The sequence below is a fragment of the Pongo pygmaeus genome, chromosome 4 (assembly GCF_028885625.2).
Source record: "Pongo pygmaeus isolate AG05252 chromosome 4, NHGRI_mPonPyg2-v2.0_pri, whole genome shotgun sequence".
In the NCBI taxonomy this organism is placed as follows: Eukaryota; Metazoa; Chordata; class Mammalia; order Primates; family Hominidae; genus Pongo; species Pongo pygmaeus.
This window is the reverse complement of record NC_072377.2, coordinates 574498-640656: the sequence shown is the minus strand read 5'-3', so window position 1 is coordinate 640656 and position 66159 is coordinate 574498. Positions and strand designations below refer to the sequence as shown.

Genomic DNA, 66159 nt, shown 5'->3' with positions numbered 1-66159 from the left:
GGAGGGACGCGCACCTTGCACTCGAGGAACCAACCCCAGAGGTGGGTGACAGCATGGACTAAACACGCACATGCCGTAAGCATGGAACAGAAGCACAGTACACAGTCTCCAAACGAGCAGAGGGACAGCGGGATGACAGGAGATCATCTAAAAGTGGCAAAAGTGAAGAGGGAAAAAACCATGGAATAGAACAAACAGCGCAAAATGAGATGGCAGATTTAAACTAATGAGATGGTGGATCAATCAGATTCGCTGATAAAACAAGAGAAAGAAACACAGAACAGGGAAATTGATAAAATAATATTTTAACCCATATTTATTTGTAATTTCAGTATGGCTAACGATAGATCAGATCAGAAATTGAAAAGAAAATGGAGGCAAAGGGTATTTTTTTGAAAGGACTGAAGAGAAAGTTCAAACAATGAATATGAAGAATGGCCAAGAATGGGCTGAATCCCCGGGAGGCAGATGCTGAGGTGGCCTTTGTATCACAAGAGGCTCACTGGTGAGGAATGCCCCTGAACAGCACAAGAGGAGGAGGCAGGGCAGCCGGAAGGCCTCAGGGAGGCTCTGGAAATGGCCTGCTAGGGAGCTCCCTGTGGTTTGCATTAGGCCCAGGCCCTGCCTGCTTGGACACTGGCTGCGGCTGCCTGGATGAGTGTGTCCTCAGCTCCAGAGCCCAGGCACAGCCTGACAGCATGGTGGCTGGAGATGGTCTCTGCCCCTAGGCTCCCTGCCCCTGGATGGCAAGGTCTTGTTTGAAGGGACACAGCTGTCCCTACATCTCTGCCACAGAGACACACACAACTTCAAATGCTTAAGCCATTCAAATTATGTGTGTTATACCCCCCAAAATGGAAAATTAAGACAATATGGACCAATTCTTAGAGACACATAACTTACAAAAACTAACTCCAAAAGAAATGGAAAGCCTACTCAGCCCTGTGACGTAGGGGAAGTCACTGCCAGCTACAAAAGAAAACACCTAACACCTCAGTGGCTGGACACATAAAATGTATTACTCACACAACGTCCAACTTCAGGAATAACGAGATCTCTTCTAACAGAAGACAAACAGGCTTCCTAACCCTGTGATACAGCTGCCCAGGTCACTGGTAGGGAAGCCATCAAAGTGACACACCAGCTCCCGCTGCTCTGGCCCTGAAATGACTCACCTCAGTCCCACGCACAGGCTGTTGCTCAGTAGTCACACGGCCCCAACCCAACTCAGGGATATGCAGCGTAAAGGCAAGGGGGACATAAGGATGGTCTGTGTGAATGGCTCTGCCACATCCTGGAACACTGAGTTATACTGGATCAGTTGTCAAACCTCCTGACAAAGAAAGTTCCAGGCACAAGTGACTTCACCAGCAAGTTCCATCAAACATCCATAGAAGAAATAATTATTATCTTAAGTAAATTCTCCTAGAGAATGGAGAAAGAATACACAACCTAGCTCATTTTACGGTGGTGTAAATATGCGAATCCTTTCAAGAATAGCATTACAAAGGAAAATCGTAAGTGGCTGTCACCTGTGAAGAGAGATACTAACCACCGTACTAGAGCACGCAGCTACCCAGTGTTCAGGACGCACCAGATGCTGCCCGAGAGTCCTATTCATACGAACTCATTTCACCTTCACGACAATCCTGTGAGGAAGCCACTATTTCCCCAGTTTACAGATGAGGAATCAGCGTCCAAACACAGGTGGTAGATGGTATAGCTGGGCTACAAAATGCCAAACAAAATATTAACAAACCAAATATAACAATATGTATGTAGAAGAAAATCCATAATTATTAAGTTGGACTTATCTCAGAAATTCAAGGTTTATTTTTAACAACAGCAAATTATGGTCATTAAACACATCAATATATTAAATGATAAAAATCATGGTCATCTCAATCACAGCAGAAAAAGTGATAAAATTCATCCATTCTTGACACGAATTATTGATAGAAGCAGCTTTAAAACAAACAAAAGAAATCTATTACAAGTGAGTGGATAAATGGTGAGAATTTATCACCCCTTTGAATATCAGGAAGAAGACAACGATGCCCACTCTATTACCGCCTCTAATCAGCACTGCACTAGGGGTTCCGACCAGTGTAGAAAAGCAAAACACAAAACAAAAATAAAAACATAAAGTAAATCTCCAGAACAACAGGAATGGGAAAGAAAACCCATTACTCATAGAAAACATGACTGTGTGCCTAAAAATGAGAAAACAGCTACAGGCAAATGATTAAAATTACTAGATTGCTCGATACAAATTAATACACAAAAATTGAATTTCCATGAAATGGCAACACATAATTAGGAAAATGAAATCCAAGCAATTTTTAAAAACAGCATCACAAAATAACAAGGACCTAGGATTAAATGTAACAAAAGACATACAAGACCACTGTGAAAAGTATCAGGCAGTATTAACACCTGCTGAAGGAGCCCTAACATTTGGAGAGACAGATACTGTGTTCAGGGCTTGTAAAACCCAGTATTACAAGTATGTCAATGATTCCCAAGTTGATCTACAGGTTCAATACAATCCCAAACAAAATCCCAACTCAACCGGCTAGTTCTAAAATGTATGAAACACAAAGGGTCAAAAACAGCCAAGACATCCCAACATAAGATGGAGATACACGCCCTACAGTGTGTGGTATTGGCAGAGACAGACAAGGAGATGCAGAAACGGACACAGAGATCATCCTGACAAAGGAATCTTCAGTGGCCGGGGCTGGGAAAACGGCTTATGTCTGCAACACAATGAAACTGGATCCTTAAGCTTCACAACAGGCACAAAAATCAATTCTGGGTAGAATCTATATCCAAAATCCAAAATACACAAAACTATAAAATTCTTTGGAAGATAACAGAGTATCTTTATGATCAAGGCAAAGTAAAGATTATTAAAAATTAGGATCCAAAATGCTTTAATCATGAAAGAAAATATTGATACATTGGGCCATATTAAAGTTTAAAATTTCTCTTAAAAGACACCATTAAAATAAAAAGACAAGAAAAGCTATTTGCAAATGTAACTCACAAAGCACTACTACCCAGAATCATAAATAACACCTGCAAATAAATGAGACAGACCACCCAATAGAAAAGTAGGGAAAATACTTGAATAGGTACTTTACAAACAGGAAATCCCGGTGAGCCGCAGACACGCGAGAAGGTGCTGAACAAGGAGAAGCCAATGAAACCAGAAAGAGGCCTACCCCACACCCTCCGCCACCCCGCGCCCCCCGCCACCCCGCGCCCCCCGCCACCCCGCGCCCCCCGCCACGCCGCGCCCCCCGCCACGCCGCGCCCCCCGCCACCCCGCGCCCCCCGCCACCCCGCGCCCCCCGCCACCCCACTCCCTCCGCCACCCCACACCCACCGGAGTGAGGTTGCTAACACTTCAGGCAATGGGTGCTGAAAACATGGACCGGCAGACGTGGTCATACACAACTAGCAGTCACGCCTGCTGGTACAACCACTTTGGAACAGTTGGGAATTTCTAGTAAACCTGTTAAAAACATGGTTAAGGAGTTAATGGAAATGTGAACATAATGGGATATAAAACTAATGAAAAGAATCAAATGGAGTTTTTTTTTTTTTTTTTTTTTGAGACGGAGTCTTGCTCTGTCGTCCAGGCTGGAGTGCAGTGGTGCAATCTTGGCTCACTGCAACCTCCGCCTCCCAGGTTCAAAGGATTCTCCTGCCTCAGCCCAAGAAGCTGGGACTACAGGTGCCCACCACCATGCCTGGCTAATTTTCATTTTTAGCAGAGATGGAGTTTCGCCATGTTGGTCAGGCTGGTCTCCAACTCCTGGCCTCAAGTGATCCTCCTGCCTCAGCCTCCCAAAGTGCTGGGATTACAGGTGTGAGCCACCCTGCCCAGCCTCAAATGGAATTTTAGAACTAAAAATATATCTAATTTCTGATATAAAAAATTCACTATACAAGCTTAACATCAAATTAGGCAAGTGGAAGAAAAGATTAGTAAGCCTCGCAACAGGACAATAAAACCATCTGAAGGAAAGGATGAGAGAACAAGGATGAAAAAGCATCACGTTTAGTGACCTGTGAGATAGTGTCACAGTCTAACAGAAAGCTAACTGGAGTCCCAGACGGGGACAGGGAGGAAGAAGTGAGAGACGGGGTCAGACAAGAAATATGAATAGTGGCTGCAACTTTGCCAAATCTGATGAAAAATATGAACTCACAGGTCCAAGAAGCTCAATGAAACCCAAACGAGGTAAGCATCTATAAGCTTAAAGTGGAATAATATTAACATCTTCTAATACTCTTACATACATAAATTACGTGATGACAAATTAACCCCATCCCAACCCTACAGAAAATAAATTTGGTATGACACATTTTCCTGCTGAGTTATGACCACAACTGGACAGAGAGGTGACACAAGAGGGCAGCCTGAAGCCTAGCAAGTCCTCTTCAGGGGAGAGACAGCAGTCCCACCTCTGATTTCCCCAGGGATACAATCCACACACACACACACACACACACAGAAGCGCGCACACACAGCACACACACAGCAAGCGCACACACACAGCTAGCAGGCACACACACAGCTAGCAGACACATACAGCTAGCACACAAGCACACACACAGCAAGTGCACATACACAGCGCGTGCACACACAGCACACATACAGGGTGCGTGCGTGCATGCACACAGCACACACACAGGGTGCATGCGTGCATGCACACACAGTGCACACACAAGTGCACACACACACAAGCGCATACACAGCTAGCACACAGCAACTGCGCACACACACACGACTAGCACACAAAGCGCACACAGCACACACACAGCAAGCACACAAACAAGCACACACACACAGCAAGCATGCACACACAGCTAGCACACACACAGCAAGCGCACACACAGCTAGCATGCACACAGCTAGCATGCACACAGCTAGTACACAGAGCAAGTGCACACACACACAGCTAGCACACACAGCAAGCACACACAGAGCTAGCACAAACAGCAAGCACACACAGCTAGCGCACACAGCACACACACACAGCTAGCACACACACACACAAGGGCACACACACACACAGAGCAAGCACACACACACAGCAAGCGCACACAGCAAGCGCGCACACACAGCTAGCGCACACACACAGCACACACACACACAGCTAGCACACACACAGCTAGCGCACACACACAGCAAGGGCACACACACAGCAAGGGCACACAACACACACAGAGCTAGCACAGAGCATTTTCTTCTTAGGCCTGCTCATTCTTCCCAAATCAGTTGAACGTCACTTAAAAAATGACCTTGTCTTACCAATCACAGCAAGTATGACATAAGATATGAAATTTCCAAACTAAAAATCCAGTTTTGTGTCCTATTATGACATAATTTTCAGAACTACACTGCAAACAAGAGAGCGAGCCAGGGCTTGGGTAGATGTTTCCGCTGTGATATGTTAATATCATAAGACAATATTTTTAAGGGTTTTTCCCCCACATCTATAAGTGTCACTTGTGTTAAGTCTTTGAACTTAATTATTCCCACTCAGCTATCATGGTGCACAGCTTGTTCTATAAAATAACTGAATGACAAACTCAGTTATAATTTGTATACAGCCACTTAAAAAGTTAACTTTTCAGAACAATGTATTTGTTTATTAAATAAAGATTGCTTGTTACACAGAAAATTATTTTCTTTAATTATCATACGCAACTCTCTTTCACATCAGGCAGTAAAACACTGCATTTACTTCATCTCAGGATACTGGATACAACATTAATGGCCAGTTTGTCTCAAAATATGTCAATGTGTTCTGTCTGAAAACATGCAAAGGGCTTGGAGTAATCATATCATTTTAGGAAGTGCTTTAGAAAACCAAGCTACAGGCCCTGAATACATTCCAAAAATCCTAAATAATTACCAACAGAAGAGAGAACTCTTGCCAGCCAGTACACTCAGTAAAGAAGTACAAAGGTGCAGAGAATGTAACTTTACCAGGAAACGTAAGGCGCGGCCCAGCTTCTCGGCAGGAGTCAGCAGGCCTGGCAGCCTCCTTGGCTGGTGCTGCTGTGTGGAAACAGGGCCATGGTCTTCTTGAGCTCCTGGTAGCTCCAGTGCATCTGCTCCACCTCGGCTCTGTGCTGCGCCCGCACCTGGCTCAGCTCCTGCAGCAGGTGTTCATTGGTGCTGACCAGGGAGCTGCAGAACGACAGGGAAGCGGCTGCTTGGCACTTCCGTCCTCTCCAGCGGTGTGGCCCTCACCTGCTGGGCCTGTCCACCTCCCTGCATGGGCATGAAGCTGCCCTGGCCCTGCACACAGACCTATCTCTGTGGCCCCATCACCTTCTGTGTCCCACTGGCTACCACCCACCTGCCTCCTCCTTCCCAACCACTGCCCTGACCCCTGGGAGCAGCCTTGGAGGTGCTGCTCAGCACCTATGGAATGAATGAACGAGCTGAACAGGCTAATGAGTGACTGAATGGCGCCTTTGCTATTCCAGCTACGCTGGGTTTTATGAGAAGATGATAAACTTCATGGCTAGCAAAACAATGTTCTAATTCTAGAAAAGATACATGGACTGAAATATTTCTAATTCCCAGTCAAATATAATAATTTTGACATCATAATAGTGTAATAGAAGAGTCCTAGTCTTTAATGCTGTTGACCATTTTTATTTTAGAAGTAAAATGCTATTGCATTTTATCAACTTTGTCACCTCCAAATTGCCCTAATCACCCAGTCAGCGATGACTTGAGGACACTCAGGGCATTACAAGTATTAGACAAGGCAGGGCCCACTGACCTCGGCCACAATAGCCGCAGAGATGGGCACCCCACTGACAGGGCCACTGTGCAGGCCCAGGCCCTGTTCGCTTGGACAGCAAAGGAGCCGCAGGCCAGGACTGGATGAAGCCAGCATGAATCCTGGGGGCAGAAGCCCGATGCCACCGTGTTTGGGAGCTGTGCACCCCGCCTTGTCCACATCCAGGCCACAGTGCTCAAGGAGAATGACCCCCAACTCTACCCTGACCTGCCACAGACAGGCCCACCAGGTTCCAGGGAGTCACATGGCCCTGCCCACGACTGTGCACTGCATCCGCGGCCGCCACAGTCCCCTTCCTTCTGCTCCGCTGCACCTCCTCTTGGCCCAGTCTCATCTTTCAGGACCCTTCCCCTCTGTAACTTACACCTGTGATGGGCCCCATGGGGGTCTGTGGCCTTTATCCTGTAAGGGGCAGAGCCTGGCTACGCCTATGACCAGACTGTAGTCGAACCCAGGTAAGTGTGGCAGCCTCAGCCTGAGGAGTGGGGGAGGGAGTGGGAATGGGAGGTGGCGGGAAAGGAAGAGGGAATGGGAGGGGGAGGGGGAGGAACTGACCACAGACCAGCCTTCCCTGCTGAGGCCACAGGAACAGGGGTTCACACAACAGCACCCACAAAACCGCCCAGAGCGACCTGTCCTTGCCTCCTCTAGCAGCTCGCCTCTTCCTTTCTGCACCCAGCCTCCAACCACTTCCCGGCACACAATTCTTTAGAGACAAACTAAGATTCTGCCTTGAAGATCCCCTCACACCCAGCCCCCTTCTCACCATCCCCCTATAGCCAGGGAGTAAAGGTGAAATCTCCATGTTTCCAACTGAACACGAACTGCAGTGAAGGGGGAAGCACAGCTGCCGGACTACGGCCCAGCGGAACCAGGTTGCCCCGCCGTGCCCGACCATCTCTCATGCGCCTGTCTCCCCTGGTCACACTGCACACAGGTCATACCTTACAGTCCACAACTCTCAGTCCACACCTCACATTCACAACTCACAGTCACACTTCACAGTCATGCCTCACAGTCCACGCCTCACAATCACACCTCACAGTCCCACCTCACAGCCACACCTCAGTCACACCTCACAGTCACACCTCACATTCAGACCTCACAGTCACAACTCGCAGTCCATACCTCACATTCACACCTCACATTCACACCTCACATTCACACTTCATAGTCCTGCCTCACAGTCATGCCTGACAGTCATGCTTCAGTCACACCTCACAGTCCACGCCTCAGTCACACCTCACAGTCCATGCTTCACAGTCCACGCCTCAGTCATGCCTCACAGTCACGCCTCACAGTCCACGCCTCACAGTCCACGCCTCACAGTCCACGCCTCACAGTCCACGCCTCAGAGTCACACCTCACAGTCACACCTCACATTCACACTTCATAGTCCTGCCTCACAGTCACGCCTGACAGTCATGCTTCAGTCACACCTCACAGTCCACGCCTCAGTCACGCCTCACAGTCACGCCTCACAGTCCACGCCTCACAGTCCACACCTCACAGTCACACCTCACAGTCCACACCTCACAGTCCATGCCTCACAGTCACACCTCACGGTCCACACCTCACAGTCCACGCCTCACAGTCACACCTCACAGTCCACACCTCACAGTCCATGCCTCACAGTCACACCTCACAGTCACACCTCACAGTCCACGCCTCACAGTCACACCTCACAGTCCACACCTCACAGTCCACGCCTCACAGTCACACCTCACGGTCCATGCCTCACAGTCACACCTCACACTCAGGGTTGATACCTCACAGCCTACACCCCATGGTCACATACCTCACAGTCCCATCTCACGGTCCATGCCTTATGGTCACACCTCATGGTCAGACCTCACATCCACACCTTGCAGTCACACCTCATGGGTCACACTTCATGATCCATGCCTCACACATGCGACAGACAGCAGGAAGGGCCTCCATTTTCAGAGAGGAAAGTTTATGGAAGTTTCAAATCAGCAGTGGTCCTGGATTTCATCGGCCAAGACTCATGAGGAGCTGCTCCTCTGTACCTTCTGGGTGTGACCCAGTCCGGCCCAACCCTCCCTGTGCCTGGGCCTCCTCCCCTCGGGGGCCCACTCAAGCCTCACGAGCAGGCACCTGTGGCTCTCCTGCAGCATCTGCGTGAGCTCCTGGATCTTGTCGTAGTGCTCCAGGTGCTGCTTCAGTTCCACAATCTCGCCACACAGCCTCTTCACACTTGATTGAAGTCCTGAAAGAGAAAGAAAAAAAAGTACCATTACTGAGTAAAACTCATTCACACATTTTGAAAATGAAAACAATTCTATATTTAAACTGGATCTTGGTTACCAGAAAAAGAATATAGCTGGAAAAGATCAGTTTTAATGAGACTCAAAGACAGGGCGAGCATGAATGCCAGGGCCCCTCCCTGTGCTGTTTCTACCCTGGGCCCTCCCCAGGCCCCCACGGAGCCACATCCCTGTGTGAGGGCAGGGTGAGGCAGCACTGGCTGGCAGTCCCTCCACTGGGCCTGTCTACTGGTTCCTCCTCCACGAGGAAGCACACTCTGCCCCTGAAGGGAGGGCCTGTGGGTTTTGGGAAAAGCACCAAGCAGCCCACAGTGGCCAGAGGTCTCCGAAGTGCCCTCTGACTCTGCATCCATCAGTGATGGAATATGTGGCTGGTTTCCAACTACAAACTCCTGCCTGTTTCTGGATTTCCAGCGCAAGAGGAGAAGAGAGTTACTATTTAGTGTGTCACCAAATCCAAACACGGGATACAAATAAACCCACATGTAGACACACTCTTGCAAAACCACACATTGACAGAGGCAGTAAGAAAGCCTGGGGTGGGGAAGATGGTGGTCAAATGGTGACGGTGACACGGATGGCAGGCTCTTCTCACCCACAAGGCAGGAGCGCCGCAGGAGCACCCACAGTGTGAAGGCCACCCCACGTGGCGTCTATGTTGACATGTTCACGGAGGGCATGAATGAAGGAAACGCAGGGGCACAGCTTCAGGACCTTCCAGTCCCCGTGGTGGTCAAACCAAGTCCTTAGATGGCAAAACCAGAACCCCAGGGACAACACTACAGCATCCCAGGGACAAGGAAGCCTTGGGACCCCAAACACAAAAGGCTGGGACAAACCCCCAGAGGCCACAAGTCACACATCATGTCCACCTCTGCAGGGATAAGGCAGCCGTCAGCAGTGGGTGGCCGTCAGCTCTGAGAACGGGACAGCTCCCAAGTGTCCTTGCTCCCTTGGGAAACCCAGTGCGCCAACCAGGGAACCACGGCCCTGCCCCTCCCCATGAGGGTGAGGCCAGGGGCCCCCGTGCAGTCTGGAAAAGCTGAGGCAGCCGTGCGATCCCTCAGAGCTGACCTGCCTGGTCCCTTCTAGAACACAGCCTGCACCAAGAGGAACAGCTGGTGTGGGGTCAGGGTCAAGGTCAACCATGATGACGGCATCAGAGAAGGGTGGAGGAAAGAACAGGGCCTGAGAATCCCCAGAAGGAGGCTGCCCTATCCTTGATCCATGAGGTCAGAAAACCTGCCCTGACCTTGCCTCCTCCCTGAAATTCAGAAGCACAATTTTCATATAAAAAGCAGCAGAAAGTATTGAAGCCAAATCCCAGTTTCTGTAAGGCAAAGGGTTAGGGCGCAAGAACATCCCTATGAGACAAAAAGGAAATGACAGAAGAAACGAAAAAACAACATAAGTCATAATCAGAAATGTCAGAAAAGAGGGGTCTGAACTCAGGGAAGAATTAGCAATAAAAGAAAAAATTCACACTGGAAGTGAAGGCTAAGAAGGAGTCTAACAGAAAGTCCAGCAAATCCTCACTTCGCACTGATGGTTCCAGAAACGGCCACGAAGCAAAGCGACCGCCACGGAAGCCAAATTCACCGTCCACACAGGCCGCCGATGGGAGCAAGAGTGACGCTCACACGTAACGAAGCCGAATTCACCGTCCACACACGCTGCCGACGGGAGCAAGAGTGACGCTCACACAGCGTTAATGAAGCCGAATTCACCGTCCACACAGGCCGCCGACGGGAGCAAGAGTGACGCTCACACGTAACGAAGCCGAATTCACCGTCCACACAGGCCGCCGATGGGAGCAAGAGTGACACTCACACGTAACGAAGCCGAATTCACCGTCCACACAGGCCGCCGATGGGAGCAAGAGTGACGCTCACACAGTGTTAATGAAGCCGAATTCACCGTCCACACAGGCCGCCGATGGGAGCAAGAGTGACGCTCACACAGTGTTAATGAAGCCGAATTCACTGTCCACACAGGCCGCCGATGGGAGCAAGAGTGACGCTCACACAGTGTTAATGAAGCCGAATTCACTGTCCACACAGGCCGCTGACAGGAGCAAGAGTGACGCTCACACAGTGTTAATGAAGCCGAATTCACTGTCCACACAGGCCGCCGACGGGAGCAAGAGTGATGCTCACACAGTGTGTAACAAAGGCAAATTCACCATCCACACAGGCTGCCGACGGGAGCAAGAGTGACACTCACACAGTGTGTAACAAAGGCAAATTCACCATTCACACAGGCTGCCGACAGGATCAGGAGTGAGGCTCCCACAGCAATTTCTAGTCACAAGAACATCACCAAACCACCAAACAAAGACCAAAACACCTCTAACATTAAACATTAAAATAAATGGGAGCTATGCATACATTTAAGACCGACTAGTAATGACAAGTTAGACCATTATTTACTCTGTTGTTCCAATTCAGGGGCAGAGGTGGCTGCCGCTTATCTCAGCAGCTCAGGGCGTGGAGCAGGAACCAGCCCTGATCAGATGCCATCCCACAGCAGGGCGGCTTGTGCCTGCACTCACTCGGGATGGGACAGGTCAGACACGCCAATGCCCTGGCGTGCACAGCTTCGGGGCACGGGGGGAAACCAGCGGACCCAGAGAAAGCCCACAGAGCCGGGAGAGCAAACCACACACACAGTTCTCCCGGGCAGAGAACTGATTTTTTTTTTCTCATCACCTTTATGACGAAATGATGTTGAATGGACAGGGTTATTCAAGGACCCATGGTAACTACAACAATATCTTAAAGAAACAGAAGACAGAAAAGCAAAATTTATAAATAAAAAAGAAGACCCTAAAGAACTCTTACCGCTCGATAAAACAACCCAATAAAAACCAACGGGCGAAAGATCCGAGGAGACGCTGCCTCAAAGGAGACAGAGCAGCCACAGGCCTCATCCACGGCTGCCTCCCTGCCACAAAGGCCACGGCTGGTTGGGACAGACACTTGAGACCCACACGCCCTGGAACAGTTACTACCTGGCCTTTGAGAAAAAGTCCGTGAGCCCCTGAGAGGCTAGATCAGGAAGAGATGCTCCACTTGTCAATCTCAGGGAAGTATGAGTTAAAACCTCCAAGAGACTCCACACCACACCGAGAAGGTTACCATGGACAGCAGACTCCATCAGCATTTCCTTATTTAAAATCCAGGTATCTGAACTTGAAATACTGAATACAGTTTTGTAAAAATAGCAAAACAGAACAAAAAAAGTGAAGAGAGGGAAGTGAGAAAGATCTGGATCTTGACCACAGCAGGCCTGCTCGGGAGAGACACGGGTTCACCAGAAATGCAACCTGAATCTGTAACGCTGAGACGCTGGGCAACAGGCTCACTCACCAAATTCGATGGCAGCATAACCGTGGGAGGACGCCAGACAGGAGCAGCAAACCCCACAGTGACCAGGCCCCTCCAGCAGCTGCAGCCCTGACACCCTGTGCTGAGGGGAAGACGGCCGGGCAGGGTGAGGACAGGGGTGGCCTTGCCTCCTACATCCATGCCAGGACTGCCCCAGACACGCGCGGGTGCCACAAACTCCGGCCGAGGCAGCCTCCACGTCAGCCAGCGAGGCAGGGGCTCGGCTCCCCACTTACCAACTGCGTCTGCTGCTGCCCACTTCCCGCAGTGAAGAATTTAAAACAAAGTCTACCTAGGCACATTTGAACAGTTAAAGTTTACCAGGTGACCAAATACACGATCAACTTACCAGCGATCTGCAAATTTAATGTGGCTGCAGTGTCTGCACTCTTCACTTCCTTTTTCATACTCAACAAAAGTGATTTTAAGCTACTGTTCTCTTCCAAAGATTTATCTAAATGTTGTCTCAAATCATCCTGGGGACACAGAAAATACACTTAATTGCACAAGTCAAATTCAGTAAAATGCATATAGAAAATAAAACTGAACCCTGAGAATCCCGAGGGTTCCTTCTGCATACCTGGTCACAATGTGAGAGGCAGTAATTCGGTTTCACGGCACATCTCCCTGCTCCCAGCCCGCCCTGCCCAGCCCTGCAGCACCCTCAGGGGATGGAGGGAAGTGAGGAGAGGGATGGAAAGGAGCGCCTCAGCCCTGTGAGAGCCCCACTCCCGAGTCTCCTGAGGCATGTGCTCCAGCAGGACCTGCAGGCCTGATGCTGGGCAGGGCAGCCGGTGGCGGCTGGGGGAACCCTGTCTCTTCCAGGATGCCCTCATGGACACTGTGGGCCCCAGGCCTTGGTGCCAGTGTGAGGCACCGGTGGCCCTGCAGGAACCCCCTTCTGTTCTGGCTCCTTTCATATCCTCAAAGTATGGAGAAGACCCGGAGCACAGGATGAGCTGTCATCGAGGAGGGGAAAGGGCCACGCCTGCAGCCACACGGCAGCCTCTGCCCCTCCCCGGCCCCAGGGTGCCTGGTGAGGTGTGAGCCGTCCAAGCCACCGGCAGCTGCGACCAGGGTCTCCAGGGTCCCCAGGGATCCCATCTCACCTGGCTGCTGCTCTCTCAGGCACCAGCAGGCACATCCTGGGGCCGGGGGTGTTGAGCAGGCCCCAGCTCACTGCCACCAGGGGAGGGAGCGCCTGAGTCTGTGCAGCAGAAGCCTCATGCTGGGGGTATCGCCGCTTCGTCCTTCTCTGCTCAGTGAGCCCACCCGCCGACAGCCCCCTCAGCATGCATGCGCCCACCAGGTCCCCGACGCCCACGGTGAAAGCGGATCGCTGGGTCTGAGACCTCAGGCTTATCTTGGCCCGTTCTTCATTTCGCGGCCTTCTCCCCAAGGTGTCTGCTGTAGTGGCGCCAACCAGCACGACCTGCCCTCTGCACAGTGCTTTGGGTCGTCCAGAAAGCTCCTGGCAGTGCCACATCTCATGGTTTTGCCTCCCAAGGATGCAGTGAGCTCTTAAGGCAGGGCTGTGAGCTCCCAGCTTTTTCATTTGTTTCTTTCAGGCAAAGTCTCGCTCTGTCGTACAAACTAGAGGGCAGTGGAGCAATCACAGCTCACTGCAGCCCTCTCAACTCCTGAGCCTCCTGCCTCTACCTCCCAAAATAGCTGGGATGACGGAAGTGTGCCACCACGCCTGGCTAATTTTTAAATTTTTTGGAGTCTAGGCCACGACAGGCGCAGGGAACAGAGGACCGACTGCACCCAAGCTGGGCGCAGCCCATCTGCCTCAGAGGCCGTGCCAGGCACAGCAGCTGGAAGTTGGGCCACCTTGCCTCAGGACACCTGACTGCAGCTTCCAAAAGCAGCAAGGTCTAGGTTCGTGTGACCGAGGGATGAGCGTCCTCACGTGGCAGAGTAAACTTGGGTGCTTCTGGAGTGAGAGATGTGCGCCTCCCTGGAAGGCAGTGCCCACCAGCCTGCCCGGCTGCTCCCTCCGCCGGGTTCCTGACTGTGCTGACTGCTCCTTACCCGCGGGGCTCGGGCTGCCAGATTCTTCCGGATCACTCACCCTGACAGGGAACCAGGGCTGCTCTGTCCAGAGGCCCAGGGCTGCCCCAAGGGACAGGGTTAGGCAAACTGCAGAGGGCGAAAAAGCAGGCGTCCACGGTGGCCACAGCTGCGTGTGACCCCCACCCCTGGTGGCACTGGCGCTCGGCACACCTTCGGGCTCCGCCTGGCAGCTCTGTCTGGTCCCAGGCTCAGAAGGGCAAGGGGTGTGCCCGGCTGCGTCCCACAGAAAAGACATCGGCGCCCAGCTCACTTTCCAGACAGCGGGTCACAAGTATTTAAGTACAAAGGCTTCCAGACGGGGGGCCACACATGTTTAAATATAGAGGCTTCCAGAGAAGGGGCCATGGGTGCTTAAATCCAGAGGCTTCCAGATGAGGGGCCACGTGTGTTTAAATGCAGAGGCTTCTGGACGGGGGGCCACGTGTGTTTAAATGCAGAGGCTTCTGGACGGGGGAACATGTGTTTAAATGCAGAGACTTCTGGATGGGGGGTCATGTGTATTTAAATGCAGAGACTTCTGGACGAGGGAACATGTGTTTAAATGCAGAGGCTTCTGGATGGGGGATGGGGACCCACGTGTGTTTAAATCCAGAGGCTTCCAGATGAAGGCCAGGTGCAGAGGCTTCCAGACCGGGGCGGGGAGGGGGGTGGCACGTGCGTTTAAACAGAGGCTGCCTGCGTTGTTTTGCCATCTGTGTTTTTTCTTCTCTAAAGAGGAGGCGTTGTGTGGGATCTCTGAGATGTAGGTTCCCATTAAACAGACAGTATGTACTTGTCAGACAAGTTCAGAGACAGTTTTCGAAGCCGTCCCGGGCCGACTTCACTCCCATTTTACAGATGCTGACAAGGGCCCTCTGGGTGTGCACATCCTCACGTGGCTCTGCCCTCACACCAGGACTCCCGGAGGGCCGCTTCTGTCTGGGTGTGGCTCTCTGACCACCAGCTCCCTGTCCTAAGGATGCCAGCAGCCCGTGGGGAGGCCCTTGCAGCGTGGAGGGAGCCTGGGAGGATCCCGTCCCATGAGGCCTCAGATGAGACGGCGGCCCCGGCCCACGGCTGAGACGGAGGGAGGGAGCCTGGGAGGATCCTGCCCCATGAAGCCTCAGATGAGACGGTGGCCCCGGCCCACGGCTGAGACGGAGGGAGGGAGCCTGGGAGGATCCTGCCCCATGAGGCCTCAGATGAGACGATGGCCCCGGCCCACAGCTGAGATGAAGCCAGACGCGCCTGGCTGAGCTGAGCCTGAGGCCCAACACACAGAAATCCAAGGTGATAAAGGTGGGTTTTCAGCTGCTCATTTTGCGGTAACTTGCCCTGTAGCCCCAGCTCACCATGGGACACTGGCCGTCATCTCCTTCCTAAAAAGAGAGTGGCCTCAGTTGTCTCCAGTTCAAGGCCCTGAGAGATGGGTCAGCAAGATAAAATCATGTCCAGGCCTGGCTCCCACAGTGCCCGACACTGCCCAGTGGTGGAGGGTCCCTTGGGCCCGGGGAGAGAAGGTGGCCAGTGCCACTGCTGTCTCCAAAATGCTCCAGGCCTGTTGTGAGACAGGGCAGGCCGTGTTCCTGGGGGTGGCCGGGTCCCGGGCAGGGAGGGGAGACGTGGGGCTGCAGAGATGGCGGTTGGGACAGTGTGGCATCAAGGAGCCGCCCTCGTTCCTGGACGTCAGAGCCATGTTTCCCCCAGTCACATGGACACAGACACAGCGCCAGGGCGGGCTCACCAGCTCCTTGTGTGTGCGGTGCAGCTCCGCCGTCACGTCGCTCATCTCCCGCGCGTGCTGCTGCTGCTGCTCAGCAAGGCGGCTTTGCAGGGACTTACTCTCCAGAGCCAGGGAGCCGACGTCTTCACCCACCATCGCAGAGCCGTCCTGAGCTGCTGTGAATTCTTCAACAGATGACAAGATGTGTCTTGCCTGAGCTAGGAGTGAAAATCAAATATTACGTTAGCATTTAGGCTTAAAGGATGAAATATAAAACAAAATCGGCTCAGTATGTTTTGAATCACACAGACGATGCCTCAAAAAGACGGCAGGCAGGGAGGGGGGAAAGGGGTGTTGGCGCCACAAAACCACCTCAGGCTCTGTGCATCCACACACGGGCAGGGTGGGAACTGAAGAGAAGAGGTGACCTCCAAGAAAAGGGGCAACCAGGGGCCGCGTCTCAAGGTTTCAGTTGTGCCGCCACAACTCGCTGCGCCTTCCACAAACACTGACTGCCCTGTGTGGAAACCGCCGTGCAGACGACAGCTGGCAACTCCACACTGGGACAGTGGCCTGGGCCTGTGACAGTCCCCCCGCCACCGACGATGACAAGCTCAGGAGGTTCCCGCAGGACACCAGCCTAGGGAGAGGGGAGGTTTATGGGGCTGGGGTCCAGGTGGGCTGCAACTGCAAGGCATCCTCATTCTAGGAGCTGAGGGGCTATAACACTGCAAGGGGCACTCAGACAGCTCAGAGCCGTGCCCAGGGTCTGCCGGGAGGAGCACACTGGCTAGGCTCCTGAGCGACACACACAACCACACCCCAGGCTGCAGGACAAAGAGAAGGTGCCACTGGTGACGCGGCATCTCCTGGTCTCCCAGTGTGACCCCGGATGAGGGAGGCCCCAGTGTGCTCATGTACAGGTTGCCTGGCAGAATCAAACAGACCCAAGTCCTCTCTGGGGAGGGACCACCCTCCTGGGCCCCACACCAACCAAAAGCTCTGCAATCCAGGCCCAGCACAGGCTACACGCTCGGGTCGGGGGAGAAGATGCTGAGCAGCTTCCAAACTCCAAATCTCCATGTGATCACAGCCATCAGAACCAAGCCCTTTTGGACAGCATTTTGAGCAAAATGAGGTGACAGACCCCCCAACACCCCAGAGCACAGCAGGGGACCCACAGGCCCAGGCCCATGTGGTGTCTCCTAAGAGCCCTGGCCACTGTGAGAGGCAGAGACTGCCAGGGAGGGCCCAGGCGCAGGACCACCACACGCTCATGCGAGGGGGCGTAGGACACCTGGGGCTGAGATGACTCCTAGGTCACGACACGCAGAGGACCCCGGAACCCACACAGACGCTGCCTACAGGGCAAGAGCAGCGGCCGCCCTGACTCACCAAGGAATGCCTCATTGCTGTGCAGGGACCTGCAGCCGCCCCAGCTCCTGTCCACCAGGTCCAAGAGCGTCTCCAGGAGCACCGCCTGCAGGGCCGTCTTCTTCCTGGGTAGAGCCGAGTGTGACCCGGGAGACGGCTGTGATGGAAACAACATCATGAGGCCAGCGAGTCAGTAACTGAGGTCCTGAATGCCAGCAGGTGCCCAAACGTACCCTGGGATGCCCTCGCACCACGGAGGGGAGGACAGGTGCCCTGAGGCCCCAGCCCTGAGCCAGGTGGAGGGCAGCTCAGCAGTGCCCGCCCAGTGAGGCTTAGCCAGGTGCACCAGTCCTGGATGAGTGAGGTCTCGATGACAGGACAGGATGGGGCCCACAGATTCCCAACTCAAGCAGGCCCCAGATTCCCCCCCGTCAACCCAGACAGGGAAGTGGAAGACACGCCCAGGCCGCGGTCAGAGCCTGTGTTCAAAGGGAGCTGCCCAGGAAGCAGCCTGTGCCCACAGTCAGGCTGGTAGAGGGTGCCAGACGCTGTCCCCAGCAACGGCCCGGAGTCAAACAATAACGCTGAAACAGAGACCGCCCACCTCCCCCATCTCTGCCTCCTTCCAGCTCAGGACCTGCCGGGGATGTCAAACACGCCCCACCCAGCTCTGGGACCCCCCCACCCCATGCTGCTAGGGAGCCGCCTGTAGCTCCAGCCATGCCTCCTTTCCTGTCCCAAAGTTCCGCACCTTCACGCTCCTCTGCCTGCCTGGGAGTCTGAAGCCCTCGCTGTGGCAAGTACCAAGTGAACAGCCCCTGCCTGTTCCCCTCTGGGTGGTCTGTACTCATGTCTACAGCAGGTGTGTCTCAACGCCTCTGACTGGGCCTGTGCCAGTTGCCCCCTGGCCTCTAGGTCACCCTGAAGGCGGAGTGACTCGGTCTCTCATCACAGCGACCTCCAGGATCCTCCCCTCATGACAGGGTCATCAATGGCTCAGCCGGCTAAGACGCCCGATTCCAACTTTGGAGACAAAGTCCCCTCTCCACCATGGGGCTTCCACTCAGAACAGCACCGCAGGAGCAGCGTGTGGCACAGAGGCACACGTCCAACAAAACGCAGCAGCAAGCGCCCTGGAAACCTAAGTGTGATGGTTCCCTTCATCCTGGGACACAGTCAGTGCCACAGGTGTAATCACGGCATTGCCAAAGCCGTAACAGCCCCGCATTAGGGAGGGACACGGTCAGTGCCGTAGGCGTAATCACGGCACCGCCAAAGCCGTAGCAGCCCCGCATTAGGGAGGGACACGGTCAGTGCCGTAGGCGCAATCACGGCACCGCCAAAGCCGTAGCAGCCCCGCATTAGGGAGGGACACGGTCAGTGCCGTAGGCGCAATCACGGCACCGCCAAAGCCGTAGCAGCCCCGCATTAGGGAGGGACACGGTCAGTGCCGTAGGCGCAATCACGGCACCGCCAAAGCCGTAGCAGCCCCGCATTAGGGAGGGACACGGTCAGTGCCGTAGGCGCAATCACGGCATCGCCAAAGCCGTAACAGCCCCGCATTAGGGAGGGACACGGTCAGTGCCGTAGGCGCAATCACGGCATCGCCAAAGCCTAACAGCCCCGCATTAGGGAGGGACACGGTCAGTGTCGTAGGCGTAATCACGGCACCGTCAAAGCCGTAACAGCCCCACATTAGGAAGGGGGTGCCATGGGCCTGCTGCCCTCCAGCCCTTCTCTCACCTCTCTGTTGTCGGTCATGCCCCGAGACCTCTGCTCCTCAGTCTCCGAGGCCTCAGGCAGAGACAAGGTCCTCCCGTTCCTGCTTTCTGAGCTGTTCTGTCTGCTCAGGCTCTCCTCGGGCATGGAGGACCCATGAGTTCTCTCCAGGCAGCCCAGACCCTCCTGGTCCGAAAACGTCTGGAATCTTCCACTAGGCATTCTTCGCTTCCTGCACTTTCCGGGGGCTGGCAGGGGACCAGGCACCATTTCTGCTGACAAATCCAACTTCTGAGAAGAGGCCGAGTCCTCAGTATCCACGGAGTCTGCAATACAGAGAGGACGGGGCCCACATCAGGCCAAATTCTCTGGGTGCAGTGTTCAGCACTGTAACTTTTAAAAGGCATGTGTGTGCCCATGTACATACACACACGGACACACACGCACACTTACATATGTACACGCATACATACATCCTTACACCTGCACAAAGACACACGCAGAGGGAGGGTGCCGAGGGAAGAAAGGGGCATACTGGGGCACACGTGCTAACACGCAAACTCTAGGGGAGTCTGGATAAAGCAAACATGGACCGCCCAGCTCAGCGTGTTCACCCCGTGATGACCGACGTGCAATACGCTTCAACAAAGCGTTCCAAATGTCTAAGCACACATCCATCTCTGAAGCCAGGTGAAGTGACAGACTCTGATGGTCCATAAAGTGGTGGGTTCTGTGCACTGTACCAACCACTGAGCCCCCAGGACACACAAGACCCAGGGGAGGGTGAACTTGTCTGTGGAAGGACAATGAAGGCAGGAGAAGGCACAAAATGGGCACAGCCTTGGCCTCCACCACAGCCTGCACAACTCAAGATGACCCGCCACGTCCTGCAGCAGCTGACAGACAACCCGGCTAGGTCCCCTGCCTCTCACCAGTTGGGCATGAGCAGGCTTCCAGGAGGTGCCAGGGTCACTCGAGACAAGGTTTCTCTTGTTCTTTTTTTTTTTTGAGTTGGAGTCTTGCTCTGTTGCCCAGGCTGGAGTGTAGTGATGCCATCTAGGCTCACTGCAACCTCCACCTCCCAGGTTCAAGCGATTCTCATGCCTCAGCCTCCAGAGTAGCTAGGACTATAGGTGCCCACCACCATGCCCAGCTATTTTTGTATATTTAGTAGAGATCTGGTTTCACCATGTTGGCCAGGCTGGTCTTAAACTCCTGACCTCAAATGATCCGCCTGCCTCGGCCTCCCAAAATGTTGGGATTACAGGCGTGAGCCACCGTGTCTGGCCTGCTCATGGCAGGAGGTTTTCTGATACTTACGCCACATAGGTGGCCATCACATGGTATCACGTGACGCTCTTGGTTAACTTTTCTCGCCTTTGATTTTCAAAATGTAGCTACCGCCATAACCTGGGCCCATACACTTAAAGTGTGTGTGCATTAGTGAGAGGGTGAGGGGAGGGAAGAGGGAGAGTGTGCACACACACACATGCAGAGAAAAAGCACCTATTCACCAATCATGAGTCTAAACCATGAATGGATTATAAATTTCAATGTGCTGCATTCTTTCCAAAGACATTTTGGAGAGTTCCACAAACAAATAAATACAAAGAGAACAGGAGAAATTTCATAGTGAAAGCTAACGTTGTGAAAAATATTTAACTACTTAAAAAGGAACTGAAGGGAGTAAAAGTTGACAGGGATTTCATGTTGCTGTGGTTTGAAGGAATCCCCCAAAGTTCCTAAGTTTCCAATGGAAACTTATTGCCATTGTAACAGTATTAAGCAGAGGGTCTTTAAGAGGTGAGCAGGTCACAGGGCCAGCCCTCAGGGAGGCAGGAATGCTGTACTGCAGGGCTGGGTTCCTGATAAAGGATGAGTCTGGCTCCATTTCTCTGTCTTGAGCTTGCTTCTGCCTGCGCCATGGGAGGACCAGCACCAGGTGCCGGCACCGTGCTCTTGGACTTCCCAGCCTCCAGAACCATGAGCCACGTAAGCTTCTGTTCTTTATAAATTACTCAGTCTGCGGTTTTCTGTTACAGCAACAGAAAACAGACTAAGACACGTGTAAGTACCTGGGTGGGGGGTGAAGTAGGCATGTGGCCTGGGGTCACAGGAGGCCTCCGGCTCCGATCCGTACGGTGGTGGGAGCTCTCCACAGAGCCGGCTCCAAGGCGTCTTCTCCAGACAGCACCCTCTGCAGCTGCTCCTCCTCGTCTCACGGCCCTGCTTCCCGGAGTCCCCACACTGGTACTGTACCAACTGCGGGCTCAACAGATGTCTGGATTCTATTTTATTAAAATATTGTAAATAAAATATTTCATAAAATATGGTAAAAGTTTTATTTCATTAAAAATTACATTTTAAGCTTCTGAATAGTGTATGGTATCTGTTAGACTGAGGGGTTAATCACGTGCCGGGTGACACTGAAGTGAATCCACAGTGACTTCTAACAGCAAGAGAGCTTGGAACTGGGAACTGGCACCACTCGCCTGCAAGATTCAGGACGAGGCTGCAAGAATCAAGCCTCGTGAAGTGGAGCAAAGTCAGACAAAATGATGCACAAAACAGAAGAGAGAGTCCAGACAGTCTCAGGTCAAAGGTGCCAAGTAACCAAATGAGGAAAAAGAGTCTTTTCAACAAAAGGCATCAGAACAACTGGATGTACTTCTGTCAACAACAGGCAGCAGAACAACTGGGTGTACAGTCATTCCTCAGTCTCCACAGAGGACTGGTTCCAGGCAACCCTCAGGAAAGGCAAGATTCAAGGACACGCAACTCTCTTAGGTGAAATGTCGTATCTGTGTATAATCTGCATGCATCCTCCCGTGTATTTTAAGTCATCTCTTGCCTACTTAGGATACATAACAACGTAAATGCTACTGTAGCTGGCCACAGCGGCACATGCCTGCAATCCAGGATGCTGAGGAGGCTGAGGCAGGAGGATCACCTGAGCCCAGGAGTTTGAATCCAGCCTGGGCAGCATAGCAAGACTCCATCTCTACAAAAATACAAAATAAATAAACGTTGTGTAAATAGTTGTACTGTATTATTTTTTAATTGCTGTATTGTAATTTTTGTTTTTTTTCCAAATAGTTTCGATCCATGGTTGGTTGACTCCAGAGATTCAAAACCAGTGGATACAAAGAGACAACTGTACATGTAGAGGGGGATGTCTTGACCCGTTAACTAACAACACACACAAAAGCTCCAAAAAGTGAATTGTACACCTAGACACTAAGACTGTGGGACATCTGTAAGGAAACATGGGAGAAAATCTTCATGATCACGCGGTGGACAAAATTCCTTTACAGGGCACACAAAAGCCCAAACCATCAAAGGAAAGTACTCATAAACTGGACTAGACTGAAATTAAAACTTGTACCCTTCAGCCGGGCGCAGTGGCTCACCCTGTAATCCCAGCACTTTGGGAGGCTGAGGCGGGCGGATCACCTGAGGTCAGGAGTTTGAGACCAGCCTGGCCAACATGAGGAAACCCCGTCTCTACTAAAAATACAAAATTAGCTGGGTGTCATGGTGGGCGCCTGTAGTCCCAGCTACTCGGGAGGCTGAGGCAGCAGAATCACTTGAACCTGGGAGGCAGAGGCTGCAGTGAGCCAAGATCGCGCCACTGCACTCCAGCCTGGGCGGCAGAGCAAAACTCCATCTCAAAATAAACAAAACAAAAAACAAAACAAACTTGTGCCCTTCATAAACTGGACTGTACTGAAATTAAAACTTGTGCTCTTCAAAGCACTGTTCAGAAAATGAAAAGGCCAGCCACAGAAGGGAGGAAATGGGCAGCCCTTGTGCCTGAGAAAGAGCCTGTGTCAAAACCACCAAGATCTCTTATGACTCAATACTAAGAGAAGCAACCCCAGAACAAAGGTGGGCAGACCTGGAGAGAAAAGAAGAGACAGGCACGGCCAGTACCTCAACAGCAGCGGGATGCAAATTAAAGCCATAAACACGGACCACAACACCCTGACAGAGCAGCTAGGATTAAAGGACTCAGCGCCCAGTGCCGGCAAGGACATGGCTGGAGCACCACTGCCGCAGGGCAGATGTCCTTGCACAGATGAACCTAAGATTTCAGCCCAAACTCAGGTCTCCACCTGGAAAGTTCTCAGAAACTCACAACGGAGGTGGAATAAATGAAGCTAAAGCCTATCAGCACATCCCAGTGGAGGGCAGTGCCCGCCGGGCAATGGAGTCTCCAAGACACCCTTGTTGGGATCTGAAGGTCTACACGTGGCGGCCTGAGCTCAGGGTTTCCTACAAGCTCGGTGACTATGTCTCCCTGCAGCTGCCGCAGATGTCAGCCCCACTTGCCACAGGACACTAGGCTTCTTGTCTATTTTAGACAGTTTGCCTTTTCCTGTGATCTCAGAAGGTCACAATTTAAACCATCATGCAGTATGACTATACTCAAATATGTTAACTTTCTCCTTTTATAACTCTGTAGTCCAAATGGCTGGCATTCGAAAGCACACAAAGACACATCATGAAGATCCTACCCTTAAAGGTAAGTTCCACAAAAAGTGCAACTGTGGACTCCAAGGCCAGTGACGACTATATATATATCCCAGAGTCAGCGGCCCCACTGGCCTCCTGGCAGATGAGCAGCGCACCTTGGGAACCACGAGGGTCGGCCTCACGCTCCTTCTGGCTGGAGCTCGTGCTCCCGGGAGGCCTGCCGAGGTCCCACTCGCACTCTGCAATGAGGTTCAGGACTGCCTCGTCATCCGCGTCCATGACCAGGCTCTGCTTGGCTGAGGCCTCGCTGCACTTGGCTCTGGGGTGGCGTGGTCTGTAAGAAAAGCAAACTCATCAGCATCACTCAAGCCAGCCATATGCTCCGGCGCACGCAGACCCGGAGAAGGAAAATTCCTGCACGGTCTCTAAGGGAAGCAGTGTGCTGCAAACGTGGGGCAGCCGGGTCCTGTTGCTTCCACTGCAGTGACACTAAAGAGGGACTCACCAAGGACAACTGGTGAGCAACAGCCAGGTTACGTGATAACATGACAGCATCCCAGCACTGGACAGAACCCCACCAGGACTGGGTCAAATCCCGGCACTGGACAGAACCCCACCAGGACTGGGCCAAATCCCGGCACTGGACAGAACCCCACCAGGACTGGGCCAAATCCCGGCACTGGACAGAACCCCACCAGGACTGGGTCAAATCCCGGCACTGGACAGAACCCCACCAGGACGGGGCCAAATCCCGGCACTGGACAGAACCCCACCAGGCCTGGGCCAAATCCCGGCACTGGACAGAACCCCACCAGGACTGGGTCAAATCCCGGCACTGGACAGAACCCCACCAGGACTGGGCCAAATCCCGGCACTGGACAGAACCCCACCAGGACTGGGTCAAATCCCGGCACTGGACAGAACCCCACCAGGACGGGGCCAAATCCCGGCACTGGACAGAACCCCACCAGGACTGGGTCAAATCCCGGCACTGGACAGAACCCCACCAGGACGGGGCCAAATCCCGGCACTGGACAGAACCCCACCAGGCCTGGGCCAAATGCCGGCACTGGACAGAACTCCACCAGGACTGGGCCAAATCCCGGCACTGGACAGAACCCCACCAGGACTGGGTCAAATCCCGGCACTGGACAGAACCCCACCAGGACGGGGCCAAATCCCGGCACTGGACAGAACCCCACCAGGACGGGGCCAAATCCCGGCACTGGACAGAACCCCACCAGGACTGGGCCAAATCCCGGCAATGGACAGAACCCCACCAGGACTGGGCCAAATCCCGGCATTGGACAGAAACCCACCAGGACTGGGTCAAATCCTGGCACTGGACAGAACCCCACCAGGACTGGGCCAAATCCCGGCACTGGACAGAACCCCACTAGGATTGGTTCAAAAATTAAAGTTCTGGAAGGTTGTGTTCTGCTATGTCTTTAATCTGCTATGCAGGTTAAAATTCAAATTACACTTTTCCTAGCATATCCACAAGGAGATACATGTGATCAAGAAAGTTAAGTGTTCCAAATGTCCACTTTCACATTCAGGGAGAGTGTTTCCATAATGGCTGAAATCAGAGGTGTGTCAGAATATGACCCACCTTAGCATGGTGACCCTCTATACAGAGAAGAATGTGCTCAAAGGGGACCTTGTTTCCAACAAAGGTAGTTAAGAGATATGTACACAAAACAAACCCAAGGGCAGTGACCAGGAATGCTGCTTTTGTGAGTGGCTCATGATACGACACCTGGTCCACCCGAGGCCAGTCCCACTCCCCAGGGACTGTGACCTGAGTTCTCCAGAACGCTGCACAAAGAAGGGGGCTGGGTCCTGGGGCCACTCCCCAGGGACTGCGACCTGAGTTCTCCAGAACGCTGCACAAAGAAGGGGGCTGGGTCCTGGGGCCACTCCCCGGGACTGCGACCTGAGTTCTCCAGAACGCTGCACAAAGAAGGGGGCTGGGTCCTGGGGCCACTCCCCGGGGACTGCGACCTGAGTTCTCCAGAACGCTGCACAAAGAAGGGGGCTGGGTCCTGGGGCCACTCCCCGGGGACTGCGACCTGAGTTCTCCAGAACGCTGCACAAAGAAGGGGGCTGGGTCCTGGGGCCACTCCCCGGGGACTGCGACCTGAGTTCTCCAGAACGCTGCACAAAGAAGGGGGCTGGGTCCTGGGGCCACTCCCCGGGGACTGCGACCTGAGTTCTCCAGAACGCTGCACAAAGAAGGGGGCTGGGTCCTGGGGCCACTCCCCGGGACTGCGACCTGAGTTCTCCAGAACGCTGCACAAAGAAGGGGGCTGGGTCCTGGGGCCACTCCCCGGGGACTGCGACCTGAGTTCTCCAGAACGCTGCACAAAGAAGGGGGCTGGGTCCTGGGGCCACTCCCCGGGGACTGCGACCTGAGTTCTCCAGAACGCTGCACAAAGAAGGGGGCTGGGTCCTGGGGCCACTCCCCGGGGACTGCGACCTGAGTTCTCCAGAATGCTGCACAAAGAAGGGGGCTGGGTCCTGGGGCCAGGACCTCCCTGAAGCCTGACACTGAGCACAGTTCCTTGGGCATCCCCCACCTCCTCTGTGCGATATGGACATTGACCCACGTTATCTTCCACTCTCATCTCTGTGATAATTCGGTCTTGAGATGATCAAAGACGGGAACTGTGGACAATCTCAAGTGAGAAAATCCATGACTGAAGCTTTCACGCTGGGACACAATGATTCTGAATGTCCACAAAGACGACCCAGCGGGCGTGTCAATCACTAACCCTCGTGTCTGTGCCACTTCGGTATGAAGCATATTCTGTTCTCTTCATCTAGAAGTTAAAAGTCGTGTGTGGTATATAGAGTAATCTTACGTGCAGTGGCGCTCCGTGTCTGCACGCACCCTGAGTGGCACTCCGTGTTTGCGCGCACCCTGAGAAAGCAGGAAAGTGCATCCACACGTTGCCACTGGTCACGGTCAGCAGCCTGAATGGCGGGGGAAGGCTTTTACTCCCTTTCTTTTCATCAGTTTCTGTGATGTTTGTGACTTTTACACCAATCAAATACTACTGTAAAGTTTTAATATAAATAAATGTGAAGCCAAGTAAAATACTATTTTTTTACTAGAATACAGCATTTCCAACCACGCGGAATAAGTGCTTCCTTTATTCCTATATGTATTATAACAAAAGAGAAAAAATTTGAAACAATCTCGTAAATCAGAATAAAAATGTATTTGGAGTGGTGTCAGCAAAAAATGGCAGAGAAAAGAGCTCCAAATTCTAGCCCTCCATAAAAAGCAACTATATAAAAAACAAGAAAAAGTATCAGAATGAGCTTTTTTGGAACTCAGAACCCAGCTAGCAACTGTGCAGGAAAACAGCCAGTTTTCAGTACAGACCGTGACTGTGATACTCTAACCCGCCGAGTCCGCTCCCCTCTCCCAGCTCAAGGGTAGCTATGGAAACACCAGCCTGAGTTCCATGTACAGGCTTAGCAGCCCTAATCCAAAAGTTCAAAATTCATAACACGCAAAGGAAATGTTAACTAAGAAAAAAGAAAACACGAATAACCGACATGAAAGAGGGGTCATCACCACAGATCCCAGAGACATTAAAAGGTAAACAAAAGAATGTGATGAACATCTATCTAGGCCCACCAACGTGACAACTCAGATGAGACGACCAATTTCTTGAAAGAAACAATCTGCCAAAACAGACAAACTGTAGAGATCTCTATTAAAGAAATCAAGTCAATAGTTAATAACCTTCCAAAACAGAAAGTACCAGGCCAGATGGGCTCACTGTACAGAACAAAGTATATCAATTCTCTACAGTATCTGCCAGAAGATGGAAGCAGAGAGATGACTTCCTAACTCATTCTATGCCGTCGGCATGACCCTAAAACCAAAACCAGACAAAGACAGTACAAGAAAACCACAGGCCAGTATCTCTTATGAATAGACAAAAAAATCCTCAATTAAAAAAATCAGCAAACTGAATCCAACAATCCAACAGAATTCCATACCACAATCAGGCAGGATTTATTCCAGGTATGCACAGCTGGCTCAACATTTACTTCTATTTTTCTTACAGACAGGGTCTCACTCTGTTACCCAGGTTAGAGTGCAGTGGTGCGATCATAGCTCACTGCAGCCTCCAACTCCCAGGCTCAGGGGGTCTTCCTGCTTCCCGAGTAGCTGGGACTACAGGCACACACCACTATACCCAGTTAATTAAACAAAAAAAAGTTTTCTTACAGACAGAGTCTCACTATGTTGTCCAGGCTGGCCTCAAACTCTTGGCCTCAAGCAATCCTCCCACTTTGGCCTCCCAAAGCACTGAGATTACAGGTGTGAGCCACTGTGCCTGGCTCGGTTCAATGTCTGAAAATCCTTCACAGCAGCAGGCTGAAGGAGAAAATCACAAGATCACATCATAGATGCAGAAAAAGCATTTGACAAAATCTAACATTCCTTCATGATGATTCCTTTCAGCAAACTGGGAGTGGAAGACAGGCTTCTCCGCATGAAGACAACACCTATCATCCACGGCCAGCAGGCGCAAGGCTGTGCTGGAAACCAGATGCTCTCCCACCAAGACAGGACGTGAGGCAAGGATGCTCCCTCTCACCAGACTTCCCAATATCATGCTGGAAGCCCAGATAAGGCAGTAAGATAAGAAAGGAAATAAAAGCTATACCGATCCGGAAGGAAGGAATAAAACTGTTCACAGATGACATGATTTTCTATGTAAAAAACGACAAAGAATCCACTAGAAAACCTCATGAAACTAACAAGTGATGACAGTCAGGGTGCAGGATTCCAAGAGTCAGGAGTGGCGCTGTGTTCCCCCCCCAACCCCACCCTCTGCCGATGACAGCCAGGGTGCAGGATTCCAGGAGTCAGGAGTGGCGCTGTGCCCCCTCCATCCCAACCTCCACCGATGACAGCCAGGGTGCAGGATTCCACGTGTCAGGAGTGACACTGTGCCCCCACCCCCCCCCAACCCTCCACCGATGACAGCCAGGGTGCAGGATTCCACGTGTCAGGAGTGACACTGTGCCCCCACCCCCCCCCAACCCTCCACTGATGACAGCCAGGGTGCAGGATTCCACGTGTCAGGAGTGACACTGTGCCCCCCCCCCCAACCCTCCACCGATGACAGCCAGGGTGCAGGATTCCACGTGTCAGGAGTGACACTGTGCCCCCACCCTCCCCCCCCAACCCTCCACCGATGACAGCCAGGATGCAGGATTCCAGGAGTCAGGAGTGGCGCTGTGCCCCCTCCATCCCAACCTCCACCGATGACAGCCAGGGTGCAGGATTCCACGTGTCAGGAGTGACACTGTGCCCCCACCCTCCCCCCCCAACCCTCCACCGATGACAGCCAGGGTGCAGGATTCCAGGTGTCAGGAGTGACGCTGTGCACCACCACCCACCCAACCCTCCACCGATGACAGCCAGGATGCAGGATTCCAGGTGTCAGGAGTGACGCTGTGCCCCCACCCCCCCCCCCCCAACCCTCCACCGATGACAGCCAGGGTGCAGGATTCCAGGTGTCAGGAGTGACGCTGTGCCCCCACCCCCCCCCCGCAACCCTCCACCGATGACAGCCAGGGTGCAGGATTCCAGGTGTCAGGAGTGATGCTGTTCCCCTCCCCACCCCACCCGCCGCCCAAAAGACAAGTTGAAGTCCTTAACCCAGTGCCTCGGAATGCAACCTTTCTTGGAAACAGCATCTTACAGAGGCAATCAAATTACCATGAGACCATTAAGGTTGGCCCTGATCCGCGGATCACTGGTGTCCTTCTAAGAAGGGGAAACCTGGCCCCGTAGAGAGACAGGCATGGAGGAGAGATTCTGTGAAGAGACACAGGGGAAGACGGCCTGTGAGAGCAGGGCTGGAGGGAGGCCCTCCGAGACAAACAACGCCAGCGGCTGCGTAGACCACCAGCAGCCAGGAGGGGCACGGAACAGCTTCTCCCGCATGGCTCACATGAGCAGAAGGTGCAGGTACTAGAGTGCCGCTGTCCACGCAGCAAGTAGTCTGGTTTGAAATGGGGTGGTGGGGGCTGCAGGACAGGTATCTGAGGGAAGAGGCGATCCCAAGGATGCAGAGCCATTTTGGAGATACTGGAACAGAAGTCAGCAAAAAACAGCCCAAATCCGGCCCCTGCCTGCGCTGTGGGTGGGCATCTTACGGGCACACCGTCCTGGCTTCCGTACTGCCAATGGCTGCCTCCGCCCTGCAAAGGCAGAGCTAAGAAGATGGGACAGAGGTTACGCAGCCTCCAGGGCCCAAAACATTCACACAAAAAAGCTGACTGACCCCTGCACTAGGAGTTTAAAATGAGTGAAGGCATCTCACACAAGAAAAAAAATGATTTGATTAAAAGCCTCAGACAAGATAAACGGTACTCAAGAAAGTGTACAATCTGACCACTTCCCACGGCTATGCAGACAGAGTCCACTGATTTCTGCCCCTTGAATCAACCCATAAACAAAGCACGAAGTCTCTCTAGGGTTTTGGGATACACGCAGATACTATCAATCGAACATACAAATGCAGGCAGCAGGGCTGGGGCCGCAAGGGGAAGCAGGCCCGGCTCACACACACGCCCACGGTCTCCGAAGGTGGCCTCACCAGCACCAGCCACGGGGAGGGAGACAGGAGGGCGCATCCCGGCACCGTCACACAAAGGGCTGGGGAGGAAGGAGTCCTCCTCTATCCAGGCAGGCGGGTCCTGCTGAATGTGCTCACGGCCAGAAATGGGATTTGGTTGGATGGACAGCTAAGAAAGTAACTGAAGCGAGAGATAGAAGCAGAGGCAACCACAGATGTGAGAGCTGCTAGCCCCGGGAAAGGGACATGACAAGCCCTTTGCTGAGTTGATTTTACACATATTACCTTAATCAACAATTTCGATATTAGAAATAACTCCTAGGAATGTGGAGAACAGGAGAGAGGCCCCGTCCCACCGTCTGCTGAGTCCCCGCCAGCCAGGCTCTGCCTTCCTCCCTCCTAGTGTCCGCCCCTGGAGAGTGACTGGCACACAGTGAATGATGTTCGGTTAATCCTCCTGACAGCAGGCCAGTCAGAAACACTCTGGGCATCCGTAGCACTTCCGTTCATACCTGCCCTCTTTCAAAGAAGCTGGGACGCTCTCTTTGGAGTCGACTGAGTCCTCTGATGCAAAATGCAGTCGGGAAGCCTTCCGCTCGCTCTCTCTCACGGGGCGATCGTCTAGAAGAAAAGGCCACAGAAGACTAAGCAGGTGGCAAGCGGCGGGCGGCTGCATCCACCCTGGGGCATCTACACAGGGCAGGGTGTCCATCCCCTCAGGGCCAGCCCTGCTCCCACTGACCTAGCACTGGAATGCTGGGCTCTGGTGGTCCCACAGCTTCCCGGAGATGCCCAGCGTGGTGCTGAGGCCGCCTGTCCCTCAGAGCTCACTGCTGCGCACAGGAGCAGCCACACACAGATGAGGCTCACACACACACACACACACACCCTTTCTCTAAAGTGCACACCAGGTGCAGGGTGGGATTCTCAAGTCACACTCGGGTAACCCAGAGAAGCCTCCATGAAGGGAGCCTGCCCGGCCGGAGAGGCTGCAACTTCCAGGAGGCCTTTTGGGTCTGTGCTTAGGGCTGGGCCTCAGGGACGTGCGTACCTGGGGCCACCAGGCTCCCACCTAAGAACTCCTGGAGCTTCCTCATGTAAATCCCTGAAAATAAGAAGGTCCCCAGGCCTTCAACCTTGGCACCTTGGAACTTGCAACACATCTTAACCCCCATTTGTAACGTGAATTCTGTGACAAGTTCCCACGCTGCCTCCATTTAGCCTACAGCACGCCCTGAAAACTATAGAATCACAGTAAGAAATGAGTGAGTAATAGCACAATATAATGTTCAAAGCAGAAAAACGGAGGAGTTCTGATAATCACACAAAGATGCTGAGTCAGAGGCCTCTGCAACCTGGGGCGCTCTCTACCCAGCACACAGGATGCCCCCAGGAGACACACATGTGCCAGGAGACCTGCCCCCAACCCCACCCTCCAGCAACCTTTCCACCCCGGCCTTCACCCGCGCCACACTAACGACACATAGCTCTCTGCCCACCAAGACTTTGCTTCACTTCTGAGTCAGTTCCAAATCCCGTACTCCAAGAACATTTCTCTGGACTGTTGTGTAAATTCTAATGCAGCATGTCCGAAGCCAACTGAACTCACCTTCACCCCAAGCCCACCCTCTCCTGCTGGCGTGGTCTCTCCAGACGCCGCCTCCACCCCACACGCAGGCCCTTGCTATCTGCCTCCTCCACCACCAGGGCCTTTCCATGACCCACGCGGAGCCAAGGACCGAGCCCCCTCCGGGAGGCACCATGCGGGGCAGCAGGCCGTCCCAGGGCCCAGCACCTCCGTGGTTCCCGCAGTGCCTCTGACTGCCAGCGGCACTGCTGGAAGCATCTGTCACTTGCGGGAAAACTGCTGTGCTCCTTCTCTGCAGAAACACTAAGATTCTGAATCTAAAACTTGGATGACAGAGGCAATGATTTAGAACTGAAGATTCCAAAAATTACCCAGAATAAGGACTGTAGCTTCTGAAACAGCCAAACTCAACTGTTTATGAGTTACTTGGTTAATCAGCCAAATAAACACTACAAAACAGGCGCCTATTCCTCCCAAACCTCTTATAATTAAACAGCGAAATCCTAATTGGGTTTGGAAACAGTCAGTGTGTCTTGGGGGGTCCACTGTTAATGTCCACGGCCCCATCCCAGGGGGAAGAGTGTCAGGCAGAGCAGCCAGGCTCTCAGGTGGCCAGCACCACGCATGCACGCCGCATGCTCCCAAGGAGGCGCTCCTCGCTGCCAAGAGCTGCAGCACAGAGCTGTATCCACACTGCTCAGGCTCTGGAAGGCCAGCAGCAGAGCCTGTCCAGGGCCCAGCACTTGCCACATGAGAGGGTGAGCCAGGGTCTTCCCTGTCAGTGATGCTGGGAGCTAGGTCTCGCTTTGGCCACACAGACGCCCTGAGCGCCTCCCAGCCCTTGCAGAGCAGCAAATGCACCCCAGTTGCTGCCCTCCCATCCGATGCTCCTGCCACTGCCAACTGCCAGCCCCCAGTGCCCAGGGGAGCTGAGCTCCTGCAGAAGCAAAGTCCACCAGGACCCAGGGATACTGTCAGCTCCTCAAGTCACTTTTAGAAGGTCAGAGAAAAATTGTTTTGATTGTTAGTTACTAAAAAATGGTCAAACTGTGGTAGACTGGGGCATTCTTACAAGAGGACTCCTTTAAACAGATTTCAATCCATACCACTAACTTACACTGTCACCAAACAGAGGGTGTGTATGCTGCATGCTGACAGCTCTTTCCAGCATCTCCAGAAACTTCTCCAAGTAGCAAAGCAGAGCAGTTTGAAATGTTAGAATTTGGCCAGGCTCAGTGGCCCACGTCTGTATTCCCAGCACTTTGGGAGGCCAGGGTGGGCAGATCACTTGAGGCCAGGAGTTCGAAACCAGCCTGGCCAACATGGCAAAACCCCATCTCTACTAAAAAGACACAAATTAGCAGGACAAGGTGGCACGCGCCTGTAATCCCAGCTACTTGGGAGGCTGAGGCAGGAGTATTGCTTGAACCCAGGAAGCAGAGGTTGCAGTGAGCTGAGATCACGCCACTGCACTCCAGCCTGGGTGACGAAGCGAGACTATGTCTCAAAAATAAAATAAAATGTGAGAATTCCATTTACAAACACATGTGTGATCACATCACCGTCAAGACACCACAGGCCAGTCCCCCGTGACGAGGTGACATGGCCCCGCATGGCTCCACGATGGCCCCAGACAGCCTGCCCAGTCTACTCGCTGAGGCACTCAGGTGCTCCTCTACCTGTTTTCCCACCTCCTGTGTGCAGCTTTGCTGACGTCACAAGAACTTCATGGGGCTGACAGGGCGAGGGCTGCTGGGTGTTCATCTGGTGGGTGGCAAAACCCCAGCTGGCCCTCAGTCCCGACGCCCACAACGGACAGTACCCAGGGGCCAGGCACATCACCCACCAACGTGCTTCAGCTGCGGGGCCTCCTTCAGCTGCTGTTTACTTGAAATTAACATATAAATCTCAGTTCTCTAAAAGAACCTGAATGTTCCCCACAGCCGTGGAAAACAGCCTGTTCAGGGCACTCGCAGTGGGGAAAGTGTTCTGTCCTCTGTGATTCTGTTGGTCTTTTGTTCTAACAAGGTAGTCGGGACTCTGTGATTCTTTTGTTTTTGATAAGGTCCTAGGTTCAGAAGGGGGCGCAGCTTTTGAACAGTGGTGCATGGTAGGTCTGACCCTAACAACAGACATAACCAGTGAACGTTTATAGGCCCCTAGCCATGCCAGGCAGTCTGGGAGCTTACAGATATTAACTCAGGTCTCCCCGCCACAACATGTCAACACGGCATTCTTATCCCCCCACTTCACACAGGAGGACTGAGGTAAGAGACCCTGCACCCTCTTCTTCCCCATGGACTCTGGTCAGTGTGCCCCTGGGCTGAGGCCCCAGCTCTCTCTCCTGGATCTCTGACTCGGGGTGGGGTCAGCAGAGACACCACCAGGTGCTCACAGCAACAGCAACAGCAACAATGCCTCCGGGGAGGCAGGAGGCAGACGGGAAGGTGACCTGCAGCTGCTCCAACCCAGGGACCCTCCCTACTTGGCATCGCTGTGGGGGCCCTGGAAGTTCTGCCTACAAGACTGTCATGGAAACCCTTTTCTTTCAGGAGCATGATCCAAAGGTCACTGCACGTCCCCTCCCGACCCTGTCCCAGTGGCGGGGTGTGGGGGACGAGCTGCTTGTCCTGTGCGCTTCCACGTGGGGCAAAACCAGGCAGTGTCCTGCTGTTTAGCTGCACCTGAGAGGATACCCGGGGGCTACACGAGGAAACGGGACAGGAGATGTTCAGGAACGTGCCCAAGTCCAACAGCCATGACACAGAGCACCGGAACAGGACAGAGCAGCCTGGTCCAGGGCTGTGCTCCCACGGCCCCAGCCCTGCGCCCTCCCAGGGTGCTCTCCTTCCAGCCCTGTCCTGTCCAGACACAGGGCCGCTAGAGCTGTGTGTCTGCAGGAACTCAAACCATCAGTGTAGAAAACCAACTCCCTGTTCCAGAAGGAATCAAGCATGTGACGTTGAGCACACAGACACCCACTACGACTCCCCGACTCCCATACCCCGCGGGGACAAAAGCGTGAGGATGGCCCTGCCTGATGCCTACCCAGCTGCCGGAGCTTGGGGAGCAGGTGCACAACAAAAAGGCGGTAGTCAGGCTCAACCTTCACCACGGGGTTCAGCCGGAAGTCCACGTCCATGAGCTCGGTTAAGGCGTGGAGCCGAAACACTTCTGCCAATGAGGAGATGCAGTTGTAATAGAGATTGAGACTCTCCAACGCAGTCAGGTACTGAATGCCCTGTCAACAGGAAAACACAGTGAATTCGTTCACACTTTAAAAAAGAAACACAGTGAAAGAAGCCAGCAACACACACTGACCAACCAACTTAATAAACTCATTTGCAATGAATACATGTCGTTACCAGGAAAAGTAGAAAAATGAAACACGTTCTCATCTGTGAAGTTCTCTGGGCCCCACGTGGTGAGATGGTCGTTTATGGAACCCACATGTGCCGCAGCGTGACGCAACTAAGCACAGCTAATATCTACTGAGGCCTCAGCATGCACCACGCTGAGTGATTTGCATGCACAATTTCATTTAATCCACACGCCACCCTACAGGGTGAGAACCATCAGGGCCCCCGCTTCACAGATGAGAAAGCTGAGGCCTGGGAAGGGGAAAAGATGAGGCAGCACTGGGTGTAGCCTGGGCTGGGTCCGCATCTGACTTGGAGCAGACTCCCGAGCCGAGCTGGTGTCAGACACGGCCTCCATAATGCTCAGGCACCAGGCGCAGGGCAGGCGCATCCCACGGTTCTGTCCGGGCCAATCAGGCCATGGCAGGTGTGCACAGCTCCCCTCACCACCATCCAGGCATCTCCCTCCAGGGTGACCCCGCCAGGAGCCCAGAAGGCAGCCCCAGGCCCACTGCACTGCCACTCAGTAAGTCTCTGGGGTCTCATTTCATTTCCTTTAAAGATATAACCATTGTCATCAGAGGGCTACAACACAACGTAACGTGATGTGTATGAAATATAGCCCACGGTAAACACAAAAACACACAACACAAAGTGTACTGTTTACAGGTGTAAGCAGAGGGTTACAAAACAGACTCCGTTTCTGCTGTGAATGGACTTTCCATTGATGTTGGTAGCAATAAATTTTAAGAAAGAGACCTAAAACTTACCTCCAGACTCACCAAGGAGTTGCGCGAGAGATCCAAAGATTTCAGACCTGTTAAACTCATCAGAGAATGTCCCAGGTGGGTAATCTTCTCTTGGTAAGTTCCAGGAATAGACAATGACCGAAGCTCAGCTAAGAATAAAAAAAATTACGAGATTTTAATCTTTTATTTTGAAAACAATTATAATAACGGTCAAGTTCTTGGTGTTTGGATATACAGTAGAAACTGACACAGATTCTTGGTTTAATTCAACTTTACTCAGGCTCCTGAATCTTCTTCTCGGCCATCTGTGCCCTTCATTGTAAAGTCCAGTTTAGTGCGGCCAAAACCCCCATCCTCAATATCTGCTCAGGTTCCTCATCCCCAGATCCCACAGGTGGTGTCTGGTCACCCTGGCCTCTCTTTTGCAATAATCCTGTTCGGTTGGTTTAGCCCAAATCCCCTTACTCCTCATGTGTCCTCTCAGTCATTTTCCATCCACTGCCCCCGCCCTGATCCTCGGCTATAAACTCCCCCCGGCCCCTGCTGTACTTGGAGTTGAGCTCCATATCTCTCCCCCACTGCAAAATCCCAGCGCAGTGGCCCCAGGCCCACCTCAGTGGTTCTGAATAAAGCCTTCCTCACCGTGCCTGACAAGGGTCATTCAAAACATTTCTTCCTCTAACAGTATATGTAAAAAGATTGAAAGACAAATGTTAACACATGTGTCCTATTGTGGAATAAATCCCTTTATTTTCTCCCTTACACATTTCTGTATTTTCAGCTTTTCTTAGAGAGATATGTATCCTTGTAATCTGAAAGAGGCACCTAGAACCCAGTGCAACTCCTTTGGAGTTGGAATATCAGCACTGACGAGCAAGGAACGTACCTGAAGTTTCAGCTTATGTTTGTCTCTACAATACCTCCAAGCCCACACGCTTCTTCCCACCTTTACTGCCTCTCCCTCCAAAACCGTCTCTCCCCAGGAACACGCCTCTAATTCATCTCCTGCCTCCACTTCTGGCTGCTCAATTCTGTCACCCCTGGGAGCCACCACCATCTGAAACCCACTAGTCGGGTAACCTGTCTGCTGTCCTCCTGTTACAACTGTGGTCGGGCTGTGCAAGCTCCGTGCACCCCATAAGCAGTCATTACATCAGCGTTAACTACAAGATGAAAGTTTCCATAATCAAAAAGGCAGTTTAGATCTGAATACATCAATGCTTTCCTGGGAACGTTTATGTTTTAGAATGTTTTGGTTTTTTTGTTTTTGTTTTCAGATGGAGTCTTACTCTGTTGCCCAGGCTGGAGTACCGTGGTGCGATCTTGGCTCACTGTAACCTCCACCTCCTGGGTTCAAGTGATTCTCCCGCCTCAGTCTCCTGAGTAGCTGGGATTACAGGGACGAGCCACCACATCCGGCTAATTTTTGTATTTTTAGTAGAGATGGCGTTTCTACTAAAACCCCACGTTTCCCTGTTTCCTCAGGTAGCCCTCAGGCATCATCTCAGGTGCAGCTAAACAGCAGGATGCTGCCTGGTTTTGCCCCACTTGGAGGCACATAGGACAAGCAGCTCATTGTCTCCCACACCCCGCCACCGGGACAGGGTCAGGAGGGGACAAGGGGTAGTGACCTTTGGCTCATGTTTCTGAAAGAAAAGGGTTTCCATGACAGTCTTGTAGTTTCCTGACCATGTTGGCCAGGCTGGTCTCGAACTCCTGACCTCAAGTGATCCATCCGCCTCGGCCTCCCAAAGTGTCGGGACTATAGGCATGAGTCACCACGCCCAACCAGAATATGTTCTGATTAAGTTTAAAATTTGGTTTGAGCTCTTCCACTTCCAGGCAACATGGAGGGAACACATTTCACCCTGCTCCTCCTGCATATTAGACCCACCGCCCTGGATGAAAATATATGGAACAAGCATTGGGGGACTGAAAGGAACAGAAGCCAACCAGCTAGGGGCCTCGGCACTTGAGAGAGAACCCAGCGCTGAGTCCCTGGCTTGACTCTGGGGTTTTGTTTATGCTTATCTACTACACATCCCACTCCGGGTGCCACAGAAGCCGGCAGCCCAGAAACACCAAAAGACCAAAAACCGTAAGCCTGCTCTCGATGGCCAAAGGACCAGGAAGGGCCTGGCAGGACAGACTCTCTGTACATCATCAGCCCTCCTGCAACCACACACACTGTTCACATCATCAGCCCTCCTGCAAGCAAACCCCCACCCACCCACACAACCACACACACACAACCACACACACACACACACCCCTCGTCCACTTGGCACCAGCAGGGGCCTTGCAGGACAGACTCTCTTCACATCATCAGCCTTCCTGCAAGCAAAGCGCACACACACACACACACACACACACACACACACACACCCCTCGTCCACTTGGCACCAGCAGGGGCCTTGCAGGACAGACTCTCTTCACATCATCAGCCCTCCTGCAAGCAAAGCACACACACACACACACACACACACACACACAACCACACACACACACACACACCCCTCGTCCACCTGGCACCAGCAGGGGCCTTGCAGGACAGACTCTCTTCACATCATCAGCCCTCCTGCAAGTAAACCCCCGCCCTCCTGCAAGTAAACCCCCACTCGAACACACACACACACGCACACACACACACACACACACACACACACACACACACACACACCGTCCACCTGGCCTTGTGCAGCAGCCAGCACCAGGGTGTCAGAATGGATCCTGACTGCTGTCCCAGCCTGGCTAGAACGAGGTGGTGCCCTTCACCCTCCCAGCCAGTAGGGTCTGCCAGAGGCCGTGGGTGAGGCAGGAGCTCCACGACCGTCCCAGCAACAAGGTGGCACCCAGCAGGCTCGAGTGAGGAGTCTTCTCAAGTAAGGGGATTTAAACAGGAAACAGAGTCTCATGACATCATACCCAGCATGTCCACAATATGATAAAAAATGACCAAGAACCAGAAAAATGGCAATTTGAATGAGAAAACACAGTCAATCAACAGATACCACCAAGAGAGAACACAGCAGTCAGGTCTAACAAGGATTTTAAAGTGACTGTCATAAAAAATACTTCAATGAGCAATTACAAACACTTGAGACAAAGGAAAAAATAGTCTTAGCAAAGAAACAGAAGATAAAGAAGAAACAAATAGAAATTTCAAAGAAAAATACAATAACAAAAAATCACAAGAGCAGTTTAACAGCAAAATAGAGATGACAGATGAAAACTGTAAAACCGCAGAGAAAAACTAAGAGAACCTGTCACAAGCAGACCTGCCCTAAGACAACTGCTGAAGAAATTTTTTCAAATATAAAGGAAAAACAAAAGAAAGAAACCTAGAGCATCGTGGAATGAAGAAAAAATAACGGAACAGATAAACATGCAGATAAATATGTTTCCTCCTGAGTTATTGCAAAGGCTAGGTATTTAAAAAAATCATAATATTAATACGGTTCTCAAGGTATGCAGAAGAAATATTTAAGACAACTAAATTGTAAAGGGGAGAGGATAGAGACCTAAATGGTGATAAAGTTTCTATATTTCACTTAGAAATGGTAAAATATCTGTACAAGTAAACTGTGTTGAACTACACAAATACATTGTAATTTGTATAGCCACCACTATGAAAACCATAGAAGGAGATATACACCAAAACATAACAGATAAATCAAAATGAGATACTAAAAATTTTCGAGTAAGTCACAGGAGGCAGGAAAAGGGAAACAGAAGAAAAAACACAGGAAACAATCAAAAAACAATAAAATGGCACACTTAAGTTCTAATATTTAACAATTAGATTAAATGTAAATGGCCTAAAACACTACTACAAGACAGAGATTAGCAGAGTGAATAAAAATAATAAACCAGGAAACTAATTTCAAATATAAAGATACAGGTAGGTTCAAAGTTCAAAGCAAGTGGATAGGAAAAGATACTCCATGCAAAAACCAATCAAAAGAAGCTACAGTAACAACAGTAATATCAAATAAGACAGATGTCTCAACAAAGAAAATTACCAGGAAAAAAGAGGAACAAGGCCCAGGCACCGTGGCTCACGCTTGTAATCCCAGCACTTTGGGAGCCCAGCAGAGATCACCTGAGGCCAGGAGTTCGAGACTAGTCTGGCCAACATGGTGAAACCCCGTCTCTACTAAAAATACAAAAATTAGGCAGGCATGGTGGCAGGTGCCTGTAATCCCAGCTACTCGGGAAGCTGAAGCAGAGGAATCATGTGAACCCGGGAGGCGGAGGTTGCAGTGACCCAAGATCGTGCCACTGCACTCCAGCCTGGGGGATAAGAAGGAAACTCTGTCTCAAAAAAAAAAAAAAAAAAAAGAAAAAAAAAACAGGAAGACTACATATACTAAAAGGGTCAGTCCACTAAGAAGGTATAAAAATCCTAGCTATGTAATTCAACAAACAGAGCTTCAAAACATATAAAGTGAAAAAAGAAATAGACAAATCCACAATTACAGTTAAGGGTTCCAGACCCCTCTCTCAGTCATTAATAGAGTCACTAGACAGAAAATCAGCAAGGATACAGAAGAACTGAACAATACCATCAACCAACAGGATCTAATTGATATTTATGTATTTACATAACACTCCACTCAACAACAGAATACACACACATTCAAGTGCACCTGGAACATTCAACAACATAGACCAGATGCTGGATCATAAAACAAACCTTGACAAATTTAAAAGAATTAAAATCATACAGATTATGTTCTGGCCATAATGGAATCACACAGGAAAATATCCACACATGGAACGTTAAAAACATACTCCTTAAAAATCCACAAGTCAGGCCGGGCGCGGTGGCTCATGCCTGTAATCCCAGCACTTTGGGAGGCCGAGGTGGGCGGATCATGAGGTCAGGAGTTCCAGCTACTCTGGAGGCTGAGGCAGGAGAATGGCATGAACCCGGGAGGCAGAGCTTTCAGTGAGCCAAGATTGTGCCACTTCACTCCAGCCTGGGTGACAAAGTGAGACGCCACCTCAAAAAAAAAAAAAAAATTCACAGGTCAAACAGGAAGTATCAAGGGAAATTCTTAAAATATGCTGAACTGGATGAAAATTAAAATACAACATAACAAAATTTGTGGATACAGCTAAAGTAGTGCTTAGAGAGAAACTTGTGGCACTATTTATAATAGAAAATAAGAAAGTCTCAAATCAATAAACTACAGTTTTTCCTCAAGAATCTAGAAAAAGTATAAAATAAATGCAAAGCAAGCAGAAAGAAGGAAATAAAAAAAAAGCAGAAATCAATGAAATTTGAAACTAGAAAAACACTGGAGAAAAATCAAACCCAAAGTCGGTTCTTTGAAACTATCAATAACATTCACAAGCCTCTAGCAAGACTAAAAAAGAAAGAATACACAGATTATCAATATCAGGAACAGAAAAGGGATATCCCTGTAAACCTTGTAGCACTAATCAGGGAAGAAGGGAGGACTCGGCGTGTCCCGAGGTCAGCTGCCCTCTCACCTGCTTCCTCAGAGCCCTGTGGAGCCTACTGCCTCAGGATCACGTGGACGTTGTCACGAGGTTACAGTTCCCCTTAACTACTCTACAGATAATAACCTGGACATTATAAATTGTTAAGTTTTCCATTTGAGATATTCTTTCAGGACCTGGGGACTGATGCCAGCTGGTCTAAAGGACCCCACAAGCGGATTCATCAAAGAATGCAGTTTCCACACCCTGATAATTCCACGGCCCTTACCTCCACCAATTGACAACACCAATTTTCCAGCCCCTCACAATCCTATTCCCCTAAAACCCCCAGCTCAGGCTGGGTGTGGTGGCTCATGCCTGTAATCCCAGCACTTTGGGAGGCCAAGGCAGGGTGGATCACCTGAGATCAGGAGTTCAAGACCAGCCTGGCCAACATGGTGAAACCCCATCTCTACTAAAAGTAAAAAAAATTAGCTGGGCATGGTGGTGCGCGCTTGTAATCCCAGCTACTCAGGAGGCTGAGTGAATCACTTGAACCTGGGAGGTGGAGGTTGCAGTGAGCTGAGATTGTGCCACTGCACTCCAACCTGGACGACAGAGTGAGACTCCGTCTAAAAAAAAAAAAACAAAACCGCTCAGATCTTGGGGAGATGGATTGAGGCCTCCTTCCACCTCCCTCCCTGCTAGCATTAAACTCTTTCTCTGCTGCAAACCCCACTGTCTCAGTGTATTGGCCTGTGGCCCCCACAGCACCTGACTGAACCTGTTGGTCCAGTAACACCTGCAGACCATACACAGACATTAACAGGCTAACAACAGCACACCAGGAACAACTCTACACACACACTCCATAAGTTAGCTCAAATAAGCCAACTCCACAAAACCCCACACAGCCAAGACTCGCGGTGAACTAATATGAACGGTTCTCTAACAACCAGAGATACAGAATTTGTTATTTAAAAGCTTCAAAAACAGAAATTGACATGTCCATATGGTTTCACTGGAAAATTCCAGGAAACATTCAAACAATGAGCACACACTCTACAGAACTTCTTCTAAATATGAGAGAAGGCAACACTTCTCAATAGTGTATGAGTTCGGCTTCACCCTGACGCCAAAACCAGACAAAAATAAGCCGAAAAGAAGGAAACCGGCCACCAACATCCTCAAGAAGGCCGAGCGCAACAATCACCACAGAGTGGGCCCAGGAGAACCAGGGAGGGGGTCCCCAGCGGGAGGGCGGGCTGCGCTCCTGGACAGCAAGGCTGGCTCCCTCTTCTCAGCGGATGTAACGCCCAGTCACGGAACCACAGAGACCCGATATACAGGCAGGGGCCGGGACGCCGGGACCCGAACGCCGGCAGGGGCCGCACCTGGGCACGGGGGGTGGGTCCCTCACCTGGGCACGCGCGCCCCGCCCGTCCGCCCGCGACCGTTCCGGACGCCCGCGGCGCCTGCGTAGACGGGTCCCGCCTGCCCACCGTCCGCCGCCGCCCCGGGAAGCTCGGCACCTACCCCCCGCCACCTCATGCTTGCACCCCCGCCCGCCCTCCGGCGCACCCAGGTCGCGGTGAGGCCCTAGGCCGCTCTTCGCCCGAACCGCCTCCTCGCTCAGCACCAGCCGAGGGCCAGCCCGCGCCATGTTTCAAACGGAGCCCTCGGACGGCGCCTGCGCGGCAGGCGGGGCGAGGCTAAGAGAGGGGCGTGACCTGCGTCGGCAGAACCAAGAGCCTGGCGGGACGGGGCGGGGCCTGCGCGGCGGGGCGGGGCGCGTGGCTGGGGGAGGGGGCGGGACCTGCGTGGGCGGAACCAAGAGCCTGGCGGGGGGTCTCCTGAATGGCGGTTCCCCCAGGTACTGGCCACGCGACCCCAGCCCGCGCCCCAGATAGCGCCCTGTCAAGGCTTCCCTGGGCGCGGCCGCCTTCTAGGCCCAGGTCCTTGACATATGCCGTGTCCTCCCGGGGAAACCGCGAGTAGGCGCGGTGGAATCGCGGCTGGTGGTGGGCGTGGGGACCGTGCCCCATCCACACTCCGCTCCCACCCTGAACTCAGCGCCCCCGGGCACCCCCGACTCACTTAGACTCCCCCCCCCAACCCGACCCCCACGAGGGGACCCCTCCAGACCCCCCAGCACCCGCCCGGAGCCTTGTCTGCTGCACGTCCCGTCCAGCCCCGGGCCTCCCAGAGGTGGGCGGGAGCTGAGCTTCTCCCCAGCCAGTCACTCCCCACGGCCGGTCCTTCTCCAGCCCAGAACCTCCAGAGATGTCACAGGCCCAGCACTGTGTCTCATGGCTGACCGCGCCCTGGAGGGTCTCGCTGTGTTTATCCCTGTGAGGTCCTTCTACAGAGCTTTCAAGGAAGACAGAGTTCAGCCTGTTTATTGGGAAGACTTTAATCTCGCTCAAAACATCTACTGTGTCACCGTACCACTGTGGCCCAGTGCCTGGTGGAGTGAGTCCAGAGCCCCAGGGGTGTCCCCTCCCTGCCTTTCTCCTGGTGTCTAGGGGCACCCAGAAACCCTCACCCCAGATTAGACCAGGTCGTTGGCAACGTCCCTGGTATGTCACAGCCTGGGGGGTGATACACAAGGGAGGGTAGTGGGGGTATGTATGGTGGTATTAGACGAGGGTATACACAGGCAGAGGGTGTACACGGGGAGTGTGTGCAGGGAGTGTGTGTGGATGGTGTAGGGGAGTGTGTAGGGGAATGTGTAGGGGGTGTGTGCAGGGGGGTGTGTGCAGAAGTTGTACACAGGGTGTGCAGGAGTTGTACTCAGAATGTGTGCAGGGAGTGTGTGCAGAAGGTGTACATGGGGTGTATGCAGGAGGAGTGTGCAGAGGGTGTACATATAGGGGGTGTGTGCAGAGGATGCACACAGGGTCTGTGCAGGGAGTATGTGCAGTGGTGTACATAAGGAGTATGCAGGGGGTATATACAGGGTGTATGTGCAAGGGGTGTGTGCAGAGGTATGTGCAGGAGGTGTGTGCAAAGGATGTGTGCAGGGGCTATGTGTGGGGGTGTGGGAAACTGCAGGAGGTGTGTGCAGAGGGTGTGTGCAGGGGCTATGTGTGGGGGTGTGCAACAGTGTGTGCAGGAGGTGTGTGCAGAGGTGTGTGCAGGAGGTGTGTGCAGGGGCTATGTGTGGGGGTGTGTGCAATAGTGTGTGCAGGGGGTGTGTGCAGAGGTGTGTGCAGGGGCTATGTGCAGGAGGTGTGTACAACAGTGTGCAGGGGGTGTACATAAGGTGTGTGCAGGAGGTGTGTGCAGAGGTGTGTGCAGGGGTATACATGGTGTGTGAAGGTATGTGTAGAAGTGTGTGCAGGGGGAATACACAGGGTTTGTGCAGAAGATGTGTGCGGGAGGTGTGTGCAGGGGATCTGTGCAGGGAGTGTACACAGGCTGTGTGCAGAAGCTATGTGCAGGAGGTGTGTGCAACAGTGTGCAGGGGGAGTGTGTGCAGAGGTGTGTGCAGGGGGTGTACACAGAGGGTGGTGGCAGGCGGTGGATGCAAGGCTGCATCTGTTCAGCCCAAGACGTTCCGTTGGTCCAGTGGTGTTAGAGCACATTTGGCCAGATTGCCTTCATGGGATATTTGACAAGCTGCAAACCCGAGGGCATGCTGGTGTCCAAGGGCGCCTCTGTGCTGACCTCAGCATATGCAGCAAGAGCCAGGGCACAGGGGGCGGCCTGGCCCATCTCAGGCAGGTGCTCTGTGGGAGGGTGGCTGTCTCCACTGATAACCCAGGGAAGTCAGCAAGGAGGAGCCCTGAGTTGGACTCGAGAGCTGTAGGAGCTGATGGCCCTCCTGGTCTCTGCCACAGCCCTTAGGCTGTGGGACACACAGCATCATATTTGATCACTGTTCATGGGGTCTGCCGAACACTCAGCATTCCAGAGTGCAGACTGTCACGTAACTTTCCAAAAATTGCAAACCCAGATATGGCTCCATGACCCCTCCTGCAAGACTGTGAAGGAGTTCAGGGCACAGCTGAGCCCTCACACCCCCAGCCCCATCACTGCCCCTGATATGCACTGAGGGGAATTCTGTCCAGCCAGAAGACAGAGAACAGTGGACAGCATCCTGGCTCTTCAGAAGCACACGATGACAGCAAACTGAAGGCCTCATGGGCCCTCACCCAACAGAAGTGGCTTTTCAGGGCATAACACAGGCCCCAAACACTGAACCTCTTCCTCCTGGGCAGGTACCCAGCTGGCCAGACAGGGCAGGGCAGGGCAGGGCAAGTGGGACCTCAGTGGGCAGCCAGTCCAGGACAGAACCACACGGGGATGTGATGGAAGTACCAATGGGAACTTTGAAAACAATGCCTCTGCTCACCAAAGTATCCCAGCTTCACTGTAGAAAATATAGACACTACAGAAAGGACCGAGATTCGATATGCCACCCTGCTGAGATAACCCACGCTAACATGCCCACATGTATTCTGGTGTTTCTCAAGCCTGTGCATATTGACAGTCATGAGGTTATGCTAAGCATTGCTGTATGCATCTGCCACTAAGTAGTCTTTAACGTTGTTTATTAAACACTTTTAATGGTCACGTTAGATCACAAACCAAACCCAACTTTAGTATCCTGTCTTCTGCTGCTGAACGTTGTGTCTGTCTCCACTTCCTCACGGTGCTCGCTATGGTTGGCCACATCGTGAAGATCCATGGAGGCGCGGGAGCCTTCCGGCCTGGAGTGGGGCCACGAAGGCACACAGGCGCAGAGAAGCCAGGAAAGCAAAGGCAGGGGCTGAGGTGCCAGGGCTGGGCCCCATCAGCCCCATGGCAGTGGCACCCGCACAGGCCTGGGGTCCCCAGCAGCAGGGATGCAGTCTGTGGGCCCAGGGCTCCTCCACAGCTTCGGGGGTTTCCTGCCAGAGGAGGGGGGTGGTTCTCCCGGGAGGGGCCCCAAGACAGGAGTCCCCAGACGTGGGCACGCCTCACCTCGGGTAGGGCCCCAACGCTTCAGCGGGTCTCACTGGCATCCCTAAACCTAGACCAGAGGAGAGTGCGCTGTGCCATCATCACGATGACCCCTCCTCATCTCAACACACGCTCCCACGATGACCTCCTTTCCATCCCAGCGCACACTCCCACGACGCACCGTGATCACAACGACCCCTCCCCATCCCAGCGGACACTCCCACGACGCGCCGTGATCACAACGACCCCTCCCCATCCCAGCGCACGCTCCCACTCCCACGACGCGCCGTGATCACGATGACCCCTCCCCATCCCAGCGCACGCTCCCACGACGCGCCGTGATCACGATGACCCCTCCCCATCCCAGCGCACGCTCCCACTCCCACGACGCGCCGTGATCACGATGACCCCTCCCCATCCCAGCGCACGCTCCCACTCCCACGACGCGCCGTGATCACGATGACCCCTCCCCATCCCAGCGCACGTTCCCACGACGCACCGTGATCACAATGACCCCATGGGCTACCTGCCGCTCCCAAGGACTAATGGAGGCGTCTGTCCCCAGGTTCTATCCCGGGCTCCTCACAGGACACCAGCCCCCAGGCCCAGTTAAATTCTGGAGCGGCTCTTTAGGCCCACAGGCCCAGCCCGCTATGGCAGGACCCAGGTGGGAGAGGCTCTCCGTGTGCTGTCTCCCTGACAGGTGCCCCATCCATAGCTTTCTAGAACATTCCAGGGAGGCTCCCAGGCCCCAAGCCTCAATCCTCAAGCCTGTGGGTCCCAAACTGCAGGCTCAGTGAGCCCTCCAGAGACCAGGCCAGCGGAAGGAAACAGGGAGACCCACATGGTCAGAGAAGAGGGCTGGAGGTGCAGCCTGAGGGGCCTCTGGGCTTTCTCTAAACAGAGCGGGGTTGGGAGGAGGCTGTGATGTGCAGTGAGGGGACTTGAGACGGAAATGGGGGCCTCCACCCACCCCAGGGACGGGCGCTCACCCCAGGCCCACCCAGCTCACAGCATCCAAGCCAGGGCTAGGCAGAGCAGCTGCACCCAAACCCAACTCCCTGTGGGTGCCTGAGCCAAGCTCGGAGATGCATCCTGCATCGTTCTTTCTCCATCGTGTGTAGAGAGGAAGACACAGGCAACCAGCGTGGCCGGGCTGGAAATCCACAGCCTAGCGGAGTGGCCTCGCCTGCGTTCATGTGGCCAGTGGAACTTGCAGCACACACATTCGCACTGTCACGCTCAGTTCACGTGTGCACACGCTCACAGTTCACACACCTGCTCACACCACATACACACGCAGGTGTACGTGGACATGCACTCACATACACGCTCACACACCCACAGTCTCGCACCCAGTTCACGTGTGCACACGCTCGCAGTTCACACACCTGCTCACACCACATACACACGCAGGTGTACGTGCACATGCACACTCACGTACACGCTCACACACCCACAGTCTCGCACCCAGTTCACGTGTGCACACGCTCACAGTTCACACACCTGCTCACACCACATACACACGCAGGTGTACGTGGACATGCACACTCACGTACACGCTCGCACACTCACGTACACGCTCACACCCACACAGTCTCGCACCCAGTTCACGTGTGCACACGCTCGCAGTTCACACACCTGCTCACACCACATACACACGCAGGTGTACGTGGACATGCACACTCACGTACACGCTCACACACCCACAGTCTCGCACCCAGTTCACGTGTGCACACGCTCACAGTTCACACACCTGCTCACACCACATACACACGCAGGTGTACATGGACATGCACACTCACGTACACGCTCGCACACTCACGTACACGCTCACACCCACACACAGTCTCACACCCAGTTCACGTGTGCACACGCTCGCAGTTCACACACCTGCTCACACCACATACACACGCAGGTGTACATGCACATGCACACTCACGTACACGCTCACACACCCACACAGTCTCGCACCCAGTTCACGTGTGCACACGCTCACAGTTCACACACCTGCTCACACCACATACACACGCAGGTGTACGTGGACATGCACACTCACGTATACGCTCACACGCCCACACACAGTCTCGCACCCAGTTCACGTGTGTACACGCTCGCAGTTCACACACCTGCTCACACCACATACACACGCAGGTGTACGTGCACATGCACACTCACGTACACGCTCACACACCCACACAGTCTCTCACCCAGTTCACGTGTGCACACGCTCGCAGTTCACACACTTGCTCACACCACATACACACGCAGGTGTACGTGGACATGTACACTCACATACACGCTCACACACACAGTCTCGCACCCAGTTCACGTGTGCACACGCTCACAGTTCACACACCTGCTCACACCACATACACACGCAGGTGTACGTGCACATGCACACTCACCTCCATCCACCGGTACCTGTCACACACCCACACGTGGACCTCCATCCACTGGTATCTGTCACACCCACACATGGACCTCCATCCTCTGGTATCTGTGACACCCACACGTGGACCTCCATCCTCTGGTATCTGTCACACCCACACATGGACCTCCATCCTCTGGTATCTGTCACACACCCACACGTGGACCTCCATCCTCTGGTATCTGTCACACACCCACACGTGGACCTCCATCCCATTCCAAGGCCTTTCCCCACATCCCTGGGCAGCAGAAGCCCAGCGGGCAGTGCAGAGGCATGGACGAGGGCCGGGGAGGTGGGCAGCACGAGCCACCTGCTCCCCACATCCTTCTCGAGAAGAAAGGAGGTGCTGGCCCACCCTGCCCACAGCTCCTCGGCAAAGCCGCGTCTGGTCCAGGGCCAGCCGCCCCTTTGCTGGTTTCAGTTCCTCCTTTATCCATTCATAAACGTTGAACAAAAGCGCTCTTTTCCCTCACGGTATCTCTAGCAGTTAAGATCAACATCAATATTTGAGAACTGTCAGTACTGCATTTTACCCACTAACCTTCCCAAATGTGAAACCGGAAGGCACACGTAGCCCTTGCTGGGCTGTTTCCAGTGAGCACAGTCGAGGGTGGGCTTGGGGGTTCTCCGCATCGTAATGTCTTAGGAGGGGGTGGGGCCACACCTTCCCACCTTGTTCGAGTAACAGGGCACGGGTGCGGTTTAGTTCACAGCATGGAGGAGGGGAGTGTGAGGGCAGCAGGTGGGCTGCTGTGTCCTGGTCTCTGTCCCGCTGTGTGGCCAGGGAGGTAGTGCGGCTGTCTGGTTTAGGTTGAAACACCATCCATCGGCACCTTTGGGGGATGCTGCCACTGCCCCTGACTCCTGCCCTTGTGTCTGGAAAGGGGAGGCTTCAGAGTGAGTGGCCCGCAGCCTTCCAGTTGCAAGAGCTGGTGTGGGAAGGGGCATCCCCATGGCTGTGGGCCGGAGCCCTGTAACGATGGGAAGTTTCAGTGCCCTCATAGGAGTTTTCCTGGAGCAGGTACAGTCGGTCTGGGAGCTTGTGAACTGCTCTGGGCTGCTGGGGCTGCACTGACAACATGCACAGAGCCCAGCTACAAGTGGTGTGGCTGCAAGAGACACCCAGGAGCCCTGAGGCAGGGTGGGCGGCTCTGCTATCCCAGGACTGGGTCAGGACAGCTCAGCCCTCGCAGTCCTCAGCCAACTGCTGCCCCACTCTGCAAGGGGCCCAGAGGGCTCCCACAGGCCTGGGGACCAGTGCTAGGCCTCACATCCCTGAACCACTCCCAAGCAGGGGCCGGGCCTCAGCTGGGGGGCATGGCACTGGGTGAGGTCAGAGGTGCCCCAAGCATGTGGCCTACAACGTTTGTCCAAAACAAATTCTCTCGCGGACCCTGGAGGGGAAGCAGAAGCCGGCTGTTTCCTACAGTTTCCAACGCCAGAAAGCCCAGGACTTCTCAGGGAAATCTTGGTTTCCAGCTTTTTCCGAAAGTGCCTGATGGGCAGGCATGCACCCCTCTCAGACAAGCCCCCCAGCCCTTCAGCCCCTGAGCCATGACCCTCTCCCCAGGAAGGACTGATGGGGCTGGGGCACTGCCACCACCTGGAGCCGCATCTTCAGCCACCTGGCAGGAGCTGCGCCTGCACATGACCCCCGTGAACTCTGGCGTCTTCCTCTGTCCTCCCAGGCACTTGGCATCTTCCAGGGCTGCTGCCTCCCGAGCCTACTCGATATGGTTTAGATGTTTGTCCCCACAGATCTCATGTTGAAATGTAATCACCAGTGCTGGAGGTGGGGGCTGGTAGAAGGTGTTTGGATCACAGGAGTGGGTCCTTCATGAATGGCTTGGATCACCGTTGGTGATGAGTGACTTCTCACTCTGGTAGATCTGGTAGTTTAAAAGTGTGCGGTGGCCGGGCGCAGTGGCTCACACCTGTAATCCCAGCACTTTGGGTGACTGAGGCGGCTGGATCACTTGAGGTCAGGAGTTCAAGACCAGCCTGGCCAACATGGTGAAACCCTGTCTCTACTAAAAACACAAAAATAATTAGCTGGGTGTGGTGATGTGCACCTGTTATCCCAGCTACTTGGGAGGCTGAGGCAGGAGAATTGCTTGAACCTGGGAGACAGAGGTTGCAGTGAGCTGAGATTACGCCACTGCACTCCAGCCTGGGCGACAGAGTGAGACTCTGTCTCAATTTAAAAAAAAAAAGTGTGGGGCGCCTCCCCCCTCTGACTTGCCCCCCTCTCACAGCCCCCTCTCACAATGTGAGGTGCCTCCCCCTCTGACTTGCCCCCCTCTCACAGCCACCTCTCACAATGTGAGGTGCCTCCCCCTCTGACTTGCCCCCTCTCACAGCCCCCCTCTCACAATGTGAGGCACCTCCCCCCTCTGACTTGTCCCCCTCTCACAATGTGAGGCACCTCTCCCCTGACTTGCTCTCCTCTCACAATGTGAGGCATCTCCCCCCCGACTTGCTCTCCTCTCACAATGTGAGGTGCCTTCTCCCTCTGACTTGCCCCCCTCTTACAGTGCCATGCATCTGCTCCCCCTTTACCTTCTACCACAACTGGAAGCTTCCTGAGGCCTCATCAGAAGCAGATCCTGGCACTACGCTTCGTGTACTGCCTACAAAACCATGAGCCAATTAAACCTCTTTTCTTTATAAATTACCCAGTCTCAGGTTTTCTTTATAGCAATGCAAGAATGGCCTAGTACACCACCTCTGCCTCTCTTTCCGCCATCTGCTGTTAAAAGCAGGCTGATCAGGAGCAGGGGCCAGCATCAGATATAACCTGGCATCCCCTGCAAAGTCCCAGGCTTACCTCACTACGGCTTGAGGACCTGCAGCTGCTTGCTCCGCATCTCTGAGGTTTCGGGGAGCCCAGAGCTCAGACTCCCTTAGGGCTAGGGCGGAGTGTGGCCTGGGGGCCACCAGCCTCAGGAAGCCCAAGGTCTCCTCCAAGCAGGAGTTCTCTCAGAGCCAGAGCCGCCCCACCCCATATGGCCCAGTGACCATCACTCAAAGCTCACCTTCTCCTTGAGCCTCTGGTCAGCCGACCAGCCCTGACTGCTCCCTGGCCACGTCCCCCCTCCTGCCCCCGCCCCCCCGTGCTGACCAAGCTCCACCGCCTCAATCCTGCAGGCTCCAGTGCTGCTTTCCACTGCCGCTGGGTGCATTCCGTGGGGCAAAGCTTTGTCTCATGAGGCCGGGGCTCAGCATCACAGCCTCTCTGTCGGTTCCTGCAGGCAGTGGACATGGTGGGTCCCCACTGTGAGGATCCCAGCCTCTGGGGGCCCAGACGCGGGTTTCTGGCTGGGCACACACTGGGGTGAGCAGGCTCCCTGGCTGTGTGGCCGTGAACAAGCCCATCTCCGAACTCCAGTTTTCTCATCTCTAAAAAATAAAAATAAGAGGGCCCTCAAGGGGACTGGCAGTTCCCAGCCCTCTTGGGCCGTGCCCATTTCTGGTGTAGAGGATGGAGCCATCTCTTACAGCTCGGATTGGTGAGAAGCAAGCATGAGGCTACGCTGGCATTTTCAGGTAAAGTTTAGATTTTCCAGAAGAAGCATGTGTAAGTGGCACATACCCTGTCCCCCTTCTCCTTTGCGCTGAACAAAGTCGTGACGTCTGAAACTGCAGCAGCCGCCTTGGGATGATAAGGGCAAAGAAAATTGGCATCACCGGGGTGCCCAACCTAGGCTCCAAACTAAGGTCACTGCTGCTAGGACTAGACTGTGGCTAAGAGAAAGAAAACACAACAGCTGAGTGACTGTTGCGCCCAACGCCTTCCTGTGGACCCTGGCGTCTGCCGAGGTGGCGGGCACAGCTTAGATGGCACAGGCACGTGTGCAGGTGCCTGTAACAAGGCCTGGAAGGAGGCTGTGCCTGCCCAGCGGAGGGACCCCCTTTCTCCATGGGAAGTTAGAGCCCCGGGATGGGGCAGGAGCTGGAGCATGGGGGTGGCTGGGGCTGCAGAGGGGAGCTCTGGAGGACCCCACCTTCCCAGGGCTCAGACAGAGGCAGCCAGCTGCTAGGGACATCCCTCCGTCTGTTTGGACAGATGGAGCCAGCTGCTGGGGACGTTCCTCTGTCTGCCTGGTGTCCAGCCTGGCCTGAGTCCAGGTCCGAGCAGTCTGTGTGGATGAAGGAGCGAGTCGGGATGGGGAATAAACAAAAGCCTGAAATGTAATCAGCCGGCTTTGCAGCTATGGCGAGCGAGCAGGCCTCCTGCATCCTGGTAGTCAGCACTGAGCCCACTGGAGCCAGCCTTGTCCTTAGAGGCAGCACCGGGAGAATGAAGTGCAGGTGAGAGGGGACCTTTGCTGCCCAGAGGCACGTGGTCTATTGGCTGCACGTTTGTGCTCCTGCAGGAGTCATGGGTGGAACCCCAACCCCAGTGCTGCGGTGTGTGGAGTGGGGTCCTCCCAGTGGGATCAGTGCCCTCATAGGAGACAGTTGCCCTCCCTTTTCTCTGTTGCACCAGGAAACCAGGAAGGGCCCTCACTAGGAGGCCAGTCAGCTGGTGACAGGATCTCTGGCTTCCACCCCAGAGTGGTGGGAGCTTCCAATGTCTGCTGCTCAACAAACCTGTGTCTGCTGCTCAGGTCGCCCATGTGTGGCTTTCTGCTATGGCCACCTGAGCTGATTAAGACCTCCCCAAAAATCTGTGCAAAACCCCAGTGCTTCTAATGTCACCTCTGAGGCAAAAGCTGTGATAAACATAGGGATCTTGAGAGGTGCTTTTCCTGGGTTATCGGGGGGTGGGTGGTGGGGGGTCTAAATGCAATCATGAGTGTCCTTCCAAGAGACAGAAGAGAGACACAGAGAGAAGAGACATGGAGGAGCCGGCCATGGAGAGATACAGCAGAAGCTGGAGGCGACGGGAGGATCCTGGCCCGGAGCCTCCGGAGGGAGCGGGGGCCGTGTTCCAGAAGCGTGAGAGTCCTGTGTGTTGTTCTGAGCCCCCAAGTCTGGGGTAACTTGTTCCCACAGCCGTGGGAAACTGATACGTCCCAAACACAGCAGCACGAGAACATAGGACTGAGACACCATCCCCATCACACCCCAACACACGAAAACTGACAGTGGTGGGTGCTGTGCATTTCAGCCAGAGCTCTGAAGGCATTTAGCTGAGTCCTGTTCTGACCTGAGGCCTGGCGCCTGCAGAGCTTTGTCCAGAACCGTCACGGAGTCCTGGGTCCTCGCTCCCCTCGGGAGCTGTGTGCTGGCCTGCACCTGGACAGAGTGAGAGACACCAGCCTCCACTGCCAGGAAGGCCCAGGGTCCTCAGGGACCAAGAGGCAGGACACGGCCGCTCCCAGGGTCCTCGGGACGTCTGTGCGGCTTTCGCTACCCGAGCCCAGAGGTGCCATCCCCATGTGCCCTTCAGGCTGGTCCAGGAGGAGGCCCTGTGGCGGCCACAGACTGGGGGGACAAAGCCCCAGGAACTCAGAACCTTGTGGGTTTTGGAAGAGGAGCCATGCAGCAAGGTCCCGACGCCTGCAGGGAGCTGAACAGGGAGCCGCGCGAGGAAGGGAGCGCAGCACACCCAGTACGCAAATGCTGGCCCTACAAAACGCACGGCGGGTTCTCGAGCCCTGGGGATCACAGCGGTGCTCTCCAGAGACCGCAGCTGCAGGAGCTGGTGGTGGCCAGCAGGCATGTCCCCGGCAGGTGCCATGAGGGTGCGATCTCGGCCGAGAACCACCAGGCGTCCACGGAGGGACCCATTCTCTGTGCCCATCTCACAGGGAGCGAAGGAGGTGGAGGGAGCCCCAAACTCACTGGGTTCTGACCCAGACCCTTCTCTTCTCCTCCCAGAGAAGCCCAGGCCTGCGTTTGGGAGACCCAGGGACACTCAGGGCCATCGCCTGCCCCTCTCTGGGACTACAAGGGGAGACTTCACACAGTGCCCAGTGTCCTCCCGCTGGGATCCTCCTGCCCCCAAGGGGCGTCCGTATCCCCCAGCACCCCAAGGAAGACAATGAGCTGTCTTTGGTGGGTGCTGTGCTATTTTCTGTGCTTATTTCACCTAGAATGGCCATTTCCAGAACTCAATCCCTGCAAATGAATTTTTTCAAACGCCCCTTTTCAGTATCAAGGAGCAGGAAGCAATATCCTTTAACAACCGATCGGCCATACATTTCTGCTCATTAAATAAATATTTTTACTTTGGACCCGATTGATTTTTCAGACACACGGAACAATGGGACTGACTCACCTGTGTGCAGCTGGGAGCCTCCTTCCTCCCCGGGGACCTTTGAAGTCACAGTGAGGTGGCCACACCTGGTGCACAGGTGGAGCCCGGCCGATAGGCACCTGAATTCTCACCAACTTCACAGGGTATTCAGAAACGGGCTCTCACTTGGCCGACACGCCCACTTCCTGGACCCCTGGGGTGGGATGCCCAGTGTGGCATGCACCGGAGAAAGGGTGAAACCCAGCGGAGAGAGGGCCGGGAAAGGCTCCCCCACAGGCATGTCAAGGAGAGAACCTGCAGTTCCACCACACCCTCCAGTCCCCTCCCAGGCAATCTCCCCACTCCAGCATCTCAGCCTCGGCCCCTGACCCCTGACCACCTTACTCCTTGGTATCCAGAGTGAGGCTGGGACTCAGGGAGGGCTGCACCATTCACTTCTGTAAGGGAGCCTCCGTTCAGTCAGTCATTCAACAAACATGAATCCAGAGCCACATGCACTGCTGGTCCCATCCCAGGTGCTGGTCACGGAGCGGAGAAAGCTTGAAGGCTGTGGTGTCTACTGAGGGGGCAGATGACAAACCAGGAGCACGAGTCACAGCACACACTGGCGCAGCTGCAGGGAGCTGGGCAGAGCCGGGCCAGGTACATGGGGCAGGAGGCTGCGGCCCTAACGCCGTGGTGGGCGCCACAGACCTTGTCAGAAGGTGTCTGAGCAGAGACATTGATTTGGTTTCATTATCATATAGAACAGAATAGAAAACTCAGACATGAAGCTGCACACCTACACCCGTCTGATCTTTGACAAAACCAACAAAAACAAGCGGCGGGGAGAGGACTCTCTGTCCGATAGATGGTGCTGGGATAACCAACTCAGTCACAGGCAGAAGAAGGAAACTGGACTCTTACCCTTCCGCATAGACGAAAATCAACTCTAGATGGATTAAAGACTCAAATGCAAGACATCAAACTATAAGCATCCGGGAAGACAACGTCTTCTTGACGTTGGTGTTGGCAAAGAACTCTGGCTAAGTCCCCAAAAGCAATTGCAACAAAAACAAAAATAGAGAAGTGAGACCTAATTAAACTAAAGAGCTTCTGCACAGCAGGAGAAACTGCCAGTGGAGGAAACAGACACCCTACAGAATGAGAGAAAATGTCTGCAAACTATGCATCTGACAAAGGCCTAATATCCAGCATCTATAGGATGCTTAAACAAATCAACAAGCAAAAAACAACCCCATTAAAAAATGGGCAAAGGAATAAAAAAATGGGCAAAGGACATGAACAGATACTTCTCAAAAGAAGACATACAAGTGACCAACAAGTATAAGAAAAAATTCTCATTATCAGAGAAATGCAAATCAAAACCACAATGAGATGCCAGCTCAGCAGTCAGAATGGCGATTATTACAAAGTCAAAAAACAACAGATGCTGATGAAGCCGAAGAAGAAAGGTGATGCTCACGCACTGCTGGTGGGAACACAAATTAGCCCAGGCCCGTGGAGAGCAGTCTGGAGATTCCTCAAAGATCTTAAAACACAGCTACCGTTCAACCTAGCAATCCCATTACTGGGTATATACCCAAAAGAAAATAAAGGATTCTACCAAAAGGACACATATGTTCATCACAGCATTATCCACGATAGCAAGACATGGAACCAACCCAGGTGCCCATCAGTGGTAGACTACATAAAGAAAATGTGGTACATATACACTGTGGAATACTATGTAGCCATAAAAAGAATGGAATCGTGTCCTTTGCAGCAACATGGATGCAGCTGCAGGCCATTCTCCTAAGCAAATTAATGCAGGAACAGAAAACCAAATACCACATGTTCTCACTTACAAGTGGGAACTAAACATTGAGGACACGTGGACAAAAATATGGGAACAAAAGTCACTGGGGCCTCCTCGAGGGTTGGGGATGGAGGATTAAACAACTTCCTTCAGGTATGATGCTCGCCATCTGGGTGATGGCACCTGTCCTCCAAACCTCAGCATCACACAATATTCTCATGTAACAAATCTGCACGTGTGCCCCCTAAATCTAAAATAAAAGTTGAAATTTTAAAAGTAAAGTAAGATAAATGTCATATCAGTTTTTGATCAGTCAAATGTTTCCTTTAACACCTTAAATAGAAAGAGTCGTAGGTATTGGAAGAGTAAATAAAGAATTGGAATGGAAGTCCGCAGAGGCAAAATGGGCAAACAATTAACATATGTAAGCAGGTATTTGTTGTTTTTAGTAGGTCTCAATGTTGTTTACACATTTGTGGGTTGGTTGTTTTTGGTGACTATTCACTGGATTCAAGTAAGTGGTTCATTTTCTAATTCCTGAAGTGAAGCCGCTACAAACAGTGGTGTGTAGATTTTCCCGTGAAATAAACTTTCATTTCTCCAGCATGCGTGTCCAGGCAGGGGGTTGCTGGATCCCAAGGTAAGCGTAGATGTAACGTTAAAATACACTGCCACCTTGTTGTCTGGAGCAGCTGCGGTACGTCACACCCCCAGCAGTGGCGCGGGAGAACTGGGGGCTCCGCGTCCTCGCCAGCGCTGAGTGTGACCACGCGTTTCCTTCTTCCTTGCGCTGTTCTCACAGGTGTGTGGTGGTTCCACGCATCAGTGGTGGACATTTTTATTCCCTTATGGCTGACGATGTCGAGCATCTCGTGTTCTTATCTGCCATCCAAATGTCTTTGGTGAATGAGTTCTTCCCTCTTTTGCCCATTATTCATCTACTTGAGTTGTGTTAAGTGTGTTTGTGTTTCATTCTCTTGGCAGGGCTGTCAGTGGGCCTGAGACTTAAACTTCAATTCCCACGTGTTCACTGTTATTAGATAAAAACGCCATTGACACGTGTGTGCCGATCTTGTATCCTGTGACACTGCTGAACTCATGGACTAGTTATAGGTGAGGTTTTTGTGTCTTTTTTGGTAAATTCCTGGGAATGTTCTACATAAACAATTATGCTCTCTGTAAATAGAGATGGTTTTCTTTCTTCCTTTCTTGTCTGAATGCCTTTTATTTCCTTCCTTGCTTTATTGCACTAGCTGGGACTTTCAGGATGATGTTGGCAAGGATGGGAGTGGGGACCGCCTATCCTCATTCCAGATTTTAGGGAGGAAGTATCCAGTTTTTCACCACTATGGCGATGTCATCTGTGGGTTTTTAATGGATACATTCCATCCAGTTAAGGAAGTTCCTCACTGCTCCTAGTTTGCTGAGACTTTTTTCATAATGATTCTTGAATTTTGTCATTGTTTTTTGCGTCATTTGAGATGATCATGTGTGTTTTCTTCTTTGGTCTGTCAATACAGTGGAGAGTGCTGATTGAATTTCAGATGTTTAGCCAGCCTTGCATGCTACTGTCACAATTTATACTTTTGCATCTATGTTCATGAGAGATATTTGTACGTAGTTTTGTTTCTTGTACTGTCATTTATCTGGCATTGGCACTGGAGTAATGCTGTTTTCATAACATGAGTAGGAAAGCATTTCTCTTCTATTTTCTGGAGGAGATTGTGCAGAATTGGTAATATTTCTTCATTACCCGTTCATAAATTCTGCTAATGAAACCATCTGTGTCTGGAATTTTCATTTTCAGGAAGCTTTTCTGCTATGAATTCAATTACTTTAATACAAAAGGGCTGTTCAGGCCATCTATTTCTTGTTGAGTGAGTTTTGGTAGTTTGTGGCTTTTAAAGAATTGGCTTATTTCTTCAAAGCTGTCAGATGTATGTGCAGGGAGTAGCTCATAATGTTCGTACGTTGACCTCTTAATGTCTGTGGGTCAATAGTGATATATCCTCTTTCATTACTGATACTGATAATTTCTCTCTCTTTCTCCCTCGCTAATCAGTCTGGTTAAAGCTTTATCAATTTTACTGATCTTTTCAAAGAACCAGCCTCTAGTTTATTGATTTTTCTTTGTTGTCTTTCTGTTTTCTATTTCATTGGTTTCTCTTATCTTTACTCTTTCCTTCCTTCTGCCTTTCAGTTTAATTTGCTCCTATTTTTGTAATTTCTTAAGGTGGAAGCTTAGATTGTTGATTTATAATTTTCTTCTGTTTTTAATATTAGCATTTCTTTATTCTTTTCTAACTAAATGCTTCTAGAGCTATAAGCATTTAGTTCTATAAATTTCTCTCTAAACACTGTTTCATTTTGCTATGTGATATTTTTCCTTTTCATTCAGTTCAAGTGATTTCCAGTTTTTCTGAGCCATTCTCCTCGACATTTGCATTGTCTAAGGAGTGTGTTGTTTAATTTCCACCTATTTGTAGGTTTTCTAGGCATTTTTATGTTATTGATTTCTAGTTTAACGCCATTGTAGGCTTTTTGTTATTTTAAATTTGTTCACATGCATTTTATGACCAAAAAGAAAGTATATGTAGATGTTATTTGGCAGAACATTTTATAAATGTTAGTTAGGTCCAGTTGGTTCCTGGAGCTGGTCAGTTCTTCCATATCCTTGCTAATTTACTGTCCACTTTTCTATCAGCTACTGAGAGAGGAGTTATTATGGACTGAATTGTGTCCCACGAAATTCACATGTTGAAGCCCTAACCCCCAATGTAACTGTATTTAGAGACAGGGCCTGTAAGGAGGTGATTATGGTTGCAAGAAGTCATATGAGGGGGTCCGATTCAATAGGACTTGTGTCCTTACAAGAAGATGGAAAGAAGCCAGGAATTGTTCACTCTCCACACCAGCACAAAAAAAGTACCACGTGAGAACACGGAGAAGTCAACCCCAACAGCCTTCATCTTGGTCCTCCAGCTTCCAGAATGATGGGAAAACAAATTTTTGCCCTTTAAGGCCCCAGTCTGTGGTATTTTGACATGGCAGCCCTAACCGACTGAGATGGGAATGTTGGGGTCACCAATTCCAGTGTGGAGCTGCCTGTTCCCTTTCAGGTCTATCATCTTTGTCTTGTGAGTTTGGAAGCCTTGTTGTTGGGTGCATATGTGTTTAGGATTACTAGGTCTTCTTGGGGAGTTGATCCTTTGTCATTATTCAAAGTCACTCTTTACTCTTAGGAATTTTCCTTGCTCTGAAATCTACTTTGTCACTCCAGTTTCTTTAATTGGTGTTTGCTTGGCATATCTTTTTCTATCCTTTTACATTTAATCTGCCTATATTTTGTATTTAAAGAGGATTTTTGTAGACAGCCTGTAGATAAGACTTGCCTTTATCCAGTCTGATAATTTCTGCCTTTAATCAGTATGTTTAGATCATCTAAATTTATATTCATCACTGATGTGTCTGAATTTAGGTCCAGCATTTCTTGCATGTCCTCTATTTGGCACCTTTGATTTTTTCTCCTTTTCCCCTTTGCATGTCTTCTTTTGGATTATTGGGATATTTTGTAGTATTTCATTTTGATTTATCTGATGGTTTCTTGAATTCTATCTCTGTGTATTGTCATTCTAAGGATTGCAATATACATTCTAACTCCTCACCTTTCCAGTCTATGCAGAATTAATATTTTACCACTTCTGGCTGGAATGCTGGGACCTTGTCCCCACCAAGGCCCCTTCACTGTGCCCTTTGTCACAGTCATCGTATCGCATCTGCACATATTGAAAATTCAACCATGCAATGTTGTTCATTGTCGTTTTCAACCATCATACGTACTTTAAAGACTCATCTACATGCTGTCTACAAGAAATTCATTTTTAATGTAATGATACACACTGTTTCACAGTCAAAGGATGGGAAAAGACCTATCAGGCCAACATCAGTTACACAAAAATCCTCAAACAGCTCTATTCATGTTAGACAAAATAGATTCAGAGCAAGAAAAGTCACTCAGGGTAAAGAGGAGAACAATAGTGTGCTGTGTTTCCTTGGACATTCACTGCCTGTCTTGCCCTGTCTTCCTTCTTGAGGTTGTGGGTTTTCCTCTGGTATCTTCCCTCAAGCTGAAGAACTTGCTTTAGCATTTTTTAAAGCAGGTGTCCCGGCAACAAATTCTCTTAGTGCGTCCTCACTGGACCAATTTTTCTTTCATTTTTCATTTTTCTTTCATTTCTGAAGGGTGTTCTCACGTCGATTTTTCTTCATTTCCGAAGGGTGTTCTCGCGTCGATTTTTCCTTCGTTTCCGAAGGTTGTTCTCACATCGATTTTTCCTTCATTTCTGAAGGGTATTCTCATGTTGATTTTTTCTTCATTTCTGAAGGGCATTTTCGTGTCAATTTTTTCATTTCTGAAGGGTATTCTTGCATCGATTTTTCCTCCATTTCTGAAATTCTCGCAGATGCACAACTCTGGCTTGGTGCTTCCTTTGGTTTCATGTTTTCAGTGTTCTTCCACATCCTGGTCTGCACAGCATCTGATGAGAAATTGCAGCCTGGATTATTGTGCCCTGTAGGGGATGTGTCATTTCTGTCTGACTGCTTCTCTGGAACTAATTAAATAAGTTAAACCAGTGCTTTTTCTCCAGGAAACACTTGGACACCTGTCTTTTATCACCTACTTGTCACTGTAGGAAACTCAGCTCTCGGCCCAGGGGGTAAAGCAGACGTTGACAGGTGGTTGGAAATCAATTGCCCTCCTTGGCTGACATGAGCCCCAGGGAGCATGTTGACTAATCAATGGCCTTTGGGGAAAGAGCAGTATCAGGTCCAGAGAGAGGGAACCATCCCCAGTTTATCCAAAAGAGGAGGCACGCTGTTGTGGGTATGATTGAGTTCCCCCTCAGAAGTTATGTCCAAATCCCAACACCCAGTGCCTTATTTGGAAATCAGGTCTTTGTAGATGTCATTAAATAAGATGAGGTCACACTGGACTGGAGTGAGCCTAATGATGACACCCTTACAAGAGAGAGAAATTTGGACACATAGACACACAGAGAAGGAAGCCCAGCATAGTGTGATGTTGTCACAAGCCAGGGACAACCCAGGATTGTGGACAACACCAGAAAGGGAAAGAGGCAAGTATGGTTCCTCCCTGGAGCCTTTGGAGGGTGCATGGTCCTGTGGACACCTTGAATTACATACACGTCTCATCTCTGAAACAGTGACAGAATACACTTCCAGTGTTTCCAGCCATGCAGTGTGCAATAATTTGTTATAGAAGTCCTAGGAAACATGTACACACACCTTTTCTTTGTGTATTTAGCCTCTTTGTCCTTAAATGCCATAGGTCTGCTCTGGCCAAAGATGCAGGTCCCCACTTCTTGGCCATGAAGAGAAGGTTTCCCTGGCCTGGCCACATTGCTTTTTGGTTCAGCCTCATTGCTGACTTAGGGACAGCAGGAACTTATCCCCAGGAGAGGTTCTGAGGGAAGCAAGAGGCTCTGTAGCCTCTCGCCAGGGGCCCGGCGTCTCTTCAGTATGGACAGAATTGAATGAGTGAATGGCCTGCTCCTGAGTCCCACTGGCTAAATGAGGGGTTGGGCTTTGCTTTCCACCCCGAGTGTGAGTGTAGCAGCCAGGCTCCCCATCACAGCACAGGGTGGCACATGGATGGGGCAGTGCCTCTTCCACAGGAACACCAGCAAAGCCACATCCTGAGGCCATAAGGTGGCTCCAGTGGTCAGTAAAAATCTGGCCTGGGCAATGTGTGGGACTCATGGGACATGTCACAGAACAGAGTTTCTAATGGCAACAGGCTGGGCTGTGACTTCTGCCCTGGGCCAGGGACATGCACAGTGTGTCTTTTTGTTTTTGTTGTTGTTTTTGAGACAGAGTCTCGCTGTCACCCAGGCTGGAGTGCAGTGGCATAATCTCAGCTCACTGCAAACTCCGCCTACCTGGTTCAAGTGATCCTCCTGCCTCAGCCTCCTGAGTAGCTGGAATTACAGGTGCACGCCACCACACCTGGCTAATTTTTGTATTTTTAGTAGAGACGGGGTTTCACCATGATGGCCAGGCTGGTCTCAAATTCCTGACCTCAGGCGATCCACCTACATCGGCCTCCCAAAGTGCTGGGATTACAAGTGTGAGCCACCACACATGGCCCACAGTGCATCTTTAAATATTAAACTGGAAAACAAATCAACCCAGGAAATTCCACTTCCAAAAATGGAAGTCTAGATCATCTATACCCACCCAAATGCCAAGGACAACTGGAAAACTTGGACAAAATAGAACCATATCTGCTTGAAGGCATTGGAAGCCAACCAAGTAGTGTAGACACGCCCGGCCAGCACCCAAGAGAAATTCGACTGTAGGTGGGTGAGCCTGAGATCTGGGTGTAGACACGCCCGGCCGGCACCCAAGAGAAATGCGACTGTAGGTGGGTGAGCCTGGGATCTGGGTGTAGACACGCCTGGCCAGCACCTAAGAGAAATGCGACTGTAGGTGGGTGAGCCTGGGATCTGGGTGTAGACACGCCTGGCTGGCAGCCAAGAGAAATGCGACTGTAGGTGGGTGAGCCTGGGGTCTGGGGACATGCCTTCTGTGGGCCGTGCCAATTTCAGAAGCAGTGGCTAAAAATCAGTGCCATCCTTTTGAAAGTACTTTGGGGTCAGGGGACAAGTGTTGGCACAAAGACCCAGGAGGAATAAAGTTTCTACTCTGTATCCCCTGCTTGGGAAGAGAACCTATATAGCTCTTCATGGGGATAAAAGGTAAACTGAGGTCAACCAGCCTGCCAGGGGCTGCAGCCCAACTCCAAGTCATCTGGGAACTCCAGGACCCCCCATCCCTGATCCTGGGTTACAGTGTTCCCAGACCAATGGTGTGTCCAGGTGGGGAGGCATGAAGCCTTAAAACCCTGCTTGCTTTCTCAGCTGGGAAGCAGATAGCCTGGGGCAGGTTTGCAGCCCCCGTCACCCACTGCCTGGATTCAGACTTTGTGCTGTTGGGGGTGGGGGCGAATGGCAGGAGTGAGACTGGCCTTGCTGGCTGTGTGGGAGCGGGGTGAGGCCTGTAACTGCCTGCTTCCCCACACTTCCCTGGCGACCTGTATGACACAGCAGAGGCAGCCATAAGCCCTCTGCGAACGTAACTCCATTGACCAGGATACCACGCCCCATCTCCTACAGCAGCTGCAGCAAGCCACACCCAAGGAGAGGCTGAGTTCGGACATGCCTAACCCTGCCCCCACCTGGTGGTCTTTCTCTACCTGTCCTGGTAGCTGAAGACAAAGGACATAATCTCCTGGGGGCTCTAGGGCAAGCTTGTATCTTCTCTATAAAACGACAGCTGATGCACTCTTGAAAGCAACACCTCCTGGCTGGAGGCCAACCTATACCAAACCAGCACACTTAACAACGCTACCACCAAGGACCCTCAGAGTCCACTTCACTCCCCTGACACCTCCACCAGAGCAGGTGCTGGTATCCATGGCTGAGAGACCTGAAGACAGAGCACGTCACAGGACTCTGTGCAGACACTCCCTTGTACCAGCCTGGAGCCCAGTAGCTCCACTGGGTGGCTAGACCAGGAAGAGCAAAACAATCACTGCAGTTCGGCCCTCAGGAAGCCCCATCGCTAGAGGAAGGGGGAGAGCACCACCTCAAGGGAACACCCTGTGGGACAAAAGAATCTGAACAGCAGCCCTTGAGCCCCAGATCTTCCCTCTGACATAGTCTACCAAATGAGAAGGAACCAGAAAAACAATTCTAGTAATACGACAAAACAACGTTCTTTCGTACCCCCAAAAGAGCATGCTAGCTCACCAGCAATGGATCCAAACCAATAAGAAATCCCTGAAGTGCCAGAAAAAGAATTCGAAAGGTCTATTACTAAGCTAATCAAGGAGTTACTAGAGAAAGGTGAAGTCCAACTTATGAAATTTTTAAAAAATTATACAAGATTTGAAGGGAAAAATCTCCAGTGAAATAGATAGCATAAATAGAAATCCACATGTTAGACACACTATAGTGAACTACAGAAAACCAAAATAAAAATAAACATCATAAAAGCAACCAGCATACAAAGTAAGATTACTTTAGAAGGAGCAAAAATTTGATAGACATCCAACTTCTCAGCAGAAACAATGGAAGCCACAGGACAATGCAATAAAATCTTTAAATGGTGTGAGAAACAAAAAATAACTCCCAGTCTAGGATATTACTCCCAGTAAAATATCATTCAGGAACAAAGTTAAAATAAAGCTATTTTAATAACAAAGACAAAAGAAAACAAAACTGAGAGAACCACAAAGATGCTGGCAAAGCAGTAGGGGGAAGAAAACGATCTTTTCAGAAAATGGTCAGTTTTACATCTCCTCCCATGGAGACATGGATGAAATGCAACCTCCACCTGACATGGGCCCCCCTCTGAGCCTCAGGACAATAGCTAAAGCTGGCAGGTGCCCCTCCTCAGAGGTCTTGATTTTAAAATAGTAGTAGTTCCAATATTTCCCCTTTGTTTCTCCAGCCACAGGCATAGTAGCTTCCTCTAGTAGCCTCTACCTTCAAGATATCTTTCAGTTGCCTGCTAAACTCCAAGCCTGGTTAACAATCCTTCATTTCAGTTTTCTGTGTTCAAATAAATTGCTGTGGTTTCTGTCTCTTGATTGTGCCCTCACTGATATGTGGGGTTCATGACAACCTGTTATTGACTAAAATGGCAATCTATATTTTCCAATATAAATAATATATTCATGACAACACATCAACATTCTTAATAAGAAAATTCTTTTAGGACATCAGGGTAACATATCTCATTATACCTAACACTCCCTTGTTTGATTACAGGAAACTCTGGAATTTTATGGAAAATACTATGACCATGATTCATTAACTTATTTAAAAAGCATTTATCATCCTAAGAATATTTTCAGACTCTTAAAGGCAAGGATTGTGCTTTTTCCTTTGGAATTTTGTGGACTAAAATAGAAATGGGAATTAGAGACAAAAAATCTGATAACAACTCTATCACTAGCTAATTGTGTCTTGTATCTTGGGCAAGTCTCTGTCCCTCTCATTTAGACTAGTTTCTTCTGCAGCAAAATTGGAAAATTAAACAGTATAATTGTTCAGGTCTTGTCAGATACATGACTTTT

At 51.9% G+C, this 66159-nt stretch overlaps 1 protein-coding gene and 1 pseudogene across 11 annotated transcripts; one reads left to right on the top strand and one right to left on the bottom strand.

Annotated features, from left to right (window-relative positions):
• Nucleotides 1-5645: 5645 nt before the first annotated feature.
• On the bottom strand, nucleotides 5646-43382 carry CEP72 (centrosomal protein 72). Of its 11 annotated transcripts, none has more exons than XM_063664619.1 (13): nucleotides 43197-43323; nucleotides 36189-36316; nucleotides 35108-35300; nucleotides 30984-31092; nucleotides 24013-24191; nucleotides 22290-22382; nucleotides 21457-21669; nucleotides 19406-19707; nucleotides 17684-17819; nucleotides 16310-16506; nucleotides 12860-12986; nucleotides 8955-9066; nucleotides 5646-6211 (listed from the first exon to the last, which is right to left on the bottom strand). In XM_063664619.1, the coding sequence occupies exons 1-13, from the start codon at nucleotides 43276-43278 to the stop codon at nucleotides 6046-6048; spliced, it is 2037 nt and encodes a 678-aa protein (XP_063520689.1). In that variant the 5' UTR covers nucleotides 43279-43323; the 3' UTR covers nucleotides 5646-6045. The 11 variants fall into 11 exon arrangements, 9 of the variants coding, with proteins under 9 accessions (XP_063520689.1, XP_063520690.1, XP_054344072.1 ...); XM_063664620.1 differs by having other exon boundaries at nucleotides 36201-36316; XM_054488097.2 differs by lacking the exon at nucleotides 22290-22382 and having other exon boundaries at nucleotides 43197-43382.
• Nucleotides 43383-54375: 10993 nt separating this feature from the next.
• Nucleotides 54376-54986, top strand: LOC129036574 (uncharacterized; annotated as a pseudogene).
• Nucleotides 54987-66159: the final 11173 nt, after the last annotated feature.

What these genes read in the sequence shown, in the direction of transcription:
- CEP72 (XM_063664619.1), bottom strand. Translation starts at nt 43,278, where the DNA reads ATGGCGCGGGCTGGCCCTCGGCTGGTGCTGAGCGAGGAGGCGGTTCGG. An exon ending in ACTCCTTGGTGAGTCTGGAG is followed by an intron (nt 35,301 to 36,188) that starts GTAAGTTTTAGG and finishes TCCTGTTGACAG; the next exon opens with GGCATTCAGTACCTGACTGC. An exon ending in CTACTTCACCCCCCACCCAG is followed by an intron (nt 19,708 to 21,456) that starts GTACTTACACGT and finishes TCTGTATTGCAG; the next exon opens with ACTCCGTGGATACTGAGGAC.